Source organism: Gigantopelta aegis, chromosome 3 (assembly GCF_016097555.1).
Source record: "Gigantopelta aegis isolate Gae_Host chromosome 3, Gae_host_genome, whole genome shotgun sequence".
NCBI lineage: Eukaryota > Metazoa > Mollusca > Gastropoda > Neomphalida > Peltospiridae > Gigantopelta > Gigantopelta aegis.
The window spans coordinates 37,359,224-37,431,312 of NC_054701.1; the positions used below are offsets into that span (position 1 = coordinate 37,359,224).

Genomic DNA, 72,089 nt, shown 5'->3' on the forward strand with positions numbered 1-72,089 from the left:
GGACAGACAGCCAAGATAGCTGAGGTGTGTGCCAAGGACAGCATGCTTGAACCTTAATTGGATATAAGCATGCAAATAAGATGAAATAAAATGAAATGTAATTCATACGATTTTTACATGAATTGTGACATAATTTATTTTTGTATAGTGTAGACGTACATACTGAAAACATTAAAATAGCATCACATATAAAGTGTCCTTGTTTTCGGATAAAGCTTTGAATATTTGGCGTTGTATTTTGTAAAATGTTTTACAGTGCTTACATGAAAGCAAAAGTAGAAATAACACCTTTTACTCATTATTGGGAATACAAATTTTACAGTAAAATAGATTTAAACTATACAGTGTCTCATAGTTCATAATTGTATAACCTTTAAAGAAAAATACTCTAATTTAATACTTTTAAAATTACTAAATATTATGGCAACTGCCACTGTAACAAATTTCTGACTAATAGATTTTCTTTTAATAATTGAAATTAACTATAATTACAATTTTTGTCTGTTTTAAATATTTATATATACAAATGTAATAAAATGTAATTTATCCTATAACTTACTCATGATATCCATGACATAATCCCATGTGATAATTTAGTGTATTAACCCGGTTAATAATGGTATGCACATTTGCAAGGTCTCTGGGTAATGTGTTGCTGTGGATGGGTCATTTGCTTACAAGCCAACAAGACCTGTGTACCTGAGCGTAACTTTTTCAAAGATTTAGTTAAAATGTGTGACATCAAACTAATTTGTGCTAATCGTGATGACGTCATATTACCGATGGCGGCGACTTAGTACTGTGATTTACTAAAAATTTAATTAAAATGTTATTTTAGAAGTATTATAGGATAAATAGAATTCGCAACTCGTGTTTTTTAATATGTAAAATATCAACCTTGTCTAGTTAATCGGTATTTGTGTCAACAGAGCCTGAACAAATACTGATTAACATACATGTAGACTCGGTTGATATTTTCCATCTTAAAAAACACTTGTGACGAATGCTCTATATATTTTAATATATATACAAAAGTATTATGTAGTTGTTTTTTGTAGCTTTTTGTAAAATTAAAAATAAATAACAACAACTTATTGCTTATATTATTAATTTTGGCAAGTGTAATGTGGCTTTGGTGTTAATAATACATGTATTTATTAAATATTTTTAATGCGAAACAATAGAAGTATGTACTTCATAAACTAGAGTCAGTGATTTTAATGGTTCACATGCATTGTATAATGTGGGTCATAATGTCATTTCAGTGCTGTACTTGGAACATTATCGAAATACATAAAAAGGATACTTCAACAGCTGAATCTAAGAATATGATACTTTTGACATTTAGTTCCTGGATGCTGGATGTGCATGTATGTTCGAGGAATAAGAGTGTTTTAAGCTACTTGTTATACCCAGACATTCTTGCTAGGTACTATAAATAAATTGTGTAAAAAATCTCCCAAGGACTTTCAGCCAAAGAATTTGTGTATTTACCATTAGTGTTTGTGATTTAAGCTATACGGGTATGTTGTACAAATATGTTCGTACTGTAACCATGCACTGAAAGCAGAGATTTTGTATAAAATCTTTCAAAGACTTTTAGCCAAAGATTTGTAGTATTTTTGATCAGTGTTTGTGTTCATTCCCAGCAGATGGCCTGTGACCATATGCCTCCTCACGACAAACGTCCGGTAGCCATCATTGTGAAATCAATTTTTTTGTCTTGTTCTCCTTTTAGGCACTGTTTTAATAGATTTCCAGGTATTAGCCAGTACTCAGTATTCCAATAGCAATGATTCTATCTACACTGCTAATACAACACATATTTATGATGCAAAGAACATCTCAAATGTCACAGATTGTATTAACAAAAGAAACGTTTATAATGCAACAAACGTTTCATCACCTAGTGCAGAACCTGAAGACATCTCAAGGTCAACATCAAGTTCATTGACCAGTTCTGTACAAGCATCCTAAACATCACATAAATCCATGCCTCGAAACAAAACCGATCACTGGGAGCGGACTTATGACGTGGCATCATGGCTGCCCAAGAAAAAGAAGAAGCAATCTCTGCATGGAGGTAAAGTAAATCTGGCCATCATCCCAGTGCTTGCTCTCCTGTTCTTTATAACCGTTGTTTGCTTGAAGCTCTGTTCATGGTTCCACAAAAGTTATCGAGAGAAGGAGCCGGAAACGGGATTCATGGAGAACTAATTTATTCTGAATCACGGAGATGAGGAATACATGGATGTTGATCTGCGATCCGATTCATCTGTTCTTTATGACACAGTGACTTCATACACATCGTTTCTCCGTGATAACAGCAACTACAATACCATGGGAATCCCCGTGACCCAATTACTTGAAATAATTTTAAAAAAAGTTAGTATTCTGATGTCACCGGTAGATGTCGCTCAAAGCACAGAAATGCCTATGTCACGACACATTTCCCAGAGTGCACACAGACTTGGGGTGCGTTTCTTTTGTAGCGGAAATGGGTTTGAATTTTAAATGTGTGTGTTTCTATGAAAACAATGGTCAATGGACTTTACTTGGTTTTACAAAGTGGTTGTGTTTGAGTTTTAATTTTGTGCGTATATTTTGTATGTATATTTTGTATGTATAATGGTTAACCAAAAGTGTTTTTTTGTTTGTTTTATTTTAGTTTAGGGAATTGGTTTGAAAAAAACAACAAAACTATTTGGTTTAAGCAGGGAGGAATGTAGCGGAAATGGGATTGAATTATATATACTACTCAAAAGAATTTAAGGGTCAGACGATATTTTCGACATTATTTTCTGAATGTCAATTATATTAGCAAGACCATAATGTCACGCATGGTATTGTTCCATTTTGACGAAAGTGGATCTAAGCAACCCATAAATGAATTAAAATCCACTGTCATGGACACTGTCGACTAGTTCTAATGGCGAAAAGATGCTTACATTTGCATGTAAATTAGGGCGAAAGCGAAAGGTCTGCTAAGTGCCCATAACTTGCTTTTTCACAAAGTGCTTCATTGGCACGCTTTGCACGTGTATTCCATGTTCCCAATGCTGAATTTCCGTATAAGTGGAGCTTGCGTTCGTGTACGGTGCACACTCCAAATTCGACAATGGTACGACTTCAACTGACTATCGAAGATCGAGGAAGGGCTATTGCTTGGCTTCAGGATGGCAATACGCAAAGAAATGTTGCTCTGAGACTTGGTGTCAGTCAGAGTGTCGTTGGCCGACTGTGGCAACGGTACCAAGCAACGAATTCTGTTCGAAATCGTCCACGTTCGGGTAGACCCCGAAGCACTACAAATAGAGAGGACCGCTACATCACCAATATGGCTCTACGTCAACGCACAACCACTGCACGCCGATTACGTGACAATCTGCGGACTGCGACTGGAACTCGAGTGTCTGATCAAACCATACGCAATCGTCTGAGAGCCAATAATCTACGCTGCCGTCGCCAGGCTGTTCGACCACAACTCCTACCACGTCACAGAACGGCCAGACGTCACTGGTGCACACTTCATCTGCGGTGGCAACGTGTTCAGTGGGGTCGAGTGATGTTCACTGATGAGTCCAGATTTAGTCTCCAGTTCAACGACGGTCGGGTTCGTGTCTACTGACGTCCTGGGGAGCACTTCGCTGACGTTAACGTTAGACAACGTCACCGGTTCGGTGGTGGCAGCGTCATGGTGTGGGGCGGCATCTCTATCCACCACAGGACCCCCCTCTATGTGGTGGATGGCAATCTGAATGGAATCCGCTATCTGAATGAGATTATCCGGCCGTTGGTTCTACCAGGCCTTCAGCAGATTGGCGGCGGGGCATTTCTGCAGGATGACAATGCCAGACCCCACCGCGCCAGGGTGGTAACGGACTTCCTCAGACAACAAGGTATCGCCAGGATGGATTGGCCAGCATATTCGCCTGACATGGCCCCAATAGAGAACGCCTGGGACGAATTAGGCAGGAGAGTTCGGGATAACCATGCCCCTCCGGCCAACCTTCATGATCTGGGTCAACTTCTTATGGCAGAGTGGCAGGCCATTCCCCAAGAGTTCTTCAGACGTCTGATCAACAGCATGAGGCAACGATGTGTCGAGTGTATTCGCGCCAGGGGTGGATTCACACACTATTAAACGAATGTTCTAATGTGTAAAATCCATGTTTGATAACCTTCAGCTTTGGTGTAGTTTACATCATCAATCTAATACACTCTGAAACTTATTTGGTTATAAATTTTTTGACCCTTAAATTCTTTTGAGTAGTATATATATGTATATTTTGGATAATACTCAATGCTTTTGTGTTGAGTATTATATAGCGTTATACACACACACACACACACACACACACACACACACACACACACACACATATACCAGTAGTTATGACGGCTCTGTACAGGACGTTCCTACACGGGGCGGTCTAGTATTCTATATACTTAGATATGGTGGAAGACAGTAACAGTAAAGAAAATAAATATATATTTTGTTTAATACTCAATGCTTTCGTGTTGACACTGTTTATAGCTATGTTAATCCTAGTATAAAAACGTGTGCATGGGTACACAGGATGGCACCTGCCTTCAAATCCCCCTTTTTTAAATTCCCACTTTATGGATATACATGTAACAGCATAAAATCTCAACTTTGCCCCCCCCCCCCCCCCATTTGTTTCTTTTCCCTATTAGATAGACACTAAGAAAAATGCAACAAAACACATTCTGATATTTAAAATATGACTTTATTGTTAAAACAAACTATTTTGTAATTTAAAGTCACTTGTGTCACTCAGAAACCTGCAAACATTCACCGTAATTCGGTGTGTGGTGGACTTAGTTTTTCAATGTGTTGAAGTTCAGCCCTAGGACGATTTAGTCCATAAACCCTGCCTAAACAACAAGCAACAAGCTAGCTACAAGCTGTAACACCTTGGATTCATGTTGTTCGGGAAAGCATACTGTTATTAGTTCCAGCCATTATAATCAACTGATCCGAGTAAAATCAGTCTGCATTTTTATCGCCATAAACTCTCTAATAAATTCCTAGTAATGGGAAACGACTGGTTTGGTATTTATTCAGATATTAAACAAAAATATATTCTAAATCTAGGACGGTCTCATTCATGTGATTGATAAATTTCACAAATCTTTATCACACAAAAGTAGCAAAATAACACTACATCGCCATGGAATTCGTCTCTGAACATCTTTATTTCAAACATTTTCGTAAAGCATGTGCCCGGATCCCCCACAGATCTCGCTCCATTCGGAAGTTGGGGTTTTAGAATCTTGGGACCTTCCCCATCCCCGAAACGTTACACCCCCTCCATAAACATTCTACACCCGCACATGCTAGGTGACCCGTGAACAGTAAATCAGGACACAGAAATGCATATAGAGGTTTCTCCAGCTGAAGGAAAAAGGGTACTTTTAGGTAGTACTAAACCATTTAACTTCCAGATGGGTCAAAGTTCGAGGTGCACTTATGTTTTGACAGAGCGGTTAATACCACAAGTCTTGTCATTGGTGATAAATGTGAGTGTGTTTGTTGTAAAAAAAATGTATGCAATTTTATTTCATCTAGTACCACCGTCAAGTAACCTTGTGCTTGAAACAAAGCTACTCAAATTTTTTGCGGAACTAGGGTAGTCATAAACGCTACCCGTTACCTTTCAAATGAGCAGGTTCACCCCCATTTTTTTCTGATTCAATTTAAGGGTGAGGGTGGTAGTATTTATATCCGTGATGTATATGTCGATTGATACGCTGCATGTATGAGTTATAGCGTCGTCTATGGGATTTGATTTGGTGGTATACACCCTATAAACTACAACAAAGAGAAGAAAAAAGGTCGAGTTAAAAGTTAAAATTTGTTTTGTTAACAACACCACTAGAGCACATTAATCATCGGTTATTGGATGTCAAATATTTGGTAATTTTGATATATAGTCCTTGAGAGGGAACCCGCTACATTTTGTTCCATTAGTAGCAAGACTTAGATCTTTTGTATGCACCATTCAACACAAAAGGTCAAGTTCGTATTTTTATAACTGTAGCCTACATAGCTCTTCAAAACAATTTCAGTAGGCCTATGCCATATCAATTTTATTTCTTGGTAATCTTTCAAGTTATAAAATTATGCTGTTTTTTTCACCTACCCACCATGATCTTGCACTCATGATAAAATAATTTCTCTAAATACTATTCTTAGTTATATTGATAACATTGACAAATCTCATAATCGCTTTTTACTATCGATTGTATAGTTATTTATGTCTTTATGTTGTTGTCCGTGTACCTAAAGTTAAAGGCGAGAAAATGCAGACGATATCGGCCGAACCCGTTTGACTACCCCCGCTTGTCACTGCGCAGCTAAGGTCCTTTGAAAATCCTTTCTTCTTTTACACATTCGAGTGTGAGAAAGGCGTTTAATATAAAATTAATTTCTCTTATGTAAAGACTAAAATACAAATATGTTCCAGCGATTATGACGTGGCAAACGCAATCAGTAGTATTCTACCTTCTATATGCAATGTAGGGGCCTAGTTGAAATATTTTTCATGTGTAAACTATATTGTATACAATGTACAGAAAAATAAACTAGTTTATTCGTTGGATCAATCTAACTATTCATACTATTATTCAAGAAAATCAGAAAGCTGAAGACGTTTTAACACTTGTACAATACTGAGTTTGCCAAAGTGAAGTGTACAACATCAGAGGACCATGAACCAGTGGAGGAGGAAATTCTGACTCATCTCTTATGTGTACCAGAAGTCATGTAGGTAACAGTGTACAAGTCTACTAAATTCATTACATAAAAGCACTGTTTTAACGGGAGGGTAGGTCTGTTACTGGTCCATGTTTGTTGCATAACTACATTAAATAGGTGATATTTTCACACACACACACACACACACACACACACACACTCTCTCTCTCTCTCTCTCTCTCTCTCTCTCTCTCTCTCTCTCTCTCTCTCTCTCTCTCTATATATATATATATATATCAGGCCCGTAGGAACGACTTTGGGAGTGGGGGGGGGGGGGGGCACTGACGGAACGGGTACAAACTATATTAGATTTTGGTTATAATGGCAAACAATTTGGTGGTTGTGGCATATTTGTAGATTTTGCTTCTGTTCAAGTTAAAGGACTTACCTTTTTGCATCTACATGTCGTTTTATGGTATTCTGCAGTTCTTCGGATTATGTGTATGTGTGTGTGTGTGTGTGTGTGTGTGTGTGTGTGTGTGCATGTGTGCACACAGGCTGCTTCAGCAATTATCTGCAATAAAATGAATGATCATCGCTATATTTGATATTTGTTTTCCTTTCTAAAAACACTGTTTCACATGGAGAATAATATGACATTTAACCATCTCATTCATACATTTTCCTTGAATATGCTACATAAGTGCATCTATACAAGAGGTAATTTAACCCAGGTTAAAAGCAACTTCGGTTAAATATGTGTAGTCTAGCAGAAGGCATATTGATATAGATCAGTTTTCTAACAGTCATGATAATTGTCCCATCTCCTTTTCCACCTGTATCTTATGAAAAATTAGTTTTGTACATATTACTTAAATTTTAATTGCAATAACAATTCCAATACAGCCCAAGACAAAATCTGCAATATCCACTGACTAGGTATAATACAACACTAATATATATATATATGTGTGTGTGTGTGTGTGTGTTAACCATTATTTACTCAGGTAAGTTTTTGTGTTTTATTAATAAATATACCATGTTAAACCCTATTATTAAAACAGTTATATGTTTATTCGTAACACTATGTTTTAGTAGGTTGTAGACCATGACATCAAAATAATATGGGAGTTATTAATTGCTACCCTAACTTAGATTATGGGGGGCAATTTAAAATCATTTCATTATTTCAAGAAACTGTTGTTGTTTTTTAAAGAATAAAAGAATGTATTCAGTGGAACATTTTCAGTTGCGAAACATCTATATGATAAGAATGACAATAATAATACTGTAATTTAAAGTTGTAAAGTAACAACTTTGCAATTGTTTAATTATTACATTCTATTTGGAAATAAAATAATTATGTTAAATCATAAAAATAATTATCTTGAATCATGTATATAAAGTTTTTTATTATACATACAAATTATATATTTTGTAGCCCACATCATAATTATTATAATATTAATAATTATCTTATCATTTCAAAGTTGTTAAAATTTATAATTAATATTGCCTGAATATTGCATCAACAAAAATTGTTCTGCCCAACCTGCCTCTAGTCAGGTCCCCTCGACAATATAAGCTATACGGAAACGTGTCCGTAATAAATATAGACTGTACTAATTCATATTTCCGTTGTTCGTTTCTCTTATACGACAACCCAAGCTGCTATAATACTCATAAGACATGCTGCAACTATGTGTTAGCTACAGAAAATAAATGACAATAGGCAAGGCATCCAAAAAGTTAATATGATAACTTTATTCTATGTAAAACAGTAATCACTAAAGCTTTGCTTCACCCCCAAAGACCCGGATAATCGGTAACTAGGCCGTGTGACGTCACGCCGGTTCCGAGAATAGTCTGTTCTAAAGATTGTTATTATTATTGTGTACATTCCACCTTTATTGGCGGTCCATTTTTTCTAGTGAAATTGTATATTTTGACTTGCATCTTATATGAGTCACTTTGCATTAATGCTAAACATTAAATAAATTTATATAAATAACTGGGGGGGGGGGGGGGGGGGGGGGGGGGAATATATATAGTCATTTATTAGTAGTTGGACTATCACATAGTGAAAATATATACAATTAAAAGCACACATTTTTATTACATTTTTATATATTATACTGTGTGTGTGTGTGTCTGTGTGTGTGTGTGTGCGCGCGCGCATAAATATGAACAAAGCTAAAAATGTGTTTTTCATGGGACAAAGAAATAGATATTATCAAACACCAATAATACAAATAAAAATATTAACATGTATAATACATGTATCAAAATGTAACTGAAACTTAGTTTTGAAAAATACATGGGTTACACCAAACAGCCTCTGCTACACCACCCCACCCCCATTACTATAAATGCATATAAAGACCAATAATGCACACAAAAAAAAAATAACATGTATAATACATGTATCAAAATGTAACTGAAACTTAGTTTTCCTGACAGTGGTAGTGTTAGGAGAGAGAGAAAACCCGCTGTCATAGGCGAATCCGGGGGGGGGGGGGGGGGGGGGGCATGGTCCACACGCCCACCCTAATCATGACAGTTTTGCTAGGTTATATTTTACTCTCAGATTGCAGGATATCGTATCTGCGGCACTTTCATTTCAAAATTTTTCTGGGAAAGTCATTCAACCCATCACACAGAAGCGTGCACCTTCAGCGCACATGTTTGGATTTCGACATCACATCTGCGCCCCCCCCCCCCCCCTTACAGAACATTCTGGATCCGCCCCTTGCTGTTGCCACATAGGCTACTCTTGTACGATAGGCAGCAAGGTATATTTTATATACGCTTCCCCCAGACAGGATAGCACAAACCCTGGCCTTTGTTGAACCAGTTATGGAACACTGGTCGGTGCAAGTGGGTTACACCTAGCCATTGAGCCTTGCGGAGCACTCGCTCAGGGTTTGGCATCGGTATCTGGATTAAAAGTACCATGCCTTGACTAGGATACGAACCCAGTACCTACCAGTCTGGAGACCGATGGCTTAACCACTGCGCCACCGAGATCGGTCGGATATAGGTAACAGGCAGTCACTAATATACTCGCAGGCAGGCTAGGTAGGCATTTTCGTTATACTTATTGATATTATCCATGTAATGCATATGGGGTGGGGGTGGGGGTGGGGGAGTTGTAGGGGGGGGGGGTGGGGGTGGTCGTGGTTTTGTAGCAGAGGCTGTTGGGTGTAACCCATGTATTTTTCAAAAACTAAGTTTCAGTTACATTTTGATACATGTATTATACATGTTCATTTTTTTATTTGCATTATTGGTGTTTATATGCATTTATAGCAATGGAGGGGGGGGGATGTAGGGGGTGGGGTGGGGTGGTGTAGCAGAGGCTGTTGGGTGTAACCCATGTATTTTTAAAAACTAAGTTTCAGTTACATTTTGATACATGTATTATTCATGTTAATATTTTTATTTGTATTATTGGTGTCTGATAATATCTATTTCTTTGTCCCATGAAAAACACATTTTTAGCTTTGTTCATATTTTTGCACACACACACACACACACACACACACACACAGACACACACACACAGAGTATAATATATAAAAATGTAATAAAAATGTGTGCTTTTAATTGTATATATTTTCACTATGTGATAGTCCAACTTCTAATAAATGACTATATATATACATATATATATATATATTTTCTTTTTTCCCCAGTTATTTATATAAATTTATTTAATGTTTAGCATTAATGCAAAGTGACTCATATAATTATAAGATGCAAATCAAAACATACAATTTCACTAGAAAAAAATGGACCGCCAATAAAGGTGGAATGTACACAGTCATAATAACAATATTTAGAACAGACTATAGGATGATATTCAGCCATTTAAAAAAAAAAATGGAGTCACTTTGAATGAATGAATGAATGAATGAATGAATGTTTAACGACACCCCAGCACGAAAAATACATCGGCTATTGGGTGTCAAACTATGGTAACGCAAAGAAATAAAGTGATGATCAATATCAATATAAAATTCAAGACTTAAACAAAAACAGTGTAAAGAACTGTGCAAAAACACAAATATCACAGAATTTTACGGATACTGAATTCTACTCAAAACATCAATTTTGTGCTGTATTGGCCATTCTCAAAGAGAATGTTACACCCCTGCACCACGGTGAGGTTACAGCACACGCAGGGGGAGTCACTTTGAACGTCAGAAGGATTAAAAGCTTGGAACTTTACTAATCTTGACATTCGCTATGGCCCTGTATTTTGTTTTAGTACTGGGGCTGATATTCAGTTCTTTTATAATATTGTTAACTTTAGCAAGCATTAAAGACTTTTTTTTTTTTTTGTAAAATGTTTTCTTTTGTATTTGTTTTAACTTTATGTTTGAGCTAAAAACTATGTATTCAAACTATAATTTCAATGTAATTTTGAGGTAACCGATCAGGTAACCCACGGGTTACGCAAATATAATTCACGTAACCAAACAATTGGTTACCTATGTAAAAACCACATGAACCGACTTCCGGTTCCCTCAGATTTCAAAATGGAAAAATGTAGTGGGTTTCCTCTATAATTATGTCAAAATTCCCAAATATTTGATACTCAATAGTTGATGATTAATAAATCAATGTGCTCTAGTGCTGTCATTAAACAAAACAAACTTTAACTTTTATTAACTCTTTAAATTTAGGGCTGCAGAAAGTACTCACCTGCTCGCCAAATGCGAGTAAAAATTCTGACGGACGAGTTAAAAAATGCAACTACCAGTCCAACGGTCTACCTGTCTTTTTGAGTTGGTTTGCCATGTGATGTTGATCACTTACCAAATGTTCTTAATAATGTTTTGTCAATATCTCTCTCTATATATAATTTGAAGTGAAGACACTGTATATTATAATATTGTTAATAATATATTGTTCTATAGACTGGCAGACGAGTAGAAATTCTGGTGGGTGTAATGATAAGTACATTAATTGTTAAGTCACGTTAACCTCCCACCAGTGTGGTGCTCAAGGACATTAGGAGGAGGGCACACGAACGGAACGTACATCATGGCCTGAATGTAAAAGTTTGCAAGTTTGCTCTGGTTCCGTTATTAAACGTTGTAAGTCTTTAACAATGACTTTTTAATATATTACATGGTGTCAACAGTGAACAAAGTAAGTGTTTAACCCACTGAAATAATGTCGGATCACGTCCCTGCTCCAAAACCGCTATCCCTAGAAGGAAACGTTTCAGAAAATTGGCGCCGTTGGCTGCAGCAATATACACTGTACATGTGCGCGACGGAAAGGATAAGAAAAACGAAAAGTTACAATGCGCGACATTTCTGTCCCTTGCTGGTGAGTCTTCAATTGAACTGTCGAACACTTTTGTGTTTGAGGAAAATGAAAATTGGAAAATAGCGCCGCTAATTAAAAAGTTTGATGACTATTGTACACCGAAAAAACACGAAACGTACGAAAGGCATATGTTCAATGGTCGTGTCCAAAAACCGGATGAAACTTTTGATCAGTTTTTAACAGATCTGAGACAGCTATCCAAAGACTGTCATTATGGAGAACTTAGAGATGGGTTAATAAGAGATAGAATCATTGAGGGTGTTCGCGATATTACAACAAGAGCACGTTTGCTGAGAGAAGGGGACTTATCTCTAGATAAATGTATTGAAATTTGCCATACAGCTGAGGTAACCGCTTCTCACGTGAAAGTCATGACAGATCAATCTGTAGTTGTTGACGCAGTGCATAAAAAATGTACACAAAATTACAAACCAATTCGAAAATATGATGCTACTTTAACACACGGTCAAACTGTTGATTGCTCAAGATGTGGTTTGATTCACCGTGGTCGAATCTGCCCAGCACAAGGCAAAACCTGTTTTAAATGTGGTGGCCAAAATCATTTTCAAAAAATGTGTCGCACCAAACAACACAAAAGTCCCTCGTCTGGAGTTGACAGAAGACAAAAAATAAGCCAAACGCCTGATCGCAAACAACACAATGAACAAAAAGTTTATTCAGTTGATACAGAGTTCTTTGTTGACACAGTTCAGTCAGTAAATAAAGAAAGTGAATCATGGATTGTTCCAATATTAATAAACAAAACTCTTGTACCTTTAAAACTTGACACAGGTTCAGATGTGAACATATTGGGTTACAAAGATTTTCAAAACTTGTTGCAAAAGCCAAAACTAAACAGCAGTAAGGTTCTGTTGAAAGCATATGATGGAGGAAATGTACCGGTAAAAGGTCAGTGTGTACTGGAACTTTGCTACAAGGATAGTCGATACAGAGCATTGTTTATCATCAGTGATGAAGATGTACGACCTATTTTGGGCTGCAAGTCATGCGAAAAAATGGGTTTGGTGAAACGAGTACTGTCACTTGAACATCACATTGAAACGGATATCAAGGAGTATGCTGATACATTTGAAGGTCTTGGTTGTCTCCCAGGAAAAGTTAGCATAAAACTGCATAATGATGCAATACCAGTTGTTGAGCCATGTAGGAAAGTACCATTTGCCTTATATGATAAGCTCAAAGCAGAACTTCATAAGATGGAAGACATGAAGGTGATTGAAAAAATTGAAGAGCCAACAGAATGGGTGAATTCACTTGTTGTAGTACACAAGGCTAATGGAAAACTTCGAGTCTGTATGGATCCGCGGAACTTGAATAAAGCAATTCTTCAGGAACATTTTAAACTCCCTACTCGTGAGGAAATAATGTCACGATTTGCAGGAGCTAAAGTCTTTTCGAAACTTGATGCGTCAAATGGGTTCTGGCAAATACAGTTGGATGAACAGAGTTCACGATTATGCACATTCAATTCGCCAATCGGAAGATTTCGTTTTCTCAGACTGCCATTTGGTATATCGAGTGCACCTGAAATTTATCACAGAATCATTCATTCATTATTCGAACACATGGATGGAGTTGATACATCTATGGAAGATATCATTGTCTGGGGTAAAAATGAACAAGAGCATAACAGAAGATTGTGCCAAGTTCTTGAAAAAGCAAGAAAAGTTGGACTTAAACTTCAAAAAGAAAAGTGTGAAATTGGTGTTTCAGAACTAACATTCCTTGGAGATACTCTGTCAAAAGATGGTTTAAAGCCTGATCCTAAGAAAGTAGAAGCAATCTGCAGCATAGAAACTCCAACATGCAAGAAAGATCTCCAAAGATTTCTTGGTATGATAAAATACCTGGCTTGCTTTCTGCCGGATTTATCCGAACGAACAGCAACTCTGAGAGAACTATTGGACAAAAACAATAACTTTGATTGGACACCAAATCATGATACTGCTTTCGAGAAACTGAAATCCTTAGTGTCAAGCAAGTACTTCAGTATTATGATCCGTTAAAATCCATAAAAATTTCTTGTGATGCAAGTCAGAAAGGCTTGGGTGCAGTTTTACTTCAAAAACATGCTGAAGAATGGCTTCCAGTAGCTTATGCCTCAAGAGCAACTTCAGAAACCGAAAGCCGATATGCACCTATTGAAAGAGAAGCTCTGGCAATCACGTATGCATGTGAACGTTTTCATCAGTATATTTATGGCCAAACTGTGGAAGTAGAAACTGACCACAAACCCCTGATTGCAATATTCTCAAAAGGATTGAACGATTGTCCAGCAAGAATCCAGAGATTACGACTTCGATTACAGAAGTATGACATACATCTTGCCTACATACCAGGTAGATTCATGTACACAGCAGATACCCTTTCCAGAACGCCTATTGAAGGTCAGAATTCCACAACAGAAAATGATGTAGAAACATACGTTGATGGTGTTATTTCGTCAATCCCAGTAAGTGACCAGAAACAAGAAGAAATCTGCAAAAGTACAGCAGAAGATGCAGTGATGCAATCTCTTGTAAACACAATATTGAATGGGTGGCCAGAAGAAAGGTCACAGTGCCGAAAAGAGTTGATACCTTTTTGGAATTACAGAGATGAACTATCAGTCATTAATGGAATGGTGTTTAAAGGAACGCAAGTTGTGATTCCAGATAAGATGCGTTCTTGCATTCTTGGGAAAATTCATGTAGGACACTTGGGTATGGAAAAGTGCAAGCAGAGAGCTCGAGAAGTAGTTTTCTGGCCTTGCATGAACCAGGATATTGTCAATATGGTAAAACAGTGTGAAACATGTCAAGCTAATCAGAAGCAGCAAATGGCTGAACCTCTACTCACACATCCATTGCCAATGCGACCATGGCAAAAAGTATCGACAGATTTGTTTGAACTCGGGAGAAAAGACTACATTGTTATTGTTGATTCATATTCAAATTATCCAGAGGTGATAGGACTGTCAAGTCAGTCGAGCAGCTCGGTGATACTAGCAATGAAAACTACATTTGCTAGACATGGCATTCCGGAAGAAGTTCTCAGTGATAATGGACCGTGCTACAGTAGTATGGAATTCGCTCAGTTTTCAAAAGATTGGGATTTCCAACATGTTACAAGTAGTCCGAAATTTCCTCAGTCCAATAGACTGGCTGAAAAAACGGTTCAGACTGTTAACCTTTAGACTACTGGATTAATTTTTAACAAAAACCACGTTGAGTGGGTACAAGTTTATAATTTTTACTCACATATATTCACTTAAATGTTTGATAAATACATGAAATAAAGTTCATATATGAATTGGTAAGTATTATTTTCGTGTCTTTTTTTTGTATTTTTTATTATTTTAGATCCGCTAATGGTGATTAAAATTAGGCAAAAAATCTAAAAAGTTGCGTTTACTTACGGGCATTTGTGGCCAGCTGTCCAGTATTTATGTCCATTATTCCCGATAACAGTGGTTTTCTGACCAGAATTTTTTTTTAAACCCGAACTACGATTCATATTGCAATATTTGGTAATTTTCGTTGTTGGTAAAACGATCAAATTTATTATCAAATTAGCTGTTACAATCAGCTATCGATCCCTGAAAATTACCGCGACGTGCCGCCATTGTTGTCAAGCGAAAATACTTGCCGAAAACCACTTTTTGAACTAAAAATTTCAAGGTATTTTCAATTGAAAAAATCAAAACAAAAACCACCATTTTGAAAAAAAATCTTTTTTCTTTAATTATATTTCCATTTCCGGTGAGTGTCGTGTGCAAAACGGCGGGAAATATGAATTGGGGAATGCACTGTATACAGTGTACAGTATATCGACTGACGTGACGTCGGGCGAGATATCTCGCCTGCAGTAGTCAGAAGGTTAAGTCGCTAATGTGAAAATGCCTGGATTGTGGTGAAGATCCGCATTTAGGGCTACTAGCCTACCGAACAACTCAGTTGGGGAATGGACTTTCTCCAGCTCAGCTCTTAATGGGAAGACAACTCTGTGGCAATCTTCCCATAACTGTTTCAAAATTGACTGTACCTAAATCAAAATCTGTGGTCAAATGGAGAAAGCAACAACGTTACTCCCAGAAACATTTTCATGATAAAAAAGCAGTAAGAGAACTAAAACCTCTTTCGTCTGGAGACAAAGTTAGAATTTACCATAATTAAAAGTGGACTGAACAAGGAACAGTAGTACGAAGTCCTGCACCAAGGTCATATCTAGTAAAAATGCAAAGTGGTGTTGAGATTCGTCGGAATAGGCGTGATCTAAGACCTGATCACAGCAACAGATCATCAGAAACCAGTTCATTTAGTGATCCAGAGGAAGATAAGCAACCATCGGAGGAAGTTAGTATACAACCAACAACGAAAAGTGGTCGGAATATTCGAAAACCGGATAGGCTGATTGAAAACTGCTTCATCCACAGTGAAAAGATGTGTTAGGACTGGATAAGGTTAGGGTGTAATTGTTTTAATAAATTCCAAGGACTGGATAAGGTTAGGGTGTTAAAGAAATAGTTCCAAGAAATGGACTGATTATTATTGAACCTTAAATATTAGTTTACAAGAACAAGAAAAAGTTCTTCAGTTTATTATTTTATTTTAGTAAGTGAATTTGTAGTCATCCTGTACATCTGTAGTCAAAGAAGGCCATCTTTAGGTAACCAAGTATATATAGATGTTTCTTATCTTTAAAAGACTGGAGATGTAATGATAAGTACATTAATAGTTAAGTCACGTTAACCTCCCACCAGTGTGGTGCTCAAGGACATTAGGAGGAGGGCACACGAACGGAACGTACATCATGGCCTGAATGTAAAAGTTTGCAAGTTTGCTCTGGTTCCGTTATTAAACGTAAGTCTTTAACAATGACTTTTTAATACTTTACAGTGGGCTCATAAAGTTTAGTTGATTTTGGTCCAGCGGGCTAGTTACTGTAAATATTTTCCATTTCTGCACCCCTGTAAATTGGTTTAAATCGTATAAATATTAGGTCCCGGTTTAGACAGTTTTCACTGTACTTCAGTGCTGAAGTTTAAAAAATGTGTCAACATGGAGCTCACAGTGGACTGACTAACTTTTTGTTTGACAGATTACAAGTAAAGGTCAAGTATACAATTATGTAGAATTCTCGAAGTGTCAGATTTGTAGTTACGCATACACACTGTATGTATACAGATCCACATGTAGTTTTTGTCTCTGTTTTTCTGGAAAACTAGTCATACTTTCAGGTAGGTAATAATTCAGTGCTTGAATATAAACATTTATTATGTAGATTACTTTTAATTATTTCATTTCATTAAAAAAAAAAGAAAAAAAAAAGTTTATTTTATTTAACAACACCACTAGAGCACATTGATTTTTTTATCTTATGATCGGCTATTGGACGTCAAACATATGGTCATTCATTAAAGGCTACGTGTATTTGATTTTTATATAAAATATTGAAATTCCTGAATTGCTTTTTGGCTAAAAAGAAAAAGGACTAAGAGTTAACTCTCTTGAATAATGATTTGCAATTCATACCAGCCTCGGTGGCGGTGTGGTTAAGCCATCGGACTGCAGGTTGATAGGTACAGGGTTCGCAGCCTGGTACCTGCTCCAAACCAGAGTGAGTTCTTAGGGGCTCAATGGGTAGGTGTAAGGCCACTACACCCTCTTCTCTCCCACTAACCACTAACCAACTAACAACTAACCCACTGTCATGGACAGACAGCCAAGATAGCTGAGGTGTGTGACAAGGACAGCATGCTTGAACCTTAATGGATATAAGCATGCAAATAAGATGAAATAAAATGAAATGTAATTCATATGATTTTTACATGAATTGTGACATAATTTATTTTTGTATAGTGTACATGTACATACTGAAAACATTAAATTAGTGTCACATATAAAGTGTCCTTGTTTTCGGATAAAGCTTTGAACATTTGGCGTTGGTATAAATTTTGTAAAATGTTTTACAGTGCTTACATGAAAGCAAAAGTAGAAATAACACCTTTTTTTCATTATTGGGAATACAAATTTTACAGTAAAATAGATTTAAACTATACAGTGTCTCATAGTTCATAATTGTATAACCTTTAAAGAAAAATACTCTACTTTAATACTTTTAAAATTACTAAATATTATGGCAACTGCCACTGTAACAAATTTCTGACTAATAGATTTTTTTTTAATAATTGAAATTTACTACAATTACAATTTTTGTCTGTTTTAAATATTTATATATACAAATGTAATAAAATGTAATTTATCCTATAACTTACTCATGGTATCCATGACATAATCCCATGTGATAATTTAGTGTATTAACCCGGTTAATAATGGTATGCACATTTGCAAGGTCTCTAGGTAATGTGTTGCTGTGGATGGGTCATTTGCCAACAAGACCTGTGTACCTGAGCGTAACTTTTTCAAAGATTTAGTTAAAATGTGTGACATCAAACTAATTTGTGCTAATCGTGATGACGTCATATTACCGATGGCGGCGACTTAGTACTGTGATTGACTAAAAATTTAATTAAAATGTTATTTTAGAATTGTTATAGGATAAATAGAATTCGCAACTCGTGTTTTTTAATATGTAAAATATCAACCTTGTCTAGTTAATCGAGACTGAACAAATACTGATTAACATACATGTAGATTCGGTTGATATTTTCCATCTTAAAAAAAACACTTGTGACGAATGCTCTATATATTTGTATATATATACAAAAGTATTATGCAGTTGGGTTTTTTTTGTAGCTTTTTTTTAAATTAAAAATAAATAACTTAACAACTTATTGCTTATATTATTAATTTTGGCAAGTGTAATGTGGTTTTGGTGTTAATAATACATGTATTTATTAAATATTTTTAATGCGAAACAATAGCAGTATGTACTTCATAAACTAGAGTCAGTGATTTTAATGGTTCACATGCATTGTATAACGTGGGTCAATAGAATGACATTTTGAGTGGTTAAACAAACATTCCTTTCCTTTTTGTCATTTCAGTGCTGTACTTGGAACATCATCGAAATAGCAGCTTGCTGTTCGTTTCTGAACAGTTGGACATAAAAAGGATACTTCAACAGCTGAATCTGAGAATATGAGCCTTTTGACATTTAGTTCCTGGATGCTGGATGTGCATGTATGTTCGAGGAATAGGAGTGTTTTAAGCTACTTGTTATACCCAGACATTCTTGCTATAAATATGTACTATAAATAAATTGTGTAAAAAATCTCCCAAGAACTTTCAGCCAAAGAATTTGTGCATTTACCATTAGTGTTTGTGATTTAAGCTATACGGGTATGTTGTACAAGTATGTTCGTACTGTAACCATGCACTGAAAACAGATTTTGTATAGAATCTTTCAAAGACTTTTAGCCAAAGATTTGTAGTATTTTTCATCAGTGTTTGTGTTCATTCCCAGCAGATGTCCTGTGACCATTATGCCTCCTCACGACAAACGTCCGGTAGCCATCATTGTGAAATCAATTTTTTTTGGTCTTGTTCTCCTTTTAGGCACTGTTTTAATAGATTTCCAGGTATTAGCCAGTACTCAGTATTCCAATAGCAATGATTCCATGTACACTGCTAATACTACAAATATTTATGATGCAAAGAACATATCAAATGTCACAGATTTTATTAACACAAGAAACGTTTATAATGCAACAAACGTTTCATCACCTTCTAGTGCAGAACCTGAAGACATCTCAAGGTCAACATCAAGTTCATTGACCAGTTCTGTACAAGCATCCCAAACATCACATAAATCCATGCCTCGAAACAAAACCGATCACTGGGAGCAGACGTATGACGTGGCATCATGGCTGCTCAAGAATGGTGGTAAAGTAAATCTGGCCATAATCCCACTGCTTGCTTTCCTGATCTTTATAGCCGTTGTTTGCGTGAAGCTCTATTCATGGTTCCACTAAAGTTATCGCTCAAAGCACAGAAATGCCTATGTCACGACACATTTCTCAGAGTACACACAGACTTGGGGTGCGTTCCTTTTGTAACGGAAATGGGTTTGAATTATATAAGTGATGTAAGGGAAATAACTATTTGTATAAGTCTGTTATGTCATTATGTTATTATGTTATTGTTAGGTAATTAAAGTTGGTTAGAGTAATTAACTAACTGGATTAATGTTAAGTTTATAAATGGTAGTTATTAGTGGGGAAAATAATTAGGTTGGGTTTGGTCTTGAATTATTAGCTGTTAATTATTGGTTTTAAATTATTTATAGTCTAGACACCACCATTGAGTTTTGTATTAAGGAGTATATTAAGTTTAGCTTAGAGGGTTTAGTTTGGCATACTGATTCGCTTCTCGGCCTTTTGGTCATAGTAGTGAGTTTGTTTGGGTTTAGGCGCTCTACACTAAATCTAAAATAAATAAAATTACTTATTAGACCCCCAGCTTATCCCGTTCCAACCAGTGGAAATGCTGTCTGCCGAAACGATGGAAAGAGAGACAACTCCTGCCAGCTCCAGTCCCAGTACCAGCGGTGGTGAGTACGCCAAGCCTCTGTTCCTAAACGCTCCGGGCTTCACCCCACCCCTGTCAGGGGAGATCTGCCGGGCACTAGGCCCCATCGTCCATCACCTTCTGGCTGTTGTCCCTAAGGGGCGCAACACCTGGGAGTTGCATGTTGACTCACAGGAGATAAGAGACAGACTAGAACTACAGGGCCTTAGTATAAGAGACAGGTGTCTAGACATAGGCCCACGCTTCCCAGGAGGCACGTGGGTGCGGATCAGGGGTCTGCCACTCACTGTAGCGAATATCTACGTTGACCAAATTCTGCAGAGCTACGGCTCCATAGTTGTGAAAACGGACCACGCCACGTGGAGAAATACTCACGTGAAAACCGGCGAACGCAGCCTTAAAATCGAGCTCGTGAGAGACATACCTAGCCGGCTGAAGACAGCAGCTCACGAGTGGTTCACTGTCAAGTACAGGAATCAGCCGGAGCTCTGTTTTAGTTGTGGCAAACCCGACCACCACCAGTGGGACTGCCCTGACAGACAGATATCCTTCTCGGATATTGTAAGAGGAGGGGACCTAGAAAAGGTCGTAGCAGTAGGTGAGTTAAACCCTACCTCTACCCCAGACGCTGACGAGGAAAGCGCTGATTTAGTCATCAGCACCGACCCCCAGGAAGAAATAGAGAAGGTGGAGAGAGAGATCAAAGAGAGGATAGAAAGGTTGAGAAAAGAGAAGAAGAAGGAAAAAGCGAGGAAGAGAGAAAGGAAAGGGAAAAGGAAAAGGAAAGAAAGAGAGATCTTTCTTCGTCGGACGGCACTACGCCGGAGAAGGCATGTCATATGCTCCCCCAGGCCCAACCCCCTCCAGATCCAAGGGCCAGAAGGCCTCCAAAACTTAGGTTTTGGGAACCCCCCCCCCCCCCCTTCTGTTTTCAACCACCCCCCGACCCGGACTGGACACGGACACCGAGAATGACAACGATTTAAACCTAGCTATGGTAAACGGAACGGACCCGCCCCTGGACTCCCCCACCCCTTTCGCTATGCGACCAGGAAAAAAAGTGTGTTTCTTTGTGATGTGTGTTTTTGTTGTGTTCGCCTCTGTGTTTGTTTTCAACCGTGAAATGTTCTGTGTTTTCGTGTATTCGCATGGAGATGTGCTCACCCGTGTTTCTGTGTTATTCGATGGAGTTGTGTCGTGTGCACCCGTGTGTGCCTTGTGTGCGACGGAGTGGACTCAGTCTTGCATGCCTTTTTTCACTGCAAAAAAAACAAACTTTTTATTAAACAAATTGAACCTATCTTTAAAAAACTCTTAGGCAATAAATTCCGTTTAAACCCATATGCCATGATTTTTGGCATTAAATACAAACTTGGTAATTATGCATCGCAGCTAGGAATTTTTCTCTGGAGCAAAGCAATAAGGGTAATATGGACAACTAGAAAACTATTAGAGGGAAATAAGCCATGTAATGAAATGGCACTTTTTAAACACTTGGTTTACTCAAGGGTGGAAACAGAATATTTTGCCGCCTTAGAGCGGCCAGACAGAAAAGAAAAATTCCTTAAACACTGGTGTATCGAAGAGGTCATTGCCTCGTGCAATGACGCCTTCGACATTACTTATAAACTATGAGAAATAATGACTAAGTGCACAAAAATGTAGAAAAACAGACTTGGACCCCCCCGGCTTGTAGCTTTGGGGGCCAGGTCCGCAAACCAGGTTAATTTCTTGTAAATAATTATTAAAGCAATACACACTAATTATAGTAAAAGATACAAAAAACACAAGCACGCACTAAATAAACTGTATTTATTATAATACAAGCACAAATATATTTATGTACATCCTTATTTTAATATTCAATGAGAACCTGGTTGATTGTAAATAGGTAGGAATTTGAAAAATAAATGGGGTACCCGGCATGTCCGGTGCTGCCTGAAACTGAAAAAAAAACAAGAAAAAAAAAAAACCCAAAAAAAACACACCTGATTCCTACGCAGTCGGGGAGCAGGAAGGTCGTGTTTTGTGGCCTCTGATAATCTAGTTTCATCTAAGTTCATCAGTGTGTCTACCAACTCTTTTTTTTTTAATCACCGAGCTAGCTGAAAGTTTATTTATTAGCTGTGTTTATGTATTTTTGTTGTCTGAAGGTTCGTATCCATACCAGTGGTGTTTTTCTTCAACACGTGTAACTTCTTCTTCGTCTTTCCGTCCGCCATTTTGAATCTCGTTATTTTGTATTTGTAAACCGCTTTTGTCTAAATTTCAATTAGTGTTACTACTCTGTTGTAATAAGGTTGGTATAAGTAGTGCCAGATACTAATTAACTAGATCTTGATATAGCCCTGTAGTTCACTATAGCTTGCTAATTTAAAACTAATACTTCTCATATCCCACGTGTACACAATGGCTATGACTAACGATGTCTACAGGGCCATTATGAACCTGAACAGGTCTATTGGTAGGATTTTAAATACCTCTGCACAAAGCATCCCCGGGGGTGCGGCAAACAATCGGTCGTTTGACAGTCTCTGAATCTGAAAACTCTGTGTTCATTGCTGGAGACAGCATTGATTTTTTTGTAACGTCTCGGACTCCCGAATCGGCCCGACTCGGCCCGGTCGGCTCCACTAGAGATAATGCACCTCTACGACCATTGGAGGTCGCAGGAAATGTCCGGACCGAGACGGACAGACCGACGGATACTACCGCTGTTGGTTTTTGGCAAGATGAAATGTGTACATTCACTCCACATAAACAAAGACTCAGTGATTTAGAAATAGTCAAATCAAAAAGAAAACGCAAACTAGCGAATTCACCAGGGAATAGTTCGGGGGAGTCTTTGTCAAGTAAAGACTTTGTTAAAAACCCCAGCCCTGCACCCCCAAACCATTCTGGCCCTAAACCCAAACGTCAGGTGCGACTGAAATCGACTACCGATATTAGGCGAACAGCTGACAACTCCGGTACCTCTGATATGGAACATGAAGATTTCCCCCCGCTGGGAACTGGTGGTGCACAATCTCAGGGTCAGAACCAGGAGAGGGATGACCCATTTTACAAACAGGTTAACCCATCTAGGGAGAGGGGAAATATTCCCAGTGCTCAGTCAACCATCTCATCCTCTACAAATGTCCCATTCCAATCAGTTCATAAGAATAGAAATGGGGGTGTGCTGAGTCTGGGGAAGTAACCCCCCCCCCCCCCTCAGAAGAATTATTAGAACTAACCTGATGGGGCACTTGGGGTCCGACCTCATAGGTAAGTTAAGGAGGGAAAACCGGGACCTATCTATAGCCAACGCTACTGTTTGGAAAAATGGCTTTTTAGATCTCCTCTTGGCCCAGCCCACACTAATTGACATTCTCTTGCTTGATGGAGTGGGACACACAATGTTACACTTTCATAAAAAGCCCGTTAAGTGTGCAAAATGTCAGCGGTGGGGTCACAATGTAAACAGGTGCAGGTCCACCAGGAGGGACCCCACTTACTTGCTTTAGGTGTGGGGAGAGCCACCCGAAGAGATCGCCAGATAATCCATGCACACGGCCTTTGTCCTGTGCCAACTGTAAGCAGTCTCACTGCACCCATGACAAAAGGTGCAATGCTTACTTAAAGGCGGTTGACTTCTTAGAGAGTAGGTCATCTTCCAGAGGGGCTGCACCTGCGCCTACCCACTCCTCTGGCAGGGGCTTCACTAGCTATAAGGGAATAAACAGAGGTTCATTTGCCAATATAGCCTCACAAAACAACGCAAGTTGTAATAGAGCTGTCAATCCCAACTACCAAATAACAGCGTTGGATTTGACAAGACTAATTACAGGACTCATCCTAAATCAGGCTATCTCCAAACCCACAAATCAAAAATATTCTTTGGCTTCTATTAGGGAAGCTTCCGAGTTGGACTGCGGGGCACTGAACAATCATTTAGGCTTTAACAACATTAGTGACTCTACCAACAACAGAAACATCTCGTACTATAGAGAAAAATGTTTAATTTTACTGGATGACTCTGTTGCTGATACTCGTACAAATACTAGTATTGACTGAATAACATAGGCATTTTAAATTTAATTAGTATTGCTTCATATTCTATTATGGGAGATAGGCCTAACAATAAAAATTGTAAACATAGTATAAAAACAAATAATAATAATAATAATAATAATAATAATAATAATATAAATAATGTTAAAATTAAAAATGACCTTACTGTACTACAATGGAATGCCAAGGGCCTGCGCTCCATGGGTCATGGATCTGAACTTATTAATTTCATTAACCATCCTAATAATAACTTTGATATTATTTGTGTACAAGAGACCTGGATTCGAAATTATACTGTTAAACAAAAAAAGGAAACACTATATACCGAATTCAAAATACCAGGTTATACAGGCCTCTTCTTTAACAATGATTATACATCTAGAGGAGGCATTGCCACCTATGTCAAGAATGGCATTCCTCATTCACTTATTCCAAACATTAATGCTCACAATAATATAGAATCACTAGGAGTATCAATACATGGCCACACAGAAAATATTAATGTTTTTAATTTTTACATACATCCGGGTGCCACAACTAGACAAATTACAGTAGAAAATTATTTAAAAATAATTGGTAAATTTAATGATAATTTAATTATCACGGGAGATTTTAACAGTAAAAATATACTTTGGGGATCTCATTTTACAAATACACAAGGGACAGTAATAGAATCATTGATGAATAAACTAAATTTAGCATGTCTCAACGATGGTACTGAGACCTATCATTCTGAAATAAATCATGCATGGACATGTCTTGACATTACCCTGGTATCACAAGCCATGGCGGCTAAATGTATGTGGAATGTCCTTAACGACTTGGGTAGCGATCACATGCCTATCATTACTAATTATAATACTTCTGATAATTGGCAAGAACATATTAATTATAAAAATAAATGGAATTTCAATAAAGCCAATTGGCACAAGTTTAGAGACTTGTGTGATAAATTAGACCATGGGCAGATTAGAAATAAAAATATTAATAAGTTTAGTGATAATTTAATTAATGCCGTTATTAAAATTGCAAATTCAACAGTCCCCATTTCAAATAATAAAGTAAAATCTAATTCTGTACCTTGGTGGACAGATGAACTTACTAATGTAAAAATACAGAGAAATAAATTAAGAAATAAAGTCACAAAAAGATAAAAACTGTGAAAATGTTAAACAATTTAAAGAAACTAAATATAAATTATCTTCAGAAATATTAAAAGCTAAAAAAGCCTCATGGGAGCAATTTTGTTTTTCAATTGACCGTAAATGTTCTATTAAAGACGCGTGGTCAAAAATTAAAAGAATCCAGGGGAAACCAAATACACACAATAATATTTTAAGAAATAGTAAGATTTATTTAACTAATCAACAAAAGGTTAATGTGTTGGGACAAACATTTAGAAATAACTCAGCAACTACTAATTACTCTAACGTTTTTCAAACTGAAAAATTAAAAACAGAAAATGAAGATAAAATTCCCCTGGATTCTAAATGCCCAAAGGGTGACACACTCTATAATCTACCATTTAAACTCCAGGAATTGCTCAATGCTTTTTCTAATCGTAAAGGGACTGCCCCGGGTCCAGATAATTTTAGTTATTTGTTTTTTTAAAATATGCCAATAGCTATCCTTGAGCTATTTCTGGAGTTATTTAATTTAATTTGGAAATAAGGTTACATCCCCCTTGCTTGGAAACATGCTGAAGTTTTCAGCCTTCCAAAAAAGGGGAAGGACCTTTCCAATCCTACTAATTATAGACCTATATCCCTAACTTCCAGTGTGTGCAAGACCATGGAACCGTTCTGTTCGCGTGTCGGTTACGCAAAATTAAATTTACGCGAACCGCAAATCGGTTACATCGTAACCTGTAGACAATCAGAAATTAAAACTTTCAGACTTCACGATTACAGTAAGTTTATTCATGCAGACATACTACTAGTATTCCGACAAATGTTTTCGACTGATTTTTAGATACTTGATGCGCGGCAAACCAGTAGACAACGGTATATTGCAACGGTTGTAACTTGCGACCAAAGACTCAGTATAGAGTCGAGCCAAACGTTTTAAAGAAATGTGCACGGACCGCTAAGACGCCTAAATTATCTGCTGCTATTCTATCTCTAAAGGAATATATGTAGACATAATATTGGATTGCCTATAATTTTACAAAGGTTGAAAACGGTTTTAACGTAAACAAAAATGCAAAAATGTCACAACTACTAACATCGCATAATGAGCTTTAAATAACAAACATTTGGAACGTCACTGTAGTATAGAAGTACCAGTGATAAAGTGAAAGTAGCATCGCCACCGCAAAATATCGGTGTCAAATTGTGATCTTTCTTTTTATGTTATTATAAGATTTATTTTTATTAATCTAATCATGCACCAATGAGTAGCCTGTTTTATCGTTCTGAGGAACTGGACATTTGTTGTTTGGGTTTTTGGTGGGCTTTTTTTAATTGCTGTATACTAAATTTTACCTATCAGTGACAAATGGTAGCCTTTATTTGTTATTTATGAAAGAAAATTATTAGTTTAATCATGCACCATGGAATGGGCATTGTCCCTCCAAATGTATCTATTTTGTTTCAGTACTAGGTTGATATTTAGTCCTTTTACAATAGTATTAACTTCCACAAGCTGCACAGAGGTTCTAGAATACGGTGGCCCGATCCCCGAGGACAGTGGTTTTTAGATTCGGGCAACTAAAAATTACTTTTTGCGATCTCGATGGCAAATGGTGAATGATAATAATAATAATAATAATAATAATAATAATAATAATAATAATGATACTGATAATAAATCTACAACGCTACGATCGTACGAAAACAAAAGAAACATCTACAAGTCACTTCTTTCTATTTGCAAGCATTGAAGAAACTGTTTTATAAAACATTTTTTTTTTTTTATTTTGTTTGAGCTAAAAATTATGTATTTAAAATATAATTTCAACGTAACTTTGAGGTAACCGATCAGGTAATCCACAGGTTACGCAAATATAATTCACGTAACCGAACAATTGGTTACCTAGGTAAAAACCACGTGAACCGACTCCCGGTTACCTCAGATTTCGAAATATTGTCCCCTGAAGTTTGACATGGAGCTCGACACAGGATCTGCTGTTTCAGTGGTCGCAGAGAAAACTTTCCAAAAATATTTTCCAAATAAAGTGACAGACTTGAAACCCACAGATGTTAGTTTGAAAACTTACTCAGGTGAAAAACTGAAACCAGTTGGCGTTGTAAGTATGAAAGTTGAGCACAATAAACAGTGTAAGCAGTTGAAGATGTATGTCGTTCCAAAGGGAGACATAAGTTTATTAGGGCGAGATTGGTTAAAGGAAATAAACTTGGACTGGCATTTAATTAAAATGCTACAAGTCTCGAAATCATCGAATGGTGGAAACACGATGGCAAAAGTAGACCGACTTGTTGAGAAATACAAGTCTGTATTTCAGAGTGACAGAGGTACTCTAAAAGACATTAAAGCAACACTGAACTTGAAAGCGGACGTGCAACCCAAGTTCATGCAAGCAAGATCCGTTCCATATTCCATCAAGCCAAAGGTGGAGGCAGAGATTGAAAAGTTAATAAGTGATGGAATACTTATTAAAGTCAATTACAGCGAATGGACCACACCAGTTGTGCCTGTTATTAAACCGGATGGATCTGTAAGATTGTGTGGTGATTTCAGTCACAGTAAACCCAGTTCTAGAAGTTGATCAGTACCCTTTCCCACGCATTGAGGACATATTTGCATCACTAGCTGGTGGTCAGCGTTTTTCAAAGATAGATCTGCGTCAGGCTTATCTACAGATGGAAGTTGATGAAAAGTCACGTGACTTGTTAACAGTTAACACTGAAAGGGGGCTGTACCGTTTCAACCGTTTAGTATACGGGATTGCATCAGCACCAGCAATCTGGCAACGCGCTATGGATATAGTATTCCAAGGCTTGTCAGACGTAAAATGTATCATTGATGACATGATCATTACTGGTCGTTCAGATGAGGAACACCTGCAGAACCTGGAAAACGTCTTACAGCGTCTAGAAAAATACAACTTGAGGATCAAGCTTGAAAAATGTGAATTTTTCAAAGACAGAATCTCATTCTGTGGTCATGAAATTGACATGCAAGGATTGCATAAGACACACAATAAAATTGAAGCAGTTGTAAAAGCTCCTAAACCAGAAAATGTGTCACAGCTGAGAACATTCTTAGGACTAGTGAATTACTACAACAGGTTTTTGAAGGATGTTTCAACAGTGCTTCACCCACTGTATGAACTTCTGCGACGAGATAAACCCTGGGTATGGAGTAATCAGTGTGAAGAGGCATTCTGTGCTGTTAAAGCCTTAATAACATCACCAGAAGTGCTGACACATTACAATCCGAACTTACCTATCCGTCTTGCGTGTGATGCGTCACCAGTGGGATTGGGAGCAGTTTTATCTCACGTGATGGATGACGGAGTGGAGAGACCAATCGCCTATGCATCTCGTTCGTTAACCAAAGCAGAAAGAAATTACTCCCAGATTGACAAGGAGGCTCTCGCACTCATCTGGGGAGTTAAGAGATTCCATACTTACCTGTTTGGTAGAGAATTCACCCTGCTGACAGATCATCAGCCACTAGTATCAATATTTCACCCTAGAAAGGGAATTCCAATGACTACAGCAGCACAGTTGCAGAGGTATGCGTTATTTCTGGCTGGTCACAATTATCGGATTGAATACAAGAATACCAAAATGCATGGAAATGCAGATTGTCTTTCACGTCTACCAGTTGATAGTGGTGACAAAGAAACTGTCGACGAGAACACTGATCCTGTGGAGGTGCTACACATTGCACAGTTTGACACACTACCAGTAAGGCATGCTAATATTCAGCGTGAAACGAGAAATGATCCAGGATTATCAAAAGTTCACGAGATGGTAATGACTGGATGGCCAGTGAAATCGCCAGATGTGGATTTTGATCCATTCTTCCATCGGAGAAATAAACTGACAGTACATCAAGGATGTTTGCTGTGGGAAATGAGAGTTATCATACCCCATTCATCTCGCAGGAAGATATTGGAAGAACTTCATGAAGGACACATCGGAGTTGTCAAAATAAAGGCGTTGGCGTGTAGCCATGTTTGGTGGCCTGGTATTGATAAAGACGTCGAAATTTTGGCAAAAGGTTGTGTGGGTTGCCAAGAAGTGAAAACAGCACCCCACAAGGCACCGATTTATCCTTGGCCTACAAAACCATGGGAGAGAATCCATGTTGACTTTGCTAGTCCTTTCTTAGGAACAATGTTTTTAATAATGGTGGATGCGTATTCAAAGTGGCCAGAGGTAGTTCAGATGAACAAAACGACATCTGGAAGAACAGTGGAAGTCCTACGCACGATATTTGCTCGAAATGGACTGCCTATCCAGTTGGTGAGTGATAATGGCCCACAGTTCACTTCTGAAGAGTTTGCAACGTTCATGAAGGCGAATGGTGTCAAACATGTTACATCAGCACCATATCACCCAAGTACCAATGGCCTTGTCGAACGATTCGTTCAGTCATTCAAGATGGCAATGCGGTCCAGTAAACAAGATGGTGGATCTGTGCAGAAGAAATTATCCAAATTTCTTTTGGCATACAGAAATGCATCACAAGCGACGACTGGTGAACCACCCACAAAACTATTCATGGGTCGGACTCTCATGCCTCGACTAGAATTGATTCGTCCAGATTTACGACAACATGTGAGAAACAAGCAACTGTCGATGCAGGAGAATAGGGCTGCACATCATCGAATATTTGAAACTGGTCAAAGTGTAATCATGAGAGATTATCGTGGACAAAACAAGTGGGTTCCAGGGATAATCCGTACACGGACTGGTCCCGTTTCATACCGTGTAGAAGTGGCACCAGGAATACAGTGGAGGCGGCATGTAGACCATATTCGTGATTCTCGTATCTCACAAAAACCAGCAGTCTGGATACCATCATGGACTACGTCAGTGATGAATTCACCGGAGATTACTACAGACAAGCCAGACTCAATGAGTGTACCTACACCTAACAGTGGTTCGGGTAAAAGTGTGAGGGAACCTGCACCTGCTCCAGAAAAGTGTTCTACACAAGGTGAAACCCGTCGTTATCCAAGACGAGATGTCCACCCACCACGTAGATTTCAAGATTATGTGTGTTTATAGCAATCATGTTGTGTTGGGGCACAATAATCCCCGCATGATTGCTGGAGCCACGTTGGTTCCAAGATAGTTTGTGTTAGTTAATAAATGTTCAATTGGTATTGCACAAGATAGTGCAGTTGTATTAGTTTTAACATGTAGAGAATGTTAAAAGTGTTTATTTTACGTAATTCAGTTTAACATGTTAACATAGTGCGAAAAAAAAAGAAAAAAAAGTTCCAGTAAATAACATTGAAACTGCAGGACCAAATGGCCTACAACAACTAAAGGTGGAGGGATGTTGTGTATTTGACTTGTTTAGAACAATGACGGTATTTAAGGAGACCGGAATAATATTGTTTACTTTTGTAGCATGCGCAGGGCAGTCAATAAAATGTGTTCAAGGCGGCCATGTTGAAGTATTTGGTATTGTAGTTTTGTTACTATGTTAGTGGCAAAACATAACAACTGGGTGTGGGAGAGACGTGCCTGAACCTTAATTGGATAGAGGCACGTTAACAGAGTTTACGCTACGCTACGTTTAGTTTGGAGTTGGCAGAGGATGAGTACTCTTCACTCATTGCTCCCCCCCCCCCCCCCCCCCCTCCCAAATCTCTTCGGAGTTGGGTTAGTGGGTTTAATAATTTGGGTTTATTTTTTTTTAGTTATGGTATAGAAAAACCGCTCTTTAATTTTTGTTTTAATGTAGTTTTAAAAGGGCCCTGAAAGTTAAAACACATGTTTATTTTTTTTATATAAAAGAATGATTTATGATTTTATTTTGTAAATAAATGATTGATTGAGTTGAGACCATCTCGTTTAGTTGTTTTATTCTTAGTTGGCTATAAATAAAGATACGAACTTGGGTTGATCTAACAAGATGGTGCAAGATATTAAATTGAATAACTACACCTCCTGTTACACTTTCACCTCTCCTGGGCATGTTCCAACTGTTCTGTCCTGGACAGCAAAAGGAATGAATTTGGAACAGGAAGTTACTTTACCAACATCATTGAACATGGGTGCTTCTGTTGAGGAAGTGGCTACTGCAGCAATCATGATACTTGAATAATAGTCCGTCACTGACCATGTTGACTATACTACAGTGTTTCAAATAATAAATTTTATATATAAACTGCATTTAGCCTACATTTGCTATTCGGCACCGGGTACTAGTGACTAACCTATTGTTATTAGCAATTAGATGCACCGTTTATTATTGGTGGTAGTAGTGGTGGTGGCGGTGGCGGTGCCGGAGCACTTCCCATCCCCAGGACGAAAATGTAAGTTTTTTTTTTTTTCCTACTCTATTTAAATAAAGGTAACAATATAGCAAAATGACAGGTCGGTTATACTTGGATCTAAAACAAAACTTGCTAAAATGCCCATACAAAATGTTATTTACGTTAATTGTATTACTATTATTTGAAGTGGGTGCTATTCTTCACTGTACTGTACTATTAATTATACAGTTTGTTCACAGGGCCTACCATCCTGTACACCCTATCAAAAACTAGCAAATTTACTACCTTTCAGATCTTTGTTTTATAATTAAACTAAAATTCCTACACTAACAGTCAAACTTTTAAATAAAGTACACACATATTTTGAGTTTTCAAGAGTTTAATAACATGTCATGAAATTCCTCCAAATTTATTGGATTTTTTTTTAAAAACAAATAACTATGCAAGGTATTTACAGCTTTTTTGTTAGCTATTTGGGTAGTAAGAGTGTCAGCAAGGATTCCGTGTGGTTTCACCCTGAAACCATTTCGAACCCTGTGTTTCGCAAAGGGAGACAACTCTTAGCACCTTGCATCTTGCATGTTTTAAATGTTTATGATTATGTTGCAATTGTTTCGGGAAAACAAAATAGAATTCTGGCAGGCAAGTAAATTTTAGTTGGTTCTGGTCCGGCGGGCAAGTGAAATATTTTCCATTTCTGTACCCGTTACTTGATTATTTTTTACTGACTCATTTGTTTATTCTGCAATTCCTAATAAATGATTACAAATATTTCATTTTGTTTGGGTATTAACTCTTATGAAAACAACGGTAGTGGTATCTTGAGTACTAAATACCAATTGCATCATCTTTATGAAAACGAAACTAGTGATATCAATGCGATCGATATCATTTATTTGAAGAAGATAAAAATGAAAGAACAACAACGTTTTACAACATTATGGGATTTAATTCTTTTTTTTAGATATCTTGAAATCTTTATTAAAATATAATAGTTGTAATTTGATTTGTTCACCAAAGTGAATACCTGTGAACTGTGAACATTATCTCGATTATGTGGTTCAACTTAAAAAATTTAGTCAATTATACATACATGTAGTACCATCCTTCGTTTACCAGATATTGAGAGGCAAAATAAGGGGTCATCATATTCACAGAGTTGGCTATTTTAGGCATAATGATATATGGTAAGCAAACTATCAAATGTTTATAACACTGCAGTAATTGACGATCCAAATTTTAAACATAAAAGTAAGTGCTTGTTTTCATTAGGACTAGCCTATGTGGTAGCAGTGTGTTTACCTCTCTTTCATTCTTGAATAGCAAAATATTTTGCCAAATTATTTATTAAACTTTAAAAATTTAAGAAACATGGTTATTTTCTATAAAAAAAAAAAAGAAAGAAAAAAAAAAGAGTTATTACATGAAATTATTTGCCAAAGTAATATTAAATTGGACACTTTTTAAAATTCACAATTGACGAATTTGGCGAGTGTTGGAGCTAGCCGTAACCATATGTTAGACACCAAATAGCTATATTTTAATAATGTGCAGAGGTGTTGTTAAACAAATACATGTATTCCTTTTTTTTCCCTATCTGGCATTGTGCCACCTGTTGAAATATTTGTTCTGTGTTAAGTTGTGCATCTGAAAGTGTTTTTCACTCATTTTATACAACACTTACACATGTTTGTCATCAATACACAGCGGAGTTGAGATTGACACAGGTGATACTGGTGGAATGTAACTACACATGTACGGTGAAACCTGACTAAACCGGACATTGAAGAAACCAGAATACTGTCAAAACTGGCCATGGTCCTGAATTTTCTAAATTCTAAAGCGTGACTCTCTAAACATCGATCCCCATCATTGGGCTATTTCTCATTCCTGCCAGTGCACCACAGCTGGTATATGTTGTCAGCGGCTGGGGTATGTGCTAATCTCGATTGAGATTCAAAACTTCTACTGGCGTCGTTTGAATCTCGACGGCAGTAAATAAATCAGCACTGGAAATTTTACAGGACGGATTCTGACACTAATATTGAACGTTCGTAAAAATCCAAACACCTGTTGTCGGCAAATATATGTTCCTCCAACATGATCGTTTTTTACATACCTGACAATGTCAAGATTAGTAAATTTCCAAGCTTTTAATCCTTCTGACGTTCAAAGTGACTCCATTTTTTTTTTAAATGGCTGAATATCATCCTATAGTCTGTTCTAAAGATTATTATTATTATTGTGTACATTCCACCTTTATTGGCGGTCCATTTTTTCTAGTGAAATTGTATGTTTTGACTTGCATCTTATATGAGTCACTTTGCATTAATGCTAAACATTAAATAAATTTATATAAATAACTGGGGGGGGGGGGGGGGGGGGGGGGAATATATAGTCATTTATTAGTAGTTGGACTATCACATAGTGAAAATATATACAATTAAAAGCACACATTTTTATTACATTTTTATATATTATACTGTGTGTGTGTGTGTGTCTGTGTGTGTGTGTGTGTGTGTTTGTGTGTGCGCGCGCGCTCGAATAAATATGAACAAAGCTAAAAATGTGTTTTTCATGGGACAAAGAAATAGATATTACCAGACACCAATAATAAAAACCAAAATATTAACATGTATAATACATGTATCAAAATGTAACTAAAACTTACTTTTTAAAAATACATGGGTTACACCCAACAGCCTCTGCTACACCACCCCACCCCACCCCTACATCCCCCCATTGCTATAAATGCATATAAACACCAATAATGCAAATAAAAAAATGAACATGTATAATACATGTATCAAAATGTAACTGAAACTTAGTTTTTGAAAAATACTTGGGTTACACCCAACAGCCTCTGCTACAACACCCCCCCCCCTCCCCCCCCCCCCCCCCCGACACACACACAGTATAATATATAAAAATGTAATAAAAATGTGTGCTTTTAATTGTATATATTTTCACTACTAATAAATGGCTATATATATATATGACGGAACATGCTCTTATTTTTTCTCGCCTGTGGCGATGTTAATTGTTTCAGAGGGCTGTGTGCACTTGGTTACATAATACCTCCGCGCGACCGTACCCCCCTAATACACACTTAGACCAGGTGTGGAGGACATGTGGCCAGTAGTTACGTAATACCTACGATAGTGCGGTTTTACGACCGTGATTTTTGGCGAACTAGGCGACAGTAAGTCTGGCCATCTAAGGAAAAATACCGTCTCTGGGAGTTGGGGCAAATTCACATGATAGGTGAGGTGCCGCGTTGTGCCTCCAGCCCATATTCGCTGTCTCTCAGATTTTTGAATAAATAGATAGGATTTTAGAGATATCGGGGAGAAACATAGGAAGGCTCCCAGGGAACGTTGTCCGTCTGGACTGGTAAATATATTTTTCTGCTCTGTTGTATAACCTTGATGTGATTGATGTGACTTTAAATATTTTAATACTGTATTATACCAATATTATTTAGACAGTGTTTCCGGTAACTGACGAAGTAAATTGTAGGCTTCACTGTTCTAAAAATATAAAGCTTAGCCGGTCATCCTAGAGGACCTAGGTAAACTGTATGTTATTGTCTTTATTGTGATAGGTACCAGTATTAATTCTGTATTACAAGGTTACTGAATGAGTAGTTAAGGGTTAATTAAAAATTAACCAAGTTGGAATAGAGTTGTAATTCCTTTATTAATTAAGCTCCCCTGGAAGCATTTCTCAATTATCACACGTGTGGGTGTTGTGTCACGGTGAAGTGATTAGAGTATTGTGTAAACTAGACACCTAGTGATTAACTAATTAAGTGATTAGTTCTGGGTTGTTATTATTATTGTTGTTGTAAACCATTAACTGCGGCAAATATATTTGTCAGCTTAAGGCTAATACAGATTCCAAAGTGTATTGTGTTTTGTTGTGTTTTCTAGTGAACTAAACTTGCTATATTACATATACTTTATATAAGATCGTATCTCTGATTATACCTAGAGCCGAGCCACTCGGGTATAACTGCCCGATACAGAGATATCTAATAGATATACAGTTAGGAGAGATATTTGGATAATAGTGTTTTATTCAGTTACGGGTATTACAGGATCCCCGTGACATGATTCTATAAAATATCCTTATAAAATTGACTCAAAAAAAATGATAGAAAAAAATGACTCAGAAAAGGCTCATAATGCATCTACAGGCGTCCTGATTTGCAAACTTTTCAGGGGGGAGCCCCCCTGAATCCGCCCCAGTCAGGCACGCCTTCGGCGTGAATAAATGCCCTGTATTTTGTTTTAGTACTGGGGCTGATATTCAATTCTTTTATAATAATTTTAACTTTAGCAAGCATTAAAGACTTTTTCTCTTTTTTTGTAAAATGTTTTCTTTTGTATTTGTTTTAACTTTATGTTTGTTCGAGTAGAAATTCTGGTGGGCTCATAAAGTTTAGTTGGTTCTGGTCCGGCGGGCTAGTTACTGTAAATATTTTCCATTTCTCCATAATTCACATGAAACATATCGTATACCCTCAGAATAATTTGGAATGTTTTCAAATTATTTTTAAATCACTGGCAGGATTCAGCAAGTAAGGTTTTGATTGGTGGACATGAGCTCCAACTGGCTGGTGTTAGATCCACATGTAATAGTGGAGCTAATTTTAATTAGATTGAGGAATACATGGATGTTGATCTGCGATCCGATTCATCTGTTCTTTACGACACAGTGTCTTCATACACATCGTTTCTCCGTGGTGGCAGCAAATACAATACGTGGAACTCTGTTCGGTCTGTTCAAGTGGTGCTGCCCACCGATATGCAAGCTTTATATAGAGCATTCCTGTTGCAGCGCAAGGAAAGTATTAATTCAAGCAAGGGTTTGATGAAGAAGCCTGTGGTTTTAAGTGATGTTGAAGTCCAGGTAGAACTGATGAGTAGAGATGTCAGGAAATCAAAACCTAATGACAAAGTTTGGCATACTGAGGAAAAGAATACAAAAAACGAGTCAAAGCTTCCAACGTTAAAGGTTATGGGTTCAGAATGCTCAGATCTTGGAAATAGTTTTGTCAGTCAAAGCAGTAGTAATGTTCTGAAAAATAACCATTCTGGCGATGCTGCTGGGAAAGAATCCCTTGAAGTATCCAACATTACTGAAAATAAAAGTATTAGTGTTGGTACAAATAGTATCGATGATGGTTCTCCCAGTAAATTTCAGAAGAAGCCCCACCGATTTAAAGTGTCTTTTGTCACTGACGATAGCGGAAATGTAGTTTCTTCTTGCCAACCATATTCGATTTCCCCAAGCATTGACAGTCAAAACCATTCCCCATCTTCCATTCTGTCAAATTCTACCCTCTGGTCTAAGACATCTGAAAACTAAACCATCATTTGAAGATGAAATGAGTATTTGAAACCAGGGACCTAATTCACCAAACTCTTGTAACTTTGCAATCTTGCAGTGCAATGCAAAAAGATTTGCAAAGATTATGTGATGTTGTTTAAGAGAGCCTAAGAGAGCTGTGTGAATTAGGCCCCAGAGCCCCATTCCATAAAGCAAACTTAGCGCTAAGATCACCTAAAGCACATATCTACCTTATGTACATACGGTGATTCTAGCCCTAAGTTATGGAAAGGGGCCCAGGTCTACAGAGTAAGTTTCATTACATGAAAGCAGACAAAAATTGGTACATTTTAGATCAATAATAAATTACAAGTTGTAAACATGCATTTGTGTTGCCATCTGACTCTATTTTGCTTGATTTCCCCCATACCACCAAGCCGCGTTTACGGAAAATTACGAAGCGGGAGAGGGATGAGTGGGTGGTGGTGTCCATCGTTGTGCGCGTGTGTGTGTGTATATATATATGTGTGTGTGTGTGTGTGTGTGTGTGTGTGTGTGTGTGTGTGTGTGTGTGAGGAGAGGTGGAGGGAGGGCCCATTCCTCCAGAATATATATTGAGGAAAAAAAAGAAGAAAATTAGTTTTAAGCAGGGAGGGAGGGTCTATCCCAGAACCCCCTCTGTACGCGCCTGCCGATGAGCGAGCAATTATGTTACATGCGTGTGTATTAGAAACGTTTTTTTTTAACTATGAGTATAGCTTATTTTAAATGTTTTTATTTAACATAGCAGAACCGAAAATTTCTCAAGTAACTAATAGATTATTTATTTATTATGATTATTATTTTTTAAACTGATGTAATGAAATGTCGAACTTAAATTGTATAATAATTTCAGTAATCGTCCAATTAAAAACACTAAAAGTTAAGCTGTATTCTAACCGGACGCGTGCGACGCGAGCGATTTAAAAATAACTAACAAAATTGCTTTCAATCGCCGTGTCCTAATCGCACGCGCACGGCGCGACAGATACTTATGTTGTGTTGCACGCGTGCGGTTAGGATGCGGCAATTGAAAGCAATCATTTCTAAAATAATCGCTCGCGGCCGGTTAGGATACAGCTTTAAGGCCTTTACACACTATACGCGAATTCGCGAGCGAATTAGACAGCTAGGCGAGCGTGTGAAAAATATAGAACAAACACAAACTATACTGTGAATGCACACTGCACGCGTACGAATGGAGAGCGAGCGAATACTCAGGCGAGCGAATTTAAAAAATAGAATCAATCCTATTTTTTTCGTACGCGTTGACAATTCGCCTGCAACGTCATTTAACGTGGTTAAAAAAAATGGCACCGTCAACCAAAGAAAATAAAAAGGAAGAACTGATAATAGCCGTCCAAGAACATCCAGTGCTTTATGATAAAAGTAGCTGCAACTACAACTCCACAATTGGTGTAACAAAGGCCGTGGTATGTACTATCCTGTCTATGGGATGGTGCATATAAAAGACCCCTTGCGTTAAATAAAACAGCTCTTTCTTTCTTTTACAACATGGGGATAGAAAGTTTTAAGTTATTGTCTATTTGTACTATTTATCAAACTAATAAATGCATACAATACCTCAAAGTTATTGCTAATCATTGTTCAGCAAAAACTGCTTCACGAAACGGCGAGTATTGTCACTGACAACTGAAAATTAGAGGAATTTTTTGTGTTTTTTTCGCGAGCAGTGTGCATGTACTTGTCGCGAAATTCGCGCCAGCAATCGCTCGCGTACAGTGTGTAAAGCACTTTAGTCTTCAACATTACAAGCGACCAACAGCTGGTGACCAGATGTCGCTATACAGAGTCGCAATTTCCGCAAATAATGTACAGTATTGTTTTGTTCCCTTTGTTACGCTTTTACATACATTACATGTGTTTGAATTGCGTTATCGTTTTCATTTTTAAGACAACTACATGGAAAAATATATGTTACTTAATTATGCACAGTTGCCGAACACTTAATTTATTCAATTTTTTTTAAAAGAAAAATTCAATTTGTCAAGCGTTCTGGTCCGGTCCGCGTTTTATCAACACACATCGCTCACACTTGATGTCAATACTGATAGGCATTACGTCCATACCTGCGCATAGTTTGTAAAATATAATTTTTTAAATGAATTGATTCTAAATTAACAAAATTTATATACTCAAAATTATTTACAACTGTTATGAATGTATTATGAATACTATTCACTAAAATAGAGGCACAAAAATGTAGCATACCTTTTGCAGATCGAATATAATAATTGAAAACAAATTCATAAAAATTAAATTCTTTGGCCTTGTTGATCTGGCACGTGTGAAGTCATGTGACACGCACCGAAAGTTAATTCGTCTTTCTCCATTTTAAGTCAATTTCTACGAGTCATGTGGATCCGATATCGGTAATTTTAAGGAATAAACAAAAACGACTTAGTAAAATTAATGGTTTTAGGGGTTTGTAAAGTTTTGTATTTAGATACTTACTTTTCTCAACTTTATTGTTTAGAAAAATGTTCCTGAACTGTGAAGAAAAACCTCATAAATGAACGACATGCCGATGACAACAAATCGGATGTTGATTGCGCGAACCGTGCACGAGAAAACAAAGTGAACGGAATTTGAAGCATAACGCAGTTAGGGACGTTGACGATACATATGCACATATATATTTTATTGATTATTATCCACAATATACATATATTTTCTTTATTATTACTGACTTCCACCCTCATATCTCAGTACACATGTAGACAAACGTCAACTGGTAACCATTCACTGCAGTGTATACTATAGAACGTCCTGTGCAGAACCGTGCTGTGTAGGAGCGTCCCGTACAGAGCCGTCATCACTATATATATTTTTTTTAATACGCACACGCACACGTTAAAAAAAAAAAAAATATAATATATATATATATATATATATATATATATATATATATATATATATATATATATATATATATATATTATTTTTTTTTTTTTTTTTCGAGTATTATCCAAAATATACATATATTTTCTTTATATACAAAATATATATTTATTCCCTTTACTGTTAATGTGTTTTCCACCATATCTAAGTATATAAAATACTAGACCGTCCTGTGTAGGAACGATACAAAATATATATTTATTCCCTTTACTGTTAATGTGTTTTCCACCATATATTAGTATATAAAATACTAGACCGCCCTGTGTAGGAACGTCTTGTACAGAGCCGTCATCACTATATATATTTTTTAATACTATTATTCACAATATACATATATTTTCTTTATTATTACTGATTTTACTGCTCCCCCCCCCCCCCCCCCCCCCCCCCCATCTCAGTACACGTGTAGACAAACAAACGTCAACTTGTAACGACTGCTAACCGTTCACTGCAGCGTATACTATAGACCGTCCTGTGCAGAACCGTGCTGTATAGGGACGTCATGTACAGAGCCGATAAGGTTTTGGTCCGTTATGATGTGGTATAACAAAGAATGACAAAGCAATGAAAAAAAATACAGCTATTGTCCGAGTTTGTTGGACCCTGACGAGTGACGCGCCACCTGTTTTATTATCTCCCCTGTTCTGAGCTAAGACGCTAATTGCGTTATCGTTGTACCAGTGAAACAATGAAAGGGGATCACGGAAGTAAAACTTTATTGTTGGAGTTTTATTCTAGGCTTTTAATTTAAGTAAGTATTGTCAGCATATACTGTTGGTGTATTTAATTTATATAAACGTAATACTTTAATGGGGACCATCAGATTGTTTTTCCCCTGCGTGTGCTGTAACCTCACCGTGGTGCAGGGGTGTAACATTCTCTTTGAGAATGGCCAATACAGCACAAAATTGAAGTTTGGAGTAAAATTCAGTATCCGTAAAATTCTGTGATATTTGTGTTTTTGCACAGTTCTTTACACTGTTTTTGTTTGTCTTGAATTTTTATATTGATGTTGATCATCACTTTATTTATTTGCATTACCATAGTTTGACACCCAATAGCCGATGTATTTTTCGTGCTGGGGTGTCGTTAAACATGCATTCATTCATTCATTCATTCAGATTGTTTTATTATTATTCGTGACACTGTATCATTGTTAGCCCGAGTACTCTGACTGTAAGAGAGCTAGACGAACATTTGGACATAAACACGCTCTCATTACAGTCAGAGACCAACCTATGTCTTTTTTTTGCAATTCCTGACTACCAAACGGTAGGCAACGAGTCCCGCTCTAATACCACAACAATCCTATGTTTGACGTCAAATACCTTTACATCAATCATTTTCGAGTTAAGTGATACAAAAAAATCCACATATTAATCACTAATACACTTACTACAGAAAGAAACCCGACAGCACCCACATTCAGCTACCCTTCGTGACACTCCGTCGCAACAATTGCAAAGCTCGGCGATCTATTTCGAGACTGGGCGATTCCGCCTTGTGCAGCAGTATTTCACATCCATTTGAAGAAGTACATTATTCTGTAACTTAATTATATATTGTTGTATTAATTTAAAGTTTAATTTAATTTTAGGAAAACATTTTGTTAACAGGAAACAAAATCAATGTGACTAAACAAAGTATAAAATTAAAAAGTATTGCAATAAATTTTAAAAAGTAGTGAACAATGTATTTAACTTTGATGATGTTATTTGATTTCAATTAGAAAGTTGCACAAAGCTACATATAAGATGACATGTGGAAGAAGAAAAATGCCTATGCTTTGCTAAAATTTGGGGTATAAAATAATGATGAAAAACAAAACTACTGTCTCCAAAAGAAAATCATATTTAGGGTAGGTAATAAAAACAAAACAGATTTAAGTGCCTCATCTAGGTGGTTATGGGTTTGAAATGTTTTGAAATTAGGGTTAGGACATTACATTTCTAGCACATGACCAATTATAAACGGCAATTCTTTTACTATCATTTATCTAAACATTAAAAAATATATCTATTAATTTCCAAGATTTTAGGGTATATAAGTTTAACCTCAGTAGCCTTTGGCAGAAACCATTAAGTTGAAAATTCTAAGAATAACAATAAAGGAATAATAAAATGTCACCAGTATGTATTATAAATTACCCAAGATTGGCAATTGATCTGCTGTTAGGTGAGTAATTGTTTTAATATATATTATGGTAAAATTGGGTTGTTTTAATTGAGGAGTGGGGTGGAGGGGGACTAATGGATAAGTTAAAGTTTGTTTTGTTTAAAGACATCACTAAAGCACACGGAATTATTAATCATCAGCTATTGGATGTCAAACATTTTGTACTTTTGACATGTATAGTCTAGAGTGCAAAACTGCTACATTAGTAGCCAGGTATCTTTTATATATATACACCACACAACAGACAGAATAGCACATACCACAGCCTTTGATATACTAGTCGTGATGCACTAGCTTAAATCGAATCAAACCGAGAAACCGTAACCGGCAGATCTGTACCGATTGCAAAAAAATCACAATTATTATTAATTGTGTTTTTTTGCTTCAAAACATTTCAGGGTCCCTACATAAAATTTGCCTAATTTATAACTTTCCAGACAATACTTCCTTATCCCCCTAAAGCTCACAACCATATAGGTTACTCCCTCACTCCACCCCACCCCCCCACCCCCACACACACAAAAGCACATACGCATGCAAACAAAAAGGAAAGGAAAAAAAGCTAAGACTTCCAAACGTTCCAGCATGCTTGTTAATACTATCACTAACCCTAAACCTAACTTAAGCCTAAATTAACTGAATGCTGGAATGATCGGAAGTCTTGCCAAAACTTTTATTTTGGCCATTCGTCTGACTCTGTGCAGTTTAACGACGGATTCTTAACGACAATATATACATCGAAGACTGATTAAATGAGTCGGTAAATTTCATTACATTGGAGGGAAAGTGATTCTTAAAATCTTACCTTCGTAGAATTTATATATCAGTTGAATTTTGATGGATTTCGGCAAAACTTCACTTTCAATACCATGTGACGGTTTCGCAGGAAAACACTGATTTTACGTCAATCGTAGGCTCCGCATAGTTGTCATCACTGTTAACACGTGTCAACAGAAGTATATGTTTACTATGATTATAATTCAGTTGGAGAAGACAATTATTTTAACTAATTTTAATGCTAACTATACAAAAACGTTACACATCGAAAAAAATTATGTTGTCTAACCTAATGGCGTCCAAGCAAATTTGGGGGGGGGGGGGGGGGGACGGCGTCTTTGTCTCTGTGTTGTTGAAGTAGAGTTTTGTTATGCGCTGAAATTATTTCCCCAACATTAGGCATGCAGCTATAGCTAATTTTAACGGTGTTTCGATTTATAATTTTGTGGAGAGGGTTGCTTTTGGGAAAGCACTCATCGAGTAATCTGAGGAACTGGTGACCTACGTTGGTTTTCACGTTGGAGCTATATGGTGGGTTGTACCAGGTGATGTTTCTATTGCGGTTGTTTCTGCGTCGGTTGTTTCTGCGTCTGTTGTTTTCTGCTGTAGGGGTGTATTTGAGGTTATAGTTATATCCGCTCTTGAGTAAGGCTTCCTTATATGGGCGTTTCGCTTCTTCAAAGATGCACTCATTCGAAGATATATCAGAAAGCCTTTTATTTATTGTTTTTGGTATACTGCGGATGATATTTGGAGGGTGGTTGCTCTTGTTGTGGATGTATAAAGGTGTGTTGTTTGGTTTCATATAGGGTTTGACTGAGCTCTTTTCAAGATCTAGAGTTACGTCTAAGTAATCTACAGATTTTTTGTTGGCGACTATGGTGATCTTGAGTTTATGGTTTGCAAATATTCTGCAAATATCTTTTTTGATTATCTCTATGGTTCTCGGTGACTCATTGAATGCAGCTAGGCCATCGTCGCGATATAGTCCTATATTGCTGCCGTATTTGGCTTGTAGTTCTGAAAGAAGAAAGAGCCCGACTATTTCGCAAATTTCTGCTCCATCATAACTACCCATAGTTACATCAAACCGTGATTGTTTGCCTCTTTTGCACCACGCCTTGCTGTTGTTAAATAGCAGTGAATTTCTTGCTTGTAATATTATTTCCATCTCATCGCTAGAAATATCGTCGAATTTGGATGCGAACTGTAGGGCTTGTTTCACGAGATTTTATGTTATGGACGGATAAAAATCACATATGTCGAAACGTATGAAAGAATAGTTGGATTTATTGGATATTGCTTGAAACCACTTAATCACGTCTGACGTGTTCCTCCACTGGTTTATTCTGGTTGTGTTCAGAATCTTTCTGTTGATTCTCTCTAAGATTGTTTTGCTTATTATGCCAATTTCCGGTTTAGATGGGTTTATTAGTCTACAGGTGGGTTTAATGGAGAAGTTTGGTTTGTGGTCTTTTAACGTAATAAATGCTTAACTTTTTGCTGTTGTATCTATGCAGTCTGCTAGATTTAGTTTTTCTGCAATGTGTTTGTCTTTAGTGGTTATCTACAGTGATGACGGCTCTGTACAGGACGTTCCTACACAGGTCCGTCTAGTATTTTATATACTTAGATATGGTGGAAAACACCTTAACAGTAAATATAAACAGTGTATAATACTCAATGCATTCATGTTGACACTGTATACAAACGTGTGTATGGGTAAACAGAACGGCACCTTCCTTCAACCCCCCCCCCCCAAAAAAAAATCCCCCTTTTTTAAATTCCCACTTTATGGATATACATGTAACAGCATAAAATCTCTTCTTTTTTAACTTTTCCCAATTAGATAGACACTAAGAAAAATGCAACAAAACACCTTCTGATATATATACACAGTAAAGTTTTACTCTTATATAAAAGAGATATTTTAACAACAGCGATAAGTTGCAGCAAATAACCGATCTTCACACCTTCAGGAATACTAGTACACATTCAGTCCCGACATCTCCACTGTGTATCAATTAAGGAAGTATGAATCTGACATGCATCTAATTGCCTCTGGGTAGGCTACGCTTGACATTTGTAGATTCACTTACTATGACAATACATCGCATGAAGTCGGAATTAAATAATTAAATGGAAAAAGAAAACAAACTTGTGAAGAAAGGTTAATTTAATATATTCTATTTGCATTATTTCTGAAGGAGACAACATGTCAAAAGTTGATTTATAGTCAACTATGAAGCACACATCCGTTAATCAGCAGTACAGATGGTAAAACAAGAAACAACAACAAATGTTTTAAAGACTATATATGTGGCAACCTGTACTCAGCGGCCACCTGTATTAAGCGGCCACGTTTATCTACTCCCTTGTGTGGCCGCTTAAGACAGGTTTGACTGTATATATATATATATATATATATATATATATATATATATATATATATATATATATATACTGAACAAAATAAGAAACTTCCACTAACTTTGCTTGAACATAACTTGATGAAAACAAACAGGGGGAATAATTGTTATATATGCGTTTAAAGAGTGTTCCATGATGCATCGTTTGGTGCAAAACTCATGGCCATAGGTTAACAGAAACTGGGAGAAATTTTGACCAAGTGTGGTAGGGGTTAAAAAAAAAAACCACACTTAACGGGTATGACCACCTCTTGAATTGACCACTGCAGTGCATCACAGGCGCATAGAATTGACTAAAGTGTTGATTTCTGCCTGTGGAATATTGTTCCATTCCTGAATGAGCTCTTGACGAAGTTCGTTGACGTTAGCGGGTGGGTTGGGACGACGCCTCAATTGTCTGTCCAGACTATCCCTGACATGCTCGATGGGGTTGAGATCAGGACATTTAGCGGGCCAGTCATCAATGAAATCAATGTTATTTGTCCTAAGAAAATTTACAGTGTCTCTAGCTGTAATGAGGTGGCATTATCATGCTGAAAAATCGAGATGTTGGCGTTGTTATGGAACAGAGGAATGACGTGATGAACTAGAATGTCATCGCGGTAACGTTGAGCATTTAAATTGTCATCAATGACGACTAGTGGTGAACGATAACCATGGGCAATCGCTGCCCAGACCATGACACAACCCCCACCCCCGAAACGATCTCGTTCAAGAACACAGCAGTCAGCATAGCGTTCATTTCTCCTACGGTAGACGCGCACCCTGCCATCACCACGTTGTAAAGAAAATCTGGATTCATCCGAAAAAAGAACGGTACTCCAGCGTCGCCGTATCCAACGAGTGTGTACACGTGCCCAATTAAGACGATTTAGACGATGACGTTGTGTTAAAACGCATCCGACGTAAGGACGTCGTGCATGTAAACCGTTCTCCCGCAGACGATTACGAACAGTTTGCCCACTGATTCGGTTATTATGAAGCCCATGTGTGTTAGCAGCAGTAGCAGTGGCAGTTTGGAATCGATTGCGCAAATGTGTGTTCATGATATAGCGGTCTTGACTACGCGTTGTAACACGCGGACGTCCACGACGTGGCAAGTCATTGGTGCTTCCTGTCGTTCGAAATCTTACGCGAAGATTTCGTATCGCTCGACTAGAACTCCCAACATGTCTTGCAATGTTTTCTGTCGACATGCCAGCATCAAGCATGCCAATCGCCCGTACGCGTAAATTATTGGGTATTCTTGGCATACTAAAAATGCTACAATGTAAAAAACGTAAATGTTTTTATAAATTTTGAAGCGTTTTCGTTCACTTGACAACAATGTCAGTAAGACAAGTAAAACAAATTGACCGAATACTACACGGGACATGTCAAACCATGCATGCACGTGCAAATTGAATTTGACGTTGTCGACGATTAACAGTGCAATTATAATCAATAAAATTGATGAATCTTGATAATACAGCTCAAGGCTAATACTACCTATATAATTTCATTACACAATGAATTCTTTAACACAACAAATACTATATGTACAAATCGGAAGTTTCTTTTTTTTGTTTAGTATATATATGTGTGTGTGTGTGTGTGTGTGTGTGTGTATATATATATATATATATATATATATATATATATATATATATATAAACTCTCTCTCTCTCTCTCTCTCTCTCTCTCTCTCTCTCTCTCTCTCTCTCTCTCTCTCTCTCTCTCTCAAATATATATATCGATCGATGCCATAATCTATGGAATCTGTCAAATGTTTTGTTTATACTTTTTACGAGATAGTCTTTTAATCTGGCGTTATCAAAACCCTCGGGTACGAGTCGCAGAGACTTTGTCCAAGTTGTTGCACTGCTTTTTAATTTGAACCATTCCGCTGTAAATTTCAGCGGACCGTTTTCTACGGCCATTATACTATCTAATTCGAAATATGTACATGTTAGTTGCCAAAATTTAAAAGTCTCCTACTAAGCTACTCAAGTCGACAATAACAACCTGTCTGTCATGCCCCCCAATTTGTAAATAGACTAGTTTCAGTCTATTTTGTCAAGGAATGTTACTCTTCGCGCGCATGCGCAATAGGAATGCGAAATACCTCTATTACTTGAAATAATTTTAAAAGTTAGTATTCTGATGTCACCGGTAGATGTCGCTCAAAGCACAGAAATGCCTATGTCACGACAAATTTCCCAGAGTGCACACAGACTTGGGGTGCGTTCCTTTTGTAGCGGAAATGGGTTTGAATTATATAAGTGATGTAAGGGAAATAACTATTTGTATAAGTCTGTTATGTCATTATGTTATTATGTTATTGTTAGGTAATTAAAGTTGGTTAGAGTAATTAACTAACTGGATTAATGTTAAGTTTATAAATGGTAGTTATTAGTGGGGAAAATAATTAGGTTGGGTTTGGTCTTGAATTATTAGCTGTTAATTATTGGTTTTAAATTATTTATAGTCTAGACACCACCATTGAGTTTTGTATTATGGAGTATATTAAGTTTAGCTTAGAGGGTTTTGTTTGGAGTTGACAGAGGGTGAGTAAACTTCACTCATTGCTCCCCCCCCCCCCCCCAAATCTCTTCAGAGTTGGGTTTATTTTTTTTTAGTTATGGTATAGAAAAACTGCTCTTTAATTTTTGTTTTAATGTAGTTTTAAAAGGGCCCTGAAAGTTAAAACACATGTTTATTTTTGTTATATAAAAGAATGATTTATGATTTTATTTTGTAAATAAATGATTGATTGAGTTGAGACTATCTCGTTTAATTGTTTTATTCTTAGTTGGCTATAAATAAAGATACGAACTTGGGTTGATCTAACAAGATGGTGCAAGATATTAAATTGAATAACTACACCTCCTGTTACACTTTCACCTCTCCTGGGCATGTTCCAACTGTTCTGTCCTGGACAGCGAAAGGAATGAATTTGGAACAGGAAGTTACTTTACCAACATCATTGAACATGGATGCTTCTGTTGAGGAAGTGGCTGCTGCAGAAATCATGATACTTGAATCAGAATAAGACGACAGTGGTAGTCCGTCACTGACCATGTTGACTATACTATAGTGTTTGAAGTAATACATTTTATATATAAACTGCAATTAGCCTACATTTGCTATTCGGCACTGGGTACTAGTGGCCAACCTATTGTTATTAGCAATTAGATGCCAGGTTTATTATTGTTGTTGGTGGTGGTAGTGGTAGTAGTGGTGGTGGCGGTGCCGGAGCACTTCCCATCCCCAGGACGAAAATGTAAGTTGTTTTTTTTTGTCCTACTCTATTTAAATAAAGGTAACAATATAGCAAAATGACAGGTCGGTTATACTTGGATCTAAAACAAAACTTGCTAAAATGCCCATACAAAATGTTATTTACGTTAATTGTATTACTATTATTTGAAGTGGGTGCTATTCTTCACTGTACTGTACTATTAGTTATACAGTTTGTTCACAGGGCCTACCATCCTGTACACCCTATCAAAAAACTGTAGCAAATTTATTACCTTTCAGATCTTTGTTTTATAATGAAACTAAAATTCCTACACTAACAGTCAAACTTATAAATAAAGTACACATATATTTTGAGTTTTCAAGAGTTTAATAACATAACAGCATAACATGTCATGAAATTCCTCCAAATTTATTGGATTTTTTTTAACAAATAACTATGCAAGGTATTTACAGCTTTTTTATTAGCTATTTGGGTATTAAGAGTCAACAAGGATTCCGTGTAGTTTCACCCTGAAATCATTTCGAACCCGGTGTTTCGTGAAGGGAGACAACTCTTAGCACCTTGCATCTTGCATGTTTTAAATGTTTATGATTATGTTATAATTGTTTCGGGAAAACAAAATAGAATTATGGCAGGCAAGTAAATTTTGGTTGGTTCTGGTCCGGCGAGCAAGTGAAATTTATTCCATTTCTGTACCCATTACTTGATTATCTTTTACTGACTGTCATTTGTTTATTCTGCAATTCCTAATAAATGATTACAAATATTTCATTTTGTTTGGGTATTAACTCTTATGAAAACAACAGTAGTGGTAACTTGGGTACTAAATAACATTTGCATCATCTTTATGAAAACAAAACTAGTGATATCAATGCGATCGATATCATTTATTTGAAGAAGATAAAAATGAAAGAACAACAACGTTTTACAACATTATGGGATTTTTTAAAATTTTTTTAGATATCTTGAAATCTTTATTAAAATATAATAGTTGTAATTTGATTTGTTCACCAAAGTGAATACCTGTGAACTGTGAACATTATGTCGATTATGTGGTTCAACTTAAAACATTTAGTGAATTATACATACATGTAGTACCAACCTTTGTTTACCAGATATTGAGAGGCAAAATAAGGGGTCATCATATTCACAGAGTTGGCTATTTTAAGCATAATGATATATGGTAAGCAAACTATGAAATGTTTATAACACTGCAGTAATTGACGATAAAAATTTAAAACATAAAAGTAAGTGCTTGTTATCATTAGGAATAGCCTATGTGGTAGCAGTGTGTTTACCTCTCTTTCATTCTTGGATAGCAAAATATTTTGCCAAATTATTTATTAAACTTTAAAAATTTAAGAAACATGGTTATTTTCTATAAAAAAAAAAAAAAAAAAAAAAAATGAGTTATTACATGAAATTATTTGCCAAAGTAATATTAAATTGGCCACTTTGTAAAAGTCACAATTGACGAATTTGGCGAGTGTTGGAGATAGCCTTAACCATATGTTAGACACCAAATAGCTATATTTTAATAATGTGCAGAGGTGTTGTTAAACAAATACATGTATTCCTTTTCTTTGCTATCTGGCATTGTACCACCTGTTGAAATATTTGTTCTGTGTTAAGTTGTGTATCTGAAAGTGTTTTTCACTCATTTTATACAACACTTACACATGTTTGTCATCAATACACAGCAGAGTTGAGATTGACACAGGTGATACTGGTGGAATGTAACTACACATGTACAGTGAAACCTGACTACGCCGGACATTGAACAAACCAGAATACTGTCAAAACTGGCCATGGTCCTGAATTTTCTAAATTCTAAAGCGTGACTCTCTAAATATCGATCCCCATCATTGGGCTATTTCTCATTCCAGCCAGTATATGTTGTCAGCGGCTAGGTTATGTGCTATCGAATCTGTGGGATAGCACATACAAAAGATCCCTTGCTACTAATGGAAAAATGTAGTGGGCTTCCTCTATCAGACTATACTTATGTCAAAATTCCCAAATATTTGATGTCCAATAGTTGATGATTAATAAATCAATGTGCTTTAGTGCTGTCATTAAACAAAACAAACTTTAACTTTTAACTGTCTAAATTCAGGGCTGCAGAAAGTACTCGCCCGCTCGCCAAATGCTAGTAAAAATTCTGACGGATGAGTTGAAACATGCAACTACCAGTCTAACGGTCTACCTGTCTTTTTGAGTTGGTTTGCCACGTGATGTTGATCACTTACCAAATGTTCTTAATAATGTTTTGTCAATATATATCTCTCTATATAATTTGAAGTGAAGACACTGTATATTAGGCATATCATAAAATATTGTTTGTTTCCGGTTACCCGACCGACCCTAATTTGAACCTGCCGACCCTAAAACGTTTTTTGTATATCCAAAAAAGTTGTTTTAATATAACAACGATTTCCACGAAAACATTCCAAAACTATCACAAGCACTAATTTGGTGTCATTTAGGGGATAACCCTACTGTGTTTTCCGATTTGCAGATGTATATCTGTGGTTTTACTGTCGCAAATTTAGTTTTATTGGCGACCTGTTAGCGAGTGCGAGTGCATGTCCGTCCCGGGGCCTGTCTCTGGATAGCCAGTGACTTGCTCCGGGACAGAACAAAATTAAGGGGATAATTTTGAAATTTACATCTAAAAATTAAATAGTGGGAATTGACTGCTCGGCCGAATATTTATATAATTTGGAGTATTTTAGAAGGACAGTCCAAAAATAAATAAGAGAAAGAAGAGAGGATCGGACTATTTAATAATATTTTTGACATAAAATGTTGAACGAAGGTCTAAAAGTTTAAAGTCCGATCTATATGGTCCGGGCCCGGGGGGGGGGGGGGGGGGGGGGGTGTAATTTTGAGGTGGGCGGAATTTGGAATACGAATTTAGTAGTTAGGTTAAAGACCGAAGACCAAAATATGCTACAAAAATTTAAGTCCAAACAGTAAAATTAGAGTGCTCGACCGAAAAGGTTTTAAGGTGATTTGAGCAATTTAGACGGGCTGCCAAAATCAACTGCGTCGGACTGTTTACAAAGAGAAAACTAACAAAAAACATAAAATTTTGAACTGCGGCCAAAAATGTTTTTAAAGTCCAACTGAGCCCTAAAAAAGGAAGTACATGTCCTAGGAGAGGGTACGCATCGGAACTCATGGCGAGTTGATGGGATGATCGGCTCGGAACTTCGGGAAGAAGTGAGGCAGGTCGATGTAGCACTCTCCCTGAAGTATTGCTGAGTAGTCTTCCGGAAGTATCAGCTTGATAATCCGATGGACAATTGGATTATCCATGTCTGATTTCAGTAAGCCTTGCCGGTACATCCCGTTCCGCTCCGACGTCAGGTAGTAGGTACGACTTCTCTCGACGTACTGGAATTGGTACCACCCTTGACCAGTTGGTGTTGGTCTCCAGCTCTTGGTGACGAAGGGGCCTGGCAGCTGAGAGGTCGCAGTGAACTCCCCCTTCACACAGTTGCGGTACCGTCCAGGAAGCTTGTTGCGTGCGATCTGCCAAGTCGTGGGCTGTGTGTCGGACAAGTCCAGGACCGACACCTTCCTCTTCTTGGCTTCACGCTCTGCAACCGCTGTCGCAACAACTCGTGGAGACGCCGGTGGATTGGCCCCTGCGTGTGCTGTAACCTCACCGTGGTGCAGGGGTGTAACATTCTCTTTGAGAATGGCCAATACAGCACAAATTGAAGTTTAGAGTAAAATTCGGTGTCTGTAAAATTCTGTGATATTTGTATTTGTATTTTTGCACAGTTCTTTACACTGTTTTTGTTTAAACCTTGAATTTTTATATTGATGTTGATCATCACTTTATTTATTTGCATTACCATAGTTTGACACCCAATAGCCAATGTATTTTTCGTGCTGGGGTGTCGTTAAACATTCATTCATTCATTCATTCCGGTGGATTGGTTGGTGCGGACGACACTTTTCCTGTTTCCATCGGCGTTGGTGTTGCAGGGGGAGGGGCTGCCACTGCCGGTTTAGCCGACAGCTTTGGCTGCCCCTTTACTGCTCCTGGCGTCTGCTGCTTCCGAGTAGTGGGGGGTGGCGATGCAGAAGGGGCCGCCGCCGGCAGTTGAGCTGCCGGTTTTGGCTCCCCCTGAACCGCCCCTGTCGGTCTCGTCTTCTTCTGTGAAGCAGGAGGGACCGCCCCTGGCGGTTGAGCCGCCCGGTCAGGTCCCCCCATAGCTGCTGTGGGACGACGTCTCCTCCTACTTCCTGATCTCTTCTGTTTATTGTCACCATAAAACAAGGTGACACTAGCCGTGCTCCCATTGTGTTCAACACGATACTTGGCCAAGATCGTGCAGCACAGCCCCAAGGGTGTGGGGGGGGGGGGGGGGGGGAGAGAAACCCCGACGTTTGGTAAACACAACCGCATTCTGCGCAGTCTCGAGTAGGAATCGATATATATACAATAGTCTTATTCAACTTACTGTACTAGCACCACAACTATGCTATACAACCTGAGTCATCTCCTCCACTGCAGAATTGTCTTCCCTTGCCGGATGTATATCCATATCCGCGCATGGGCAGACCATCGTTCTCAATTCTGCAGTCCTCCATTGTAGACGTTTATTACGAGCTCTGCAAACATTTCAGTTTTTTCGTAATTGTCTTACGTGAAACGTTTATTGAAGTGTATTTTTGTTTATTTATTTCCTTAGCCCTTACCAAGGCATACGTTGTTTTTGGGATAATTGGTTTACGAATTATTTCGGTATGTCTGACACCGCCTCATCGAGCTCAACCGCGAGGTTGACCGTGTGTGCCGAAGCCGGCTGTGGCAAGAGGCTTCCCCGGTTCGACTCGCACTTGTTGTGTCGGTCCTGTAGGGCCTGTTCTTTTGACCAACAGTGCGAGGTTTGCATGACATGGCCTTCGTCCATTTGGACGAAATTTCGTCGCCAGGTCCGGGAGGCGGACAGGAAGAGAGATATTCGCAAAGGAAAGGGAGAGAAGAGCGAGGAGGCAACCGGGGGGGTTGTCCTCCAATCCGAGAAGTCCGGGGAACTGTTCGTGCGAGGAAGGGTGGTAGGCGTAAGAACGCCTCCTCTTCACACCGCCATTCGGATGGCATTGCTAGTGGTTCAGTGACGCTGGCCGGCGCCACTGGTTCACTAAAGTTCTCTGTTTCGGCTGAAGCAGAGAATTGGTTACCTGTCGGGGAGGCTGTTCCGACGGAGGCACCTGTATCTCCGACGGCAGAGGTGGCGTCAACACGGGTTGTGCGCAAGGAGGCTGTGGTGGCTTCGGCCGCCGCGGTTCCCCTTTTCCCCCATCCTGTGGATGGAAGCCGACTGGAGCGGCTCCAGTTTGGCGAGTTGGGTGGCTCGAGGGCGCCGTCTGTTTCAGACGGGGGTGTCCGGTTGACGGGGCCGGCGTTGGCTAGCGCCGTGTCAGCCTCGGGCGGTTTTTTTTTTTTTTACGAAATCTGACGTTCCGCCCGTTGCAGGGTGTAGCTTTGGGGATGCTGTCGGGGGCGGCGGATCCTCACGTTGCACACTGGGTGCAGGACTCGTTGAGTCCTCCCTATGTGTATGTTTACCCGGAGGGGCCGGTTCCTCCGGGTGTGCGGGAGACGGCAGCTTTTTTAGGCGCTGCTTTGCCTACCGCATCGAGGTAGAGGTTCTCGGCGGTACCTTTCACAGAGGTGGCAGGAGCCTTTGGTTCCTGTAGATTCTCAGGGTCGACCCGGAGGTTTTCAAGAAAGTTTGTTTGAAAACTTTCTCTTGTGGCTCCGCGCTACGTCGCAGGTGGGACTTGTGTCTCAGCCTTCGACTCCAGCCATGTCGGCTGTTCCGCCGCCACCTGGTTTTCCAGCGCGGTCGGTGCCTGTATCCACCCATGATCGTTTTGTCGATGCAGGGTGACACATGGACGGACATTTGTTTCCGTCCCTTCCCTTCAGGGTCAGCCGCGGTCTTCGGTGCCACCCGTTTTGAGGGAGGTCTCTTCCAAGGAAGATTTGCCTTCCGGTTCCGGTTTGGAGTCGGAAGATGTTTTGAATGATCCGGATTGCCGAGCGGCGGGACTCGATGACTGTCCCGCCTGCAGAAGATTTCGATTATGCAACGGTTCTGCAATTCGTAAGTAACGAAGTCCGACTTGTATGCGCTGACGCTTTCCCAGCGGAGGTGGCTGTTCCCCCTATTCAGGGCATTTCTTTTGGGAATCGATCGCTGGTGGTGGAGACTTCTTGGCCGCCGCTTGCCCAGGAGGCACACGAATCCTTACTGGAGATTGATACTTTGATCGCTGGCATGGATCGTATCATGGGAGCGGTGGTGGAAGAGTTTCCGGCGGCTTTAGTCATCGGGAAACTCTTACCCGGTACGAAGCATGCTGCAGTTGTTTCTGCTCGGGTTAAGACTGATTGTCGTCCGGCATCTTTTGTACGTGTCGCCATCGGAGACCTAGAGATGATGGAGAAGTTATCGAAACTTCTCTTTCAGGTGAACAAACATCTAGGTACCTTCCTTTTTGGGTTGGATAAGGCTGTGGAGAGTCTTCCCCCGATGGCTCGAGGTTGTTTGCGGCTGCCGTGAAGGCGTCGCATCGCATTGCCCGGATGTCTGGGCGTTTGTGGGCAGACAATCTCTTGTTGCGACGCGATCATTACTTGTCTGGGCTACGGGTTACCGGTGTGGTGAAAACGTATTTTCGCAGCCAGTCAGTGAGGGAGACCTTGCTGTTTGGGTCAGACTTCAGCCTTGTCATGGATAAGGAGTCTTTCAAGTTCGTTCCCCTGCCCCAGCCTGGTAACGCTCGTAAGCGCTGTTCCGGTGCTGCTACGTTTCGCCTGCCTTCCTCCAAGAAACCAGCTTTTCTTGAGGGGGTTCAGAATCCTACGGTTTCTGCTCCTACTTGGCAATCTGGGACTGCGCCACCCCCCGTCAAACAGAATTGTGCTCGTCTGAGGGCAGCACGTTTTCGGGCTACCGCTAAGGGCAGGGCACCTAAGAGTGGTAAGCCGCCGGGGTGAGGGTGTTGCGACAACCGGCAACTGTTATCGGAGGTGCCGTTAGCAGACGTTCCCGTGGGAGGCAGCTTACATCATTTTCTGCCACGACCCATGGGTTCTGTCGGTCGTCAAGGAGGGATATCGGATTCCCTTTTCTTCGGCTCCCCCTCTCACTTCTTCTCCCCAGATGCCTCCGATGCCGTCGTCCGACAGGCGGGTTCTGCTGGAAACGATGATTGCCGAGTTTCTCGGCAAGGATGCCATCCACCAAGTGGATTTGGGCTCCCGGTGGTTTTACTCCCATTTGTTCTTTGCCCAAAAGAAAAATGGCGAGTGGAGACCGATTCTCAACCTCAAGCCGCTGAATGCATTTGTGGTCGTTCCTTCCATGAAAATGGAGACGGTGCAGTCTGTCTGGGCTTTACTCCAGATTGGGGAGTGGGCGGCGTCAATCGACCTGAAAGACGCCTACCTGCATGTTCCGATTCATCAGGATTTTTGGAAGTTCCTGCGCTTCCTATTCGACGGCAAATCTTACGAGTTTCGAGTGCTGCCTCACGCCTTTACTCGTGTAGTCAAGGCTGTGATAGGCCGTGTGCATTTGTTGGGCATTCGCATGCACAACTACCTAGACGACTGGTTGATTCCAGCTTCGTCTCAGCAGGCATGTCTGACAGGCGTGAGTCTGGTCATCGACATGGTACTTCGCTTGGGATTTATTCCCAACTGGGTGAAGTCGGAGCTGGTGCCAGCTCAGGTTTTCACGTATCTCGGAGTTGTCTTCAACCTTGTGGAGGCATGCGTTCGACCGACGGATGCACACCTCCACAATTTCATGGCGCTGGCTCAGCGTCTTTCTCGGGACCAGCGCATTTCGGTGCACACGCTGCACGGGTTGTTGGGACATCTCGAGTCGTTGGCGGCATTGAATGTGCGGTTCAGACGATTCAAAAGACCTCTCCAGTGGCATCTCTCACGTGTGTGGGATGGCCGCTGTTGGGATACGTTGATTACGGTGGGGTTTGGTTCGTGCGGACGATCCAAGAGTGTCTGGTCGACAAGTGCTTGTCCCAGGTCATTCCCTTACACCCTCTTGCTCCGGAGTTGGTCCTGTTCACCGATGCTTCCCTAGAGGGGTACGGTGCGCATCTTGGGGATCAACATCTGTCAGGTGTGTGGACTGCCTTCGAAAGGAGCCTCCATATCAATCTGTTGGGAGATGGAAGCTGTTCGCTGGGCTTGCCTCCAATTTGAGAGTGTTATTCGAGATCGTCGAATTTTGTTGAGGTGCGACAACATGGCAGTCGTCGCATACCTCAATCGTTGGGGTGGCACCAAGTCCGAGTCACTGAGTCGCAGGGCCTTGGAGATCCAGGAATTGTGCGATCAGTGGGGCATTGTGTTGACAGCAAAACACATTCCCTCTTCAGTCAACGTCTTGGCGGATGCCTTGAGTCGTTGTTCACCTGTCCAGAGTGGATGTTGCACAAAGTGGTTGCGGGCAGGATTCTGCTATCGTGGGGGAGTCCACAAGTGGATATGTTCGCGACCAGGCTGAACCACCAGTTACCGGTGTTTGTGTCACCGGTTCCCGATACTCTGGCTCTGGAGTACGATGTGTTGAGTATGGACTGGACAGGGTTGGATCTGTATGCCTTCCCGCCCCCAGTCTTACTCAGCAAGGTTCTGGCCAAGGTCGGAATGCAACCGTGTCGAGTGACGCTCGTGGCGCCGGGTTGGGCAGCCCAACCATGGTTTCCTCAGCTTCTGTCACTGTTAGTGCAGGAGCCGGTGTGCTTGCCACCCCTTCCGGATCTGCTCAGCCAGCCACTGCGGCAGCCGGTGTGGCACCCGAAGCCGGAGGTCTTCCGGCTTCACGCGTGGAGGTTGTCGAGTTTTCCCTGCGAGGCAGAGGCTTTTCGAAACGAATTGCTGAACTCATCTCCTCTTCGAAGCGCCAGTCAACTGAGCGAGTTTACCAATGCCACTGGAGCGCTTGGGTTCGTTGGGCAGGTGAACGGGATTTCGATCCCTTATCACCTACTGTCAATGACTTAGCTGAATACTTTCTGGCCTTGGTCCAGGAAAGGAAGCTTAAAGTTCAGACAGTCAAAAGTCATCGTTCTTCCATCTTCACTACTCTCAGGCAGTGTGGTCGGACAGACTTTTCCACGAATCTCGTATTGCTTGATTTACACAAATCTTTGCAATCCACGGTTGAGAGGCCTTCCATTTTGCCAAAATGGGATGTGTTTCTGGTTCTTCATGCGCTCAAGGGTCCGCCTTATGAGCCATTGCGGTTTGCCACTCTTCGATTTTTGACTTGGAAGACGCTTTTCCTGGTCTCTCTTGCGGTTTGTCGCCGTATTAGTGAGATTCATGCGTTCTTGCATGATTTGGTCGATTATAACCCTGATGAGTCGGTTACGTTGTGGACTGATCCCATCTTTGTGGCTAAGAACCAGGCGCCAGGGGAGGAGTTTCCTCCGGCAATCATTCAAAGTTTGTCTCGTACGTTGCCTTCTGATAATTCAGACCGTCTTCTTTGTCCGGTCAGGGCATTGAAGTATTATCTGCATCGCACTACACTTCTTCGTGGTGGGAAGAAGAGGCTGTTTATTTCTTACACTAAACAGCCGGGAGATATTACTAAGAATGCATTGTCTCGATGGATGGCTGCAACCATCAAGCTGGTGTATGAGACGGCAGCAGATCATGTTCTGCGGAACTTCTCAGTTCGGCCTCATGAGATTCGAGCAATCTCAGCTTCCCTGAATTTTCACGATTCCTTGGATATTATCAAGGTGATGAATGCAGGAGTGTGGAAGGGTCGACATACGTTCGACCGCTTCTATTTTCGTGACATGGCAGTTGGTCCCGATGGTACTAGACGTATCCAGTCGGTGATTGCTGGTCAGCAGGTTGTTTCTGTACGACGAGCCACGAGACGAGGGAGACCTCTATTCCGGTAGGCAGCTTGTACAGGTCGTGTCGGGAGATAGTTGAGCCAACTTTTTCGGGAAAGGGTGTGGTTGCTATCTGGGGCAGTCTAGTGTTTTCCTTTCACTTGTGAGATGGTTTTGCCTCACACGGGGGGGGGGGGGGGGGGGGGGTCGGAAGATGTTTATTAATTCGGGTATTTATAATTAATAGTCACTTAAGACTTTTATACCTCGTATGTCTTGGTTGTTTTACACCTTGTCATTACTTGAGACGATTCACGTTGGTCGAATGGGTAAATCCTCACGTTTTCTTACCTCCTCCCATTAATGTTGAATTCACATGCTCTAACGGTGTTAAATCACGTCCGTTATAGCATAGTTGTTGTGCTAGTACAGTAAGTTGAATAAGACTATTAGAAGAAAAAAATTCTAATTTTCATTATTATTCATACTTACCTAGTACTAGCACAACAACGGTAACCTCCCACCCGCCCCTAGGAGGTCTTCCCTGGATTCGGCCATTACGGACTTCGAGGACGATGGTCTGCCCATGCGCGGATATGGATATACATCCGGCAAGGGAAGACAATTCTGCAGTGGAGATGACTCAGGTTGTATAGCATAGTTGTTGTGCTAGTACTAGGTAAGTATGAATAATAATGAAAATTAGAAACAAATTTTCTAATTATGTAGAATTCTCGAAGTGTCAGATTTGTAGTTAGGCATACACACTGATCCACGTGTAGTTTTTATCTCCGTTTTTTTTGGAAAACTAGTCATACTTTCAGGTAGGTAATAATTCAGTGCTTGAATATAAACATATATTATGTAGATTACTTTTAATTATTTCATTTCATTAAAAAAAGAAAAGAAAAAAAGTTTATTTTATTTAACAACGCCACTAGAGCACATTGATTTTTTATCTTATCATTGGCTATTGGACGTCAAACATGATCATTCATTAAAGGCTAAGTGTATTTGATTTTTATATAAAATATTAAAATTCCTGAATTAAAATCGCTTTTTGGCTAAAAAGAAAAAGGACTAAGAGTTAACTCTCTTGAATAATGATTTGCAATTCATACCAGCCTCGGTTCTTAAGGGCGCAATGGATAGGTGTAAGGCCACTACACCCTCTTCTCTCTCACTAACCACTAACCAACTAACAACTAACCCACTGTCATGGACAGACAGCCCAGATAGCTGAGGTGTGTGTCAAGGACAGCATGCTTGAACCTTAATTGGAAATAAACATGCAAATAAGATGAAATAAAATGAAATGTAATTCATATGATTTTTCTACTGTAAATATGTTCATGTTCTGAAGCTCGTGATTGACAACTGGCATACACCACCAGCTAACGACACATTAGTTTGTTTGTTGTTGTTTTTTGTGGGGGGTTTTCTTTCGGTTTTTTCTTTTTCTTTCTTTTTCACTAAAACAGGTCGAAGTCGCAGTAACCCAATTGGCTAATTAACCAGCCAATCAACATCGTTAGATAGTCAACCAAGATAGGACACCACTAATTATTGCCTCTTTTTTGCAGCACTCTCATTTGTCCAATCCAGCCAATCACGGATCAAGAACCCCACTACACCTAACTGTAAATAAATTGCACGAATTTGTCTTTGCACCCGCACCATGTTTTTATTTTATTTTATTACTGATGCATTCCATCCTAGCTAACTACGGTAAGTCAACTAGGGTTCCAGAAGCCTACTAAAATCCTATATTTAGGGGGCGGGAATCAAAATTCTTCAAACGAAGTACCTAGATTGGTGCATACAATTGCTACTTGCCACCGTTAGTTTCGTTTTATTGCATTGGTAATAAAGTTAAGTATGCCAAGCACTAGGCTTTTAAACCAATACCTACACTATAAGGGTTTAACCCTTCAAATTAGATAGCAAGGCTAGTTTAACTCCCCCTCCGTCATTGTATTCAATGTTATACAAGGACGGAGGGGGATGGGTGGTCATGAATGACCGTTGAACTCACTAGAATAGGGACTTAAGACAATAGGTACAACCTTAACACAAAACTAGGATTCACACACAGACTACACGATCACTGCATCGGTACACAGGGTGCACTGACTAATGATAACAATGCACCCGCCCCATTTAATGGCCCAGCACGTACTCTAATAAGGAACCGGACAAAAGAATACCGTTCGAGTACACAATTGCAATGCACCCGGGGGAAGCTGAACAAAAGAATGTCGGCCTCCCCCACCCAAACCCCAATACTTGCTGCTGGTAATAACTTGGTACTTGGTGATGCCTCGACCAGAAGCGGTCAGGCCCTTTATAAGGGCCCTATGGGCAACCTAGGGAGACACCACAGCATCGTAAAGGTCTAAAATTAACGAGCTACTCTCGATTCACTAATATCAAAACCTATATTAGCTCGGCCATTTACCTTTCGACCGACCGTTCAAAATTGCGCCAAATTCCCTCAATCAAAATTGTGCACCCTTTTCTCTTTGGCATTTAACTGCTCCATTCAAATTCCATAGCACCACCACCACCACCACCCGCCTGCTACCGATTTGATCGGGCTGCTGGTGCTCCCTTGCTCCCTCCTCTCCCCTCCCCCCACCTTTCCTGTCATGGACGGAGGAGCCGGCCAAGGCCGGCTCTTGTGCCCACGACAGGCGTGTGCTACTACAGCTTGTTCTGAATGTGCACGTAAAACCCTATGACATGATTTTTGCATGAATTGTAACGTAATTTATTTTTGTATAGTGTACATGTACATACTGAAAACATTAAAATAGTGTCACATATAAAGTGTCCTTGTTTTCGGATAAAGCTTTGAACATTTGGCGTTGGTATAAATTTTGTAAGATGTTTTACAGTGCTTACATGAAAGCAAAAGCAGAAATAACACCTTTTACTCATTATTGGGAATACAAATTTTACAGTAAAATAGAATTAAACTATACAGTGTCTCATAGTTCATAATTGTATAACCTTTAAAGAAAAATACTCTAATTTAATAATTTTAAAATGACTAAATATGAATTTGTTTTAATAATTGAAATTAACTACAATTACAATTTTTGTCTGTTTTAAATGTTTGTAGTACAAATGTAATAAAATGTAATTTATCCTATAACTTACTCATGATATCCATGTCATAAACCCATGTGATAATTTTAGTGTATTAACCCGGTTAATAATGGTGTGCAAATTTGCAAGGTCTCTAGGTCTCTCGAAATAGCAGCTTGCTGTTCGTTTCTGAACAGTTGGACATAAAAAGGATACTTTAACGGCTAAATCTGAGAATATGAGACTTTTGACCTTTAGTTCCTGGATGCTTGATGTGCATGTATGTTCGAGAAATAAGAGTGTTTTAAGCTACTTGTTATACCCATACCTTCTTGCTATATATATGTACTTATACTATAAACAAATTGTGTAAAAAAATCGCCCAAGGACTTTCAGCCAAAGAATTTGTGCATTTACGCTATACGGGTATGTTGTACAAGTATGTTCGTACTGTAACCATGCACTGAAAACAGAGATTATGTATAGAATCTCTTAAAGACTTTTAGCCAAAGATTTGTAGGATTTTTCATCAGTGTTCATTCCCAGCAGATGCCCTGTGACCATATGCCTCCTCACGACAAACGTCCGGTAGCCATCATCATGAAATCAATTTTTTTGTATCTTGTTCTCCTTTTAGGCACTGTTTTAATAGATTTCCAGGTATTAGCCAGTACTCAGTATTCTAATAGCAATGATTCCATGTACTCTGCTAATACAACAAATATTTATGATGCAAAGAACATCTCAAATGTCACAGATTTTGTTAACACAAGAAACGTTTATAATGCAACAAACGTTTCATCACCTTCTAGTGCAGAACCTGAAGATATCTCAAGGTCAACATCAAGTTCATTGACCAGTTCTGTACAAGCATCCCAAACATCACATAAATCCATGCCTCGAAACAAAACCGATCACTGGGAGCAGACTTACGACGTGGCATCGTGGCTGCCCAAGAAAAAGAAGAAGCAATCTCTGTTTGGTGGTAAAGTAAATCTGGCCAACATCCCAATGCTTGCTCTCCTGTTCTTTATAACCTTTGTTTGCTTGAAGCTCTGTTCATGGTTCCGCAAAAGTTATCAAGAGAAGGAGTCAGAAACGGGATTCATGAAGAACTATTTTATTCTGAATCACGGAGATGAGGAATACACAATCTGATTAAAATTAGCTCCACTATTACATGTGGATCAACACCAGCCAGTTGGAGATTATGTCCACCAATCAAAACCTTACTTGCAGAATCCTGCCAGTGATTTAAAAATAATTTGAAAACATTCCGAATTATTCTGAGGGTATACAGCATGTTTCGTGTGAATTACGAAGCTAAGTCATAGTTAAAAAAACACGTTTCTAATACACACGCATGTAACATCATTGCTCGCTCATCGGCAGGCGCGTACAGAGGGTGGTTCTGGGATCGACCCTCCCTCCCTCGCGGCTGGTTAGGATACAGCTTTAAGGCCTTTACACACTATACGCGAATTAGATAGCTAGGCAAGCGAGTGAAAAATATAGGACAAACACAAACTATACTGTGAATGCACACTGCACGCCTATGAATGGAGAGCGAGCGAATACTCAGGCGAGCGAATTTAAAAAATAGAATCAATCCTATTTTTTTTCGTACGCGTTGACAATTCGCCTGCAACGTCATTTCCTGTTTCCGGTCAAGAAGCACGTGGTTAAAAAAAAAATGGCACCGTCAGCCAAAGAAAATAAAAAGGATAATAGCCGTCCAAGAACATCCAGTGCTTTATGATAAAAGCAGTTGCAACTACAACTCCACAATTGGTGTAACAAAGGCCGTGGTATGTACTATCCTGTCTATGGGATGGTGCATATAAAAGACCCCTTGCGTTAAATAAAACAGCTCTTTCTTTCTTTTACAACATGGGAATAGAAAGTTTTAAGTTATTGTCTATTTTACTAGTTATGAAACTACTAAATGCATAAAATACCTCAAAGTTATTGCTAATCATTGTTCAGCAAAAACTGCTTCACGAAACGGCGAGTATTGTCACTGACAACTGAAAATTCGCAGGAATTTTTTGTTTTTTTTCGCGAGCAGTGTGCATGTACTTGTCGCTAGTGTCAACACGAAATTCGCGCCAGCAATCGCTCGCGTACAGTGTGTAAAGCACTTTAGTCTTCAACATTACAAGCGACCAACAGCTGGTGACCAGATGTCGCTATACAGAGTCGCAATTTCCGCAAATAATGTACAGTACTGTTTTGTTCCCTTTGTTACGCTTTTACATGCATTACATGTGTTTGAATTGCGTTATCGTTGTACCAGTGAAACAATGAAAGGGGATCACGAAAGTAAAACTTTATTGTTGGAGTTTTATTCTAGGCTTTTAATTTAAGTAAGTATTGTCAGCATATACTGTTGGTGTATTTAATTTATAGAAACGTAATACTTTAATGGGGACCATCAGATTGTTTTATTATTATTCGTGACACTGTATCATGTATGTATGTTAAAAAAATACACGTAAGCGGCCAACTGTTGGTTGAGGGGGTTAAAAATAACACTTTCTAACTTTCGGTAGGACTTTCATTTGTCACTGTCACGTATAAAGAGCATTATAAATACTTATAATAAATAGTTATGGTTAGGGTTAGTGACAGTGCCAGAGGAAAGTCCTTCCATTTTAATACATTTTAGACAAAAATATTAAGTACAATACCTTTGGTAACCTTTCCAGGATTAGATGTTTGAAGATGACACATTTAAACATTTGAAAGCTATTTTTATCCTGGCACATCGAAAATGCGGAATGAAAATTTTGCGGAACGAGAATTATTCATATCAAGCATTTTATGTACACCCATTAAAAAGAAATATTGCGCAACTGAATGGAATTGATTATTTATTTTGTTATTTTTGTTTTTATATATCATATTATATGTGCTTTGTGTGGGTTGCATTATATCCATTGTTAATAATACAGTGCTCAATTTTTACGGTCGTCAGGTCGTCTGTGACGACCTAATATTCAGTCGGGCAACTTAATTCTCTGATACTAGTTGCCCGTCGGAGTTGTGTCACATAATAATGTGCAGTTTCCTTGCCCACAATCGCTTTTAAACTGTCGTTATCTAGAGTAGAGGGGATGATTTTCCACGATCACGAAAAACATGGACGGAATCGCAGAATTTAGTAACTGAAACGGAATTCGCGATTTAAAAAAACAAAAACCCTTCAAAAGTTGTATTTCTGGTTCAAGCATCATTATAAATCTTTTTGGTAGTTTTAAGATTCAATATTAATAATATACGCATATAGTGTTTTTGTATGCCAACTTTCGTATGTCTAAACACTACCAGAACCGCTCATTCTCGGAAGTTACGCTGTAAGCTTGTAAGAAAGCATGTTGACTGTTTACCCGTGTCACTTTACACAGTAAAATTTAATTTGAAATATAAAAATAAACATGAACTAATACAATTTTAGAATGTTGATTTCTAGTATGTTCAATTTCAATATTTTTTAATAATACTTGTTACGATTCGTAAGTATAACCGATTTACACAACGCTTTTGTTGGAAAACATAATTTCGTAAACCTTTGGGCATATTCGTTAATCTGTCTGTACGGAAGCAATTCACATTTATAGTCGCTCCCACGGGGAACACCTTTTTTCATGCTATGGAATTTACAACACATTATTTATTTCTGAGCCGATTGTTTTCTAAATTGCACACAAAAATAGCATTTTACTTTTCTTCTTACTGGTTTATTCTAGTAGCACATGTAGCACGTGCTACGTTCCCGCGCTTCAGGGGGTCCCGCAGTGAGTAATTGTGTACATTTATTTTCCCCAGATAATTTTTCCCCTCTCCCCGAAGGGGTTGAAAAATATATATCTTGGGAATTGGGCCCCGCAGTTATTTGTGCTATTGGCCCCGTGAATCCTTAAACTGGTTGTGAATACATAATTCTAAAAAAAAAATTGTTTGTTTTGTTTTGTTTGTTAAAGGCCTTCATTTAAAAGTTATAAAACAATGTCGAAACTGTAAACGATAGACAGAACAGTGCTTAGTGTCGGTTCACTACCGCTGGCCTATATCCAGCTTGACCCGACCACGTTTGAATATGTAATTTGTGCACAGGGCACGCTAGTTAGGTGACAGAGAAACATACATGTGTAATCGATTGGTGGGTACTAGTAATTCTTACTTGTGCACTTTTTTTTTTTGGTTCACGTTTTGTAACATACTGGACCAAATAAAATGTTATCATGTATTTATTTATTTATATATTTTTGGCAACTAATGTAAGATTACAAACAATGCATTACCAAGTTCTTGTTAATATTTTCATGAAAATAGCGGGGTTTGTCAAATGTGTGTTTTGTTTATGAATCTTAACCATAATCCATTAAATGAAATGAAACTGAAAGCCACACAATCAACAATTATGTATTGTTTGAATTTAAGGGAGAATGGATCTCTTGATTATTATTAAATACAAACAATAATTAACAGTAATTAAGTTTGTAACTTTGTTTTAACTGCGGCTTATGTACGGACGAAGGTCAAAACTTTGTCTAAAACCAAGTGGTGCGGTTTATACACCAATGCGTGTAATAGGCCAGAAAATATGGTACATCACTTTTTTAGTCTTTATTAGTGGCAAGTAAACATTACTTAACTTCTTTTTTTTTTTAAGTTTGTGTCAACAAAAATGTGTACAGGTATTTAAAAAATAGCAATAGCCAACAAGCTCAGAGCTGGAACAATAAAACACAAATGGATATAGTTTATAATAATAAAACCTGACACTAATTAACACACAAAAAGGAAAAAAACCAAACACAGAATTTGCAAAAATCTGAAACGGAATGTGGCAAAATCTGAAACAGAAAATCATCCCCTCTACTAAAGCATCAGTTGAAATCACGTGGGTTTGTTTGCCACTCGGAACTCCTCGGCCGATTCTGTGAGACATCAGGAAAAATCGTAATCAGCTGAAGATTCCAGTGCATTCGATTGGAACATAGAGTGCATTCGATTAGAAAATAGCTGAGGTGTCGCCAAATCACAAAAATCATAAACAATTAGGCCCTATGTGTACATGTGTATAACTACAAACATTTAAAAACATTATTAAAAAGTAATGTATTTTATTGTCAGACAGTACATATTACATTTTACATTGACAACATATTAATTCCAAACCTGTTGGTTACTGTTTTATTGGAATATAAATATAACTCTAGTTTCAAAACATGGATGAAATCAGGGCAACCACATTTTTGGAGGGGCAACCTCAATGTGAACCCATACTTGCCCTCCGGGCAAGCAACCAAAATCCTTAAAATTGATCACTGTAATATCACATTAAAGTTTTGGGGTGTATTATTCTTTTTTATTATTATTAAAAAAATAATGATTGTTAGTACAGGTCATTACTTATTTTAAGGCCTTCATTTATTTACTTTTTTAAAAATTATTATTTCCTTTAGTATTTAAAAAAAAAATATTATTACAGGCCATTGCTTACATGTGTTTCAAAGGTTTTTCTCACTTTTGTTTCTCTTCTTTTTTCTTTCTTTTTTTTTAGCTATAATTACTGGTTATTAGTTATTTTAGGGGTTTTATTCAGTTAAAAAAAAAAAAATAATAATAATATAAATTTCTTATAATTAACATGCACAGCCCCAACCCCACAACCTAAAAAAATCATTGATTATAATAGTTTCATTAATCTTTCATAATATTTATATTAATCTTTTATAGCAAGTTCTGGGGAAAGGTGAATAGACACACAAAGAATGGGGAAACAGACAATTTGAAAGTTAAACTGGCCGTTGAAAACATTTTATACATGTAAATCTAACATGTTATGATGATTGTCAGCTCCAAGTAATTTATTCCTTGAAACATATTCATGTAACTACTTTCAAAACTTGTACTATAAGTCGTATGTAGTTACATTACAAATCTGCACAGCAATGTATACTACTCAAAAGAATTTAAGGGTCAAAAATTTATAACCAAATAAGTTTCAGAGTGTATTAGATTGATGATGTAAACTACACCAAATTTTTTATTTATTGTTCCATATTTACAAAAAACCACAAATAAACGTCACTGTATACAAGAAAGTCACATGACATGCTGTCAAAGTTGAAGGTTGTCAAACATGGGTTTTACACATTAGAACATTCGTTTAATAGTGTGTGAATCCACCCCTGGCGCGAATACACTCGACACATCGTTGCCTCATGCTGTTGATCAGACGTCTGAAGAACTCTTGGGGAATGGCCTGCCACTCTGCCATAAGAAGTTGACCCAGATCATGAAGGTTGGCCGGAGGGGCATGGTTATCCCGAACTCTCCTGCCTAATTCGTCCCAGGCGTGCTCTATTGGGGCCAAGTCAGGCGAATATGCTGGCCAATCCATCCTGGCGATACCTTGTTGTCTGAGAAAGTCCGTTACCACCCTGGCGCGGTGGGGTCTGGCATTGTCATCCTGCAGAACTGCCCCACCGCCAATCTGCTGAAGGCCTGGGAGAACCAATGGCTGGATAATGTCATTCAGATAGCGGATTCCATTCAGATTGCCATCCACCACATAGAGGGGGGGTCCTGTGGTGGATAGAGATGCCGCCCCACACCATGACGCTGCCACCACCGAATCGGTGACGTTGTCTAACGTTAACGTCAGCGAAGCGCTCCCCAGGACGTCTGTAGACATGATCCCGACCGTCGTTGAACTGGAGACTAAACCTGGACTCGTCAGTGAACATCACTCGACCCCAATGAACACGTTGCCACCGCAGATGAAGTGTGCACCAGTGACGTCTGGCCATTCTGTGACATGGTAGGAGTGGTGGTCGAACAGCCTGGCGACAGCAGTGTAGATTATTAGCTCTCAGACGATTGCGTATGGTTTGATCAGACACTCGAGTTCCAGTCGCAGTCCGCAGATTGTCACGTAATCGGCGTGCAGTGGTTGTGCATTGACGTAGAGCCATATTGGTGATGTAGCGGTCCTCTCTATTTGTAGTGCTTCGGGGTCTTCCCGAACGTGGACGATTTCGAACAGAATTCGTTGCTTGGTACCGTTGCCACAGTCGGCCAACGACACTCTGACTGACACCAAGTCTCAGAGCAACATTTCTTTGCGTATTTCCATCCTGAAGCCAAGCAATAGCCCTTCCTCGATCTTCGATAGTCAGTCGAAGTCGTACCATTGTCGAATTTGGAGTGTGCACCGTACACAAACGTAAGCTCCAATTATACGGAAATTCAGCATTGGGAACATGGAATACACGTGCAAAGCGTGCAAATGAAGCATTTTGTGAAAAAGCAAGTTATGGGCACTTAGCAGACCTTTCACTTTCGCCCTAATTTACGTGCAAATGTAAGCATGTTTTCGCCATTAGAACTAGTCGACAGTGTCAATGACAGTGGATTTTAATTCATTTATGGGTTGCTTAGACCCACTTTTGTCAAAAGGAACAATACCATGCGTGATATTATGGTCTAGCTAATATAATTGACATTCAGAAAATATCGTCTGACCCTTAAATTCTTTTGAGTAGTATACTTTAAAAATAAAGTACTGAAAAAGTATGTTCAACTACATAATTATCAAGCATTAAGTCTCAGATGTTAACCATAACATTTAGAAATTAACATAAGTGTATGAACATGTTAACAGTAAAGTTACCTGAAGTAATCCTGGTACCAACAAAAGAACAGGAATGATACACATCCATCCCACTACTTGCATGTTATTGTCAAGTGCACACAACTGTGTTGTTGAGGATTGCCTCGCAACCATATGAACATGTCTTGTAATTAATGCATAAGTATGACTTGATGACAATTGCTGCTTGTGATGACTCCCTTGTACCTGTCTGCACATTAGCTATTTTGATTCCTACTTAACCGTTTGAACATTAACTGTGTTGTTGAGGATTTCCTCCAACATTATGTGTTGTTGAATGTAATCAATTCATAAGTGTGACTTGGTGACAACTGCTGCTTGAGACAACTGCCTTGTACCAATGTGTGTTAAACACAGGTAAGCACACTAAATTACAAATAATGCACATTAACAAGAAAACAAGAAACAAGCAAATGCGTGATATCTTGCCACCCTGTTTCATCCCTGTATGTCTGTCTCCCCCCCCCCACACACACACACACCCCTGTGTTGTGTGGATATAAGTGTGTGTGTGTGTGTAACGGAGACATTTATAAATGGAAAAAAAAACGTTTTATTTAGTTAATAATTAAATTTATTTATTTATTTATTTATTATCATTATTATTAAATCAATAATTTATTTATTATAATTACTAACATTATTCAGTAATTTATTATTATTTATTAAATATTAATTAATAAAAAAAATTATTATATTATTTGTTATTATTAATTTATTTATTATCTATTAATTGATTAAAAAAAAATATTATTCATTAATTAAGTTTATTTATTTATTATTATTATTAAACATGATATTCCATTAAATATCGTGGAAGAAACTCGTGAACCCGAGACGAATAATAATAAAAATAATCCGATTCCGCCAACAGTTTTCAATCACATTTTAAATATGCTCACAATGGCCGGCGGGAATATTCGAGATTTTGTTAGTAACTGAAAATTGGATTAATGCAGGATTACTATTTGGACAAACTGTCTATTTATGCGTAAAACGTGACTCGGGAAGTTTTCTTTATACAGTAAGTGTTTATATTTATTGGTACATCTCATATTTCGCCACGAAATAATTAATTCCATGGTTGTATAGATTCCGCCTGAAATCTGGGAGGAAACTGCACGCTTGCTTTTGCTGTTAAAGTTGTAAACATCGGGTCCAATAAATGTCAAAATGTAAAAAAATGGACCATAGATGTTTACCTTGGTGAACTTGTTTTAATGTAGTTTTAAATGGGCCCTGAAAGTTAAAAACATGTTTATTTTTATATAAAAGAATGATTTATGATTTTATTTTGTAAATAAATGATTGATTGAGTTGAGACTATCTCGTTTAGTTGTTTTATTCTTAGTTGGCTATAAATAAAGATACGAACTTGGGTTGATCTAACAAGATAGTGCAAGATATTAAATTGAATAACTACACCACCTGTTACATTTTTGGTGCGGTAACCAGGATAGTCAATTAAGAAATAAAATTTAGTCAGGATAGTCAATTAAGAAATAAAATTTAGTCAGGATAGTTGATTAGAAAATAGAATTTAGTAAGGATAGTTGATTTTCTTTTTTCTTTTTTTCTTTTTAGATAGTTGATTTGTTAACAAACTGTAGTTTAATTTGTTTTAATAATGGTGTTATATGTTTAAGTGTATTATAGTGTAGGTGTTAATTTTGTTAGAAGTCAGATTTGTATTAGTTTGGAAGTAATTAAAGAATGTTAAAATATTATTATTAGGTTTTTATAATATTGTTTTTTTGTTAAAATAGAAATATATGTGTGATAAGAGAATGAAGGAGGTTGGTATTTCTTGAAGAGAGGTGTAGGGTAGTTTGTCTACCTTCCTTAAGATACATTCTCATTAGAAGCATGTGATTTGCATTGATCTTAAGCTGTGGTTTAAGGGTTGGGATGTATCAAAACAGGGAAACAAGCTGGAGTTTCACACTGATCGGCCCAGGGCAAGGTTATCATATTTTATTTTCATTTTCTATACCCATACATTTTTTTTTTTTTAAGATGCGGTGGATATGTTAATGTTTTAGTAATTTCAGCAATGGCTAAATCTAGTGATGTTGGTGTGGAAGGTCTGGGGTTTGAATTGCAAGATGAGAGAAGAGCATTTCCTAGAGAGGGCATGAGTTGTCCAGTTCCTGCATGTGATACTGACGTTTATTCTATGTACCGGTCCTTTATGAGACATTGGGCAATGTACCATGTGTGGAATGTGCATGTGTTTAAATGTCATTTATGTGGAAAGAAACTGCTAAAAAAAGGCAGAATTCAATGATCATCTGTACAAGGTGCATCATTATGGATGCTCAGAAGCTCAACAGACCACGTCAAGGACAGTGCCAGTGGAGGAAAGGAACTCCAAGTTCAGGGATCTGGGGATATTCCTTCCGCCTAAGAGAGATACGTCTACTTCATAAGTGATAATATTCATGGACATTTGACTTTAAT

General features: G+C 38.4%; 5 protein-coding genes across 5 annotated transcripts in view; all 5 read left to right on the top strand.

Moving 5' to 3' along the window:
- The first annotated feature begins 6,544 nt into the window (after nucleotides 1-6,544).
- LOC121390043 lies at nucleotides 6,545-22,509 on the top strand. The gene is made up of 2 exons (XM_041521752.1): nucleotides 6,545-6,790; nucleotides 19,071-22,509. The coding sequence occupies exon 2, from the start codon at nucleotides 20,509-20,511 to the stop codon at nucleotides 21,526-21,528; it is 1,020 nt and encodes a 339-aa protein (XP_041377686.1). The 5' UTR covers nucleotides 6,545-6,790; nucleotides 19,071-20,508; the 3' UTR covers nucleotides 21,529-22,509.
- Nucleotides 12,634-14,088, top strand: LOC121368623 (uncharacterized protein K02A2.6-like). The gene has a single exon (XM_041493362.1). The coding sequence runs from the start codon at nucleotides 12,634-12,636 to the stop codon at nucleotides 14,086-14,088; it is 1,455 nt and encodes a 484-aa protein (XP_041349296.1).
- LOC121368624 (uncharacterized protein K02A2.6-like) lies at nucleotides 14,430-15,257 on the top strand. Its single transcript, XM_041493363.1, has one exon. It carries the CDS (start codon nucleotides 14,430-14,432, stop codon nucleotides 15,255-15,257), a length of 828 nt encoding a protein of 275 aa, XP_041349297.1.
- A 5,915-nt stretch (nucleotides 22,510-28,424) lies between the features above and the next one.
- On the top strand, nucleotides 28,425-30,806 carry LOC121368625 (uncharacterized protein K02A2.6-like). The gene has a single exon (XM_041493364.1). The coding sequence runs from the start codon at nucleotides 28,425-28,427 to the stop codon at nucleotides 30,804-30,806; it is 2,382 nt and encodes a 793-aa protein (XP_041349298.1).
- A 33,443-nt stretch (nucleotides 30,807-64,249) lies between these two features.
- LOC121367985 overlaps nucleotides 64,250-72,089 on the top strand; it is a 19,363-nt gene continuing 11,523 nt past the window's right edge. Inside the window, exon 1 of the mRNA XM_041492460.1 lies at nucleotides 64,250-64,311. The gene's annotated coding sequence lies outside the window, so the exon portion shown is untranslated. The remainder of the gene's footprint in view (nucleotides 64,312-72,089) is intronic.

What these genes read in the sequence shown, in the direction of transcription:
- LOC121368623 (XM_041493362.1), top strand. Translation starts at nt 12,634, where the DNA reads ATGTGTCGCACCAAACAACACAAAAGTCCCTCGTCTGGAGTTGACAGA.
- LOC121368624 (XM_041493363.1), top strand. Translation starts at nt 14,430, where the DNA reads ATGTACACAGCAGATACCCTTTCCAGAACGCCTATTGAAGGTCAGAAT.
- LOC121390043 (XM_041521752.1), top strand. Translation starts at nt 20,509, where the DNA reads ATGCTGTCTGCCGAAACGATGGAAAGAGAGACAACTCCTGCCAGCTCC.
- LOC121368625 (XM_041493364.1), top strand. Translation starts at nt 28,425, where the DNA reads ATGGAAGTTGATGAAAAGTCACGTGACTTGTTAACAGTTAACACTGAA.